The 72,089-nt window shown below is 45.7% G+C and overlaps 1 long non-coding RNA gene across 1 annotated transcript; it reads left to right on the top strand.

Annotated features, from left to right (window-relative positions):
- The first annotated feature begins 24,230 nt into the window (after positions 1-24,230).
- On the top strand, positions 24,231-67,243 carry LOC138504859 (uncharacterized). Its single transcript, XR_011280015.1, has 2 exons — positions 24,231-24,812; positions 67,065-67,243. It is a non-coding gene; the product is annotated as an uncharacterized lncRNA (long non-coding RNA).
- The last annotated feature ends 4,846 nt before the right edge of the window (positions 67,244-72,089 follow it).

The following is a 72,089-nucleotide window of genomic DNA, read 5'->3' as shown; positions in this document are numbered from 1 at the left end:
GCTGTTCACCGTTAAGTCAGCCGATAACGTCTGCTTCTCCAACCTCGATACCTAAACCCCCAGGACACCTCTTTATTTTATTTTTTCCATTTGTATAGCGCACAAATAGCCCTCGGGCATCATGGCACTGTTACTTGAGGGGAGCTTAGTTACAGAGGAGGTGCAGGTGGGTTATACATTTTACATGTTTTGCATTAATACATTACAGCTGAAGTTACAAGTACATTGCTGTAGAGACTACACCTATAATCTCTACAGTGCTATACTGATTGATACAAACTTACCTCTGTTCTACAGTAGTACAAAGATGAGTAGTGGCTAACCTGCTTACTCAGCCTCCAAACCGCTACAAAGCAAAGGTGATTGCAATCATAAAGGTAAAACAGGCACTGCTTTTTGTGGTAATGTGGGCCGAGGGAAGACAATTCTCTCAGAAGGAGTGTGAAATTGAGCCAGTAGGACCCCACACAGCAACAGTACACAGTGCCACCATAAAATAATGTCCAATCAAGGGTGTATAACATTTGTACTGTAATTGCACACATCAATTGAACACTTAACTATCAAAAACCCACCACAGTAAAGGAAGACAGGGTAATACAAACTATAATTATATAGCACTGTGGATACTTAGAAAAAGAAAGACATGGAAAAATGCATTCTAAAAGTATATGTTCTTGGTGGAAAAAATGCAAAAGAGACTTAACCAGTCTCTAGGGCCCCAAAAGGTAGACCAGGGGAAAGGGTTGCTTCAAAGTACCTGATTCCAAGTTTAGGCGGTTTTGATGGTGCTGAGCTAGGCTTTGAGCTGTTGTGCTTCTGGGTCGAACCGGGATTGGAGGCGGTGAGTCAGTGTTTATTCCAGGTGATGAGTCAGATTCAAGCGAGTGGTCCCTGCAGTCTGAGTGGAACTGTGATGTTATTTGAAGTCGGGGTGGTTTGAAGCTTGGTTTGATGCAGCAGTTAAACGTTATCTGTATGAGCTGCTGGGGCTCCTGCAGGCAGTGTGAAGGAGGTCTGCTGGGGTAAAGTGGATTTGAGCCTTTTCAGTTAGGTGAGCACAGTGGTTAGAGGAGTGAGCGAGTGCCAAAGGCAACATCAGCAGATCCTTCTTGTTCAAATGTGGCAAACATGACTCAAATACAGCTGGCTCAGTTTGATGCAGTGAAAACTGGAATCCTGTCTGTTTTGATCCTCAGGATTCTGGCATCCCCTGCAGGGGCTCTGGGACAGGGTGATTCCTTACTGGCTCTGCTCTCCCAGCCTAGGAAGGTTTACACACAAAGTGGCAAGTCTGGTTGCTCAGCACAAGCCACAACAAATGTGCCCTGGGAGTGGGTAGAAAGCAGAGCTTGCCTCTGCCTTGGGGAACTTTGGAACGATCATCTTTCCCAAAAGAGGTCCAATTGAATTATTTCTTAAGTCCTGGATAGTCCACAATTAAATAAAAGAAGGTGCTTGGCAAAAGGCCCCATGAGATTAGATGAAAGTAAGCCACATTTAATGGGCTCAATCCCTATCCTTGTGACAAGTGGTCTTTGCCTGGTTGGCTTTTCCTCAAAGTGATTTGTGCTAGAGGAAGTGTAGGAGACAGGAAGGAAATGGGTACAGAGAAAAACAAGATGGTGAAATGCATCCCCCAACTGCGCTGACTAGACTAACTCCACCTCTTCCCAGACCAATAGCATCATAGGTCCTTTGGCATGAAACAACCCGGGGTAAGGCTAATCATTTTATTTATTGTGATCTCTTTGATTCCTGTTTCCCAGGCCCACTCCTTGCAAGAGACTGTCCCGCTGGAGAGAGGTGTTTCCCAACCTCACAAAGGATCAAAACAGAGGCATTTGCCATTGGATATTGTCCTGCCTGGTGCAACAGAAACAGGTAATCTAGAGAGAATACACAAAGCCTGTCCATGGCTGGCCTTGGTTCACAGAGTTGACATATGTATGATACAGAGCAGAGGTGGCTTCAATAATTATGTGAAGTCTCAGCCACCATATCCAAATCTCAGGTATGGCTTATGATTAAAGATTAAACTGTTTTTAAATGCAGCCTAGTTGCTAAAGTGACTTTGCTGTCACCCCAGCTATCAAGAGGCATTGTGACCTTTAAACCTGCTCTGTGCCACTGGAGAGCAAGTGCTGCAGGTCAGGATATTGATGCAGCAGTGCAAAGAAGTGAACTGTGCTTTTAATATGGAGTTTGTTGAAAGTGGGGTCTGGTCTGCAGATAAAATGAGCAGCGTCATTTTGTTATTAATGCAAATCAAAAAAGCTAGGGCTTTTACACTCTTGCCAAATGGCAATCCTTCACACTACTTCAATCTAATTTCTGACTTAGACCTCTGAAATCTTCTCAGAAACAGGTGCAAACACTCACACTCTGCCTGTAAATCAAGTAGCCGAAGGCACACTTGATTAAGACGTTATATTACACCAGGTGCAGGATTAGGAGGTTTGTAGCTGTAATTAAGGCATTACTTTTAGAAGGCTTGTCAGAGAGCACAGAGCTGGACTCAATGAGTTCTGAGGGAATGTGATTTGGGTGGGGAGGGGCAGCTAGTGGGTGGGAATTGTTATAGGGACTTGCTTGGCCATAGGCGCCAATGAGGGGGAACATAACCAGACATCGCCCACAGGCTGTGTGTCCCACCTCAGATCTCATCAGTAGTTTCAGTTTGTAAGAAGCGCTTTCAGAACCACCAAATAGCCAAAACTAAAAATGGAATTGAGGGAGACAGTGAGACAATGAAACACGTAGCTCCTCGGTTCATTGGGCATGGAAGGATGAAGTGGTAAACCAACCCTGTTGAGATTAGAACCTTTGCCACGCAGGTTCGACACAAAGGTCTAAGGTGCGTTGTAAAGTCAGAGAGCTCTCACACAGCCTGCAAGAGGCTAACATGAAGTCCTCCTCTGGACACTATAAACCGGATTAACAAAGATTTGCACTGGAGCTAATCTGAAGGATCCTGCTTTGCTTTCAAGTGGTGTTGATGTTATGTGCACATGTTACACTGTTGGTTGTGTTCACAGGGATGGCCACATCCTTATTGAACCATGCTTACGTTCCCCCTGAGAAAAGCCAGTCCGGATATCTTTTAAAGACCCCTCAGAAGCAAGACCCCCACACCGTACCCCTTTCAGTAGATATGGTGGTTATTGTTTTATCGCCTGCCAGCATTAGCCATCCTCTACTGCAGACACATGCCCTCCTTCCCCCATCATGGCATCAACCCTGAAACGGGGAAATAGAGCAAGTCTGAGTGCCAGTGAGGCAGACCAGCCTGGCACTGACCAATGACAGCGGTGGTGTCGAGGGAGGAGAAGAACCTGCTGTGTTTAAGATGAACTCCTGACCTCTGTGGGACAATACTGCCTGGTCCTTAGTCCTCAAAAACCACTCCTTCCACTGGTTAGTGTTCATTCCCGCGGTGCCAGCAGCAGGAAGCGTTAGAGTCTGTGCATGAGAAAGCAAGGCAGCAAAGGAGAATGCACAAGTTTATACAAGGTTGTCTCTGTGTTGAGATGATTAAGACAGTGATTAAAAAGCAATTACATAGGAGCCGGATTGCCTTAATCAGGGCGGTCCATTCTGAACATCAATAACCCCAACCACACCAGATACTCAGAATTATCACTCACTACCTGGGAAAGAGCTATTAATATTCACTGCATTTAAATAAAGTCTGCCTGGATATGTTGCGTCATGGTGCACTGCAGCTGCTAGGCTGAGCTTCAGTTTATTTTCATAGCACTCCCATCGCGTAACTTTTACTAAAGATTAAGAACATTCTAAGTAGAGAGAAACAGTACAATGACACTTTCAACAAACTCATTAAACAATACAAGCAAAGAGGCAAGAGATATTACACTTAGGACATGATTGGAGTAACAGAATTAAGCAGCACTTGAAATGAGACCATCAGACCTATTCACAATGGGGAGGCATGTGCAGAAATGTTGGTGGCCCAGAGGACATCTTAAGGGATAACTTAGAAAACTGGGCTAGTGCCTGCCATTTCCTTCAGCTCTTTCAAAGTTGATTGTGCAATTCCATGCAGTAGACTGAAAAATATGGTGTAAAAACATTGCTGAAGCCAGCAATTTTCTTTTTTCTCTAACTAAGCAGGATTCTCAACATATTGTAGGAATGGTATAATTATATAAACAAACTCCAGTCTTACAATAGGTGCAGAAACTGCTGGATAGTGGGCGAGAAAAAAACATTAAGCATCGTAACAAATTTGGCAGTAAATTTGCCCATCTACCTATCGGTCCTGCGTTGTAAATCCCAATTTTTGGAGTCCGTAGACCTCCATGGGGCTCTCTGGCAGATGTACAGCATGCAGTAATTTTGTGCAGTGCATCCACTGATTTTTGGGCTTAAAGCAGAGCATATATCTCCAGCATCATGCACCGTCAAACTCGGAATTCGGAAGTGCGGTAAAAGCAGCAGTAATTGGCGGTATTGGTATCTGATTTAACAAATACAGTGGGAAAGCAACACTTGATTGGAGCGAAAATGTAACTTACCTATCTTTACTGCACATGGCCATGCCAACCAATTCCAAGCATGCCTGCTCCAAACCCTTGATTCTGCATGCTCTGATCAAAACTAAAATTCCTAAACCAAACAAACCAAATCACACCTTGTTCTTAGAGGAACTAGTCTGCCTACGTAGGAAGAAAAGATTCCTAGAACACGTATGCAAAAACCATCATTCTCCATCTCCAAATAACTGCACGGCACTCGCCAAAATGGCCTGCGCCTACAAGAAATCGGATGTCACCGTCAAAGTAATAGCTTCAATGACAGAATCACCAATGCAAACTCCAACAGTAGAGAAGTATTTGCTATCCTCAGAGAGCTTGAAACCCTGATCTCCCCCCTCGCTGGCACGTGCACTGAGAAAGCCTGGTGTACCACGATACAAGATGCTCGCTCTCACAAAATTGAGACACTACTTACCAAGACCAGCGTTGAAAAGGGCCTGCTTGCCAGCAAACTGCCCTTACCTATTCTGCTGTCCACCCCAGCGGGACCCTCGCCACTAATACCCCCATTTGCATTCAGTCAAGTCACACAAGAGCAAGTAGTTGCCACCATTAGAGCGCTAAAACCCTCCAAATGCAAAGGAGACTCTTGCTCGGCCCGCTCCCATCATCACAGAGTTTGCCAATGCATCATTCACGACTAGCATGGTAGCATCTAACATCAAATCTGCCTGGGTCACAACTCTATTACCGTTTGCACCATACCGGCACCCTTTCCGGACCGCCACACTCCAACAATGCCTTCCGTGACCATTGCACCCAGCAGGTCTGACCTGCCGGCCGCAACGGCCCCGGACGGCAGCGCGTTAACGGTGCCGGTGCTTCTATGAACACATTCCCATGGAGTCCTATGCCACTCCACGGAAATGGGGACTTCCCGAATCCGCCGCCCGCTATCCCGGGCCGCCGGGACTTGTAATGTTCTGGTGGCACCAGGATATCAGGTGGTGGATTTGGGTTACCGCTGTCCTCATAATGAGGCCCAATGTGTAGTACAATTTATCAGGGGGTTCACAACGTAACATGCAACATGCATGGGGGAAATTGTGAGACACATAGTAACATTACTTCCTCCCTTACCTTTACAAAATTATTAGTGCTATGTACAGGTGGGGATGTCGGGGGAAGGAATAATGAGAAGGAATAATTCTGGGCTTCCTTCCTGGCAAAGCAGATCCTGTTTAAGAGCCCATTTGGATGGTGGAATTATGGTGCCGTACCAGATGTCGGAGGCTGTGAATTCCAATAATAGGGAGAAAGGAGAGTTAAGGAGTCGGGTGAGAGGCAGTTCAGAGTGAGAGTGAGACAGAGAGGTTAAGTAGAACCATAAGGGAAGGGTGCGAGGTCAAGACTATCGGTGAATAGAGGTAGTCAGATAGTAGGGTGGCAGGCCCATGGATAGACTTGAATACTAGAAGGAGAAACTTGATTTAATGATGCATAGAGAGGCAGCCACCATGGTGAAAATGGGGAGGAGTGGAGGCGGAGTGAGGAGGTCTATAAAGAGTGGGTGCTGTACTTTTTATAATTTGATTCAGGGGTGAAGGAGTAGAGCGGGCATCAAAGAAAGAGGCTGGGGCAGTGGTCAAATCGGCTAAGTACAAGAGCAGAATGGAGTTGAGTGTGAGGTCGGGTGGGCCTTCATGATGTTTGTTCGGCTCGGTTTGTAACAACTGTGATGGCAATGAAGTGGTGGAGGTTAAGATCAATGTCGAAGGGGACACCCAGGTTTTGGGCCTTGGAGGTCGACATGAAGCAGTTAGGGGGAAAGATTTAGGGGGGAGGTTAAGGGGAGGAGTGTTGATAGCAGAGAGGTACATGAAATTGGTCTAGAGGAAGCAGTGCACGAGAGATCAAAGTGGCATATGGCAGAGTGACAGTTGGAAATACATGTGAATAGTTGAGGGGTGAAGGATGTGAAGGGGAAATAGACATGAAGGTCCTCAGCAGAAAGGTGGTAGCAAAAGCCAAAGAATGAGGTAAACTTTCCAAGAGAGAAGCAAAACTTGGCCAACTCTCACTAGGAGCGAATTATAGGTCAACATATTCTATGAGAAAGAGATGGATTGTTAAGAATAGTAAGAGGAAATCCAGGGCAGGGCATAGTTCTAGATTCCAAGGTTGGAGAGGCTTTGGAGGAGAGATAAGTAATCGAAAATGGCAAAGAATGCCGAGATATCGAGATGGATGAGAATGAGGGAGAGGTTTGAGGGCAGGCATTAGTGAGAAAGTTGGGGCAGGAATCAGTACAGTTTGCATGGATTGTAAGCAGAGTAACACAGATGGGCTGGGGTCACCATGTCTCTTTACCTCAAGTTAGCTGGAGATCCAGAAAAATGCAACATGTTCCGGAATGTCAGAGATCATTTGGGTCACAGAGGGCCCTTTAAGGTGGGTAGCACCAGAGCTGTTTAGAAGCATTCTGGGAAAAGCTGAATGGCAGGAGAAATGTTAGGGATAATGGAAAGGATTTAGCAGGGTAATTGGGGTAAGGCCCTTGGTTGCTTGTGGTGCAAAAATCTAACATAAGCATTTATTATTCTCAAACCATTTTGATGACTCTCTTTTTCCCCCTATTTTATCAAATCCATTCTTGATATTGTTTGTATGTATGGCTTCCCTGAAGAAATGTTTCCTGCAGTCAAGGCTACTTTCCAAATGCTTGTAATAATAATAATAATAATTTTGCATTTATATAGCGCAACGAACCCTCAGGCATCTGGGTGCTGCTTACCCATGGTGAGTGGTGCTAATTTATCGACCTCGGAAGGATGAAAGGCCGAGTTTGGCACTGCCGGGATTCGAACCTGCGTCAGCAGGCTCTGCACGGATATCAAAGCAAGCACTCTACTCGCTGTGCTATTTGACTGGCTATCTAGAAGAACTATGGGGGACTATCATTCTGGCTTCCCTTATTGGTACACCACTGAGACTTCTAATCAAGTATCCTTGACACCATTCTCTTTAAAACAGTGCCTGGAATGTAAATTCTGTTTACTTTCTAAAGAAGCATTGTCAAAGCCAAGAGATTTCTCGTTTCTATAGGCCGCGGGTAAGAAACCATGCGCTGTCATGATGGTTTGGACTATAACTCCATCCAACGAAAGTCAGCATAGTAATCGGTAAAGGATTATGGGTGGTGTAGTCCAAACACATAGAAAGAGATAGGCTACAGACCCGTTTTAGGCAAACATGTTCCCTCTATTGATACATATATTATGCTGCTGCAGTACGGTTAGCTTGGCATAGATGTTTGCATGGTTTTCCTCTGTCACTTTAGTTCTGATCCATGAAAATTTGCCAAATTCTGTGTGAAAGACAGAACAGCACATGAATATCAGAGTTGTAGGCTGAGCGAAGAGCAGCAAGTTGATCGGCAGGATGTCCAAGTCATAAAGTGGAGAAGTCTTCTAAACAATAACAAATCCGTGACTAGACCAGAAGTCTAATATCTTGGCGAGTGAGAAATGGGTGAGCTGTATTAGTGATTTGGGCAGAATTAGTGATGTGGGGGGTAAAAGAGAGCAGAATTAAAGATTACCCCAAATTTGCAAACAAAATTAGAAAGAGGGAGCTGAGTGTGAAGAAAAAAGAGAGATGGCGGTGGGAATGAAGGGGAAGATAAGGATGCAGGAGCTCAGGGGCAATGTTCTCATCTTGGAAGCAGGACGACAAGGAGCAACGCATGTTCGATCCCTGTGTTCACAGTTCAAAGCCTCTGGGTATTAAGCGCATTATAAATAACCCATCACAATTACAAAAAAAAAGAAAATAACATAGGGGGTTACGCCAAGACAATATGTTGGAAAAAGAAATTGCACAACAAATAATCAAACTCCACATGTATGGAGCTGATGAAGTGATCCTACACACCAGGTGATAGTGACATCTAGTGGACAAGAGGAGTATTGCAAATCATCTTTACACTGACTTTCGTGCACTAGGAAAAACGTTTGGGGAGCCGCAGAAGGGCCTTAATTCGAGAGCAATGTTTGAACATTGTTGCAGTTGAGCCCCGGAAACCCCAGGCACACTGAAAGTGTTACGCTCACCTGGTCTCCTCGGAGGCGCCAAACAATGCGGGGGTGGTTGCACTGCTCCTGGAGTTACTCAGGTTAATGGTCAATCTTGGGGGAAACCGCTCCTAAAATGGGCGAGGGAAGCAGTTAGAAATTGTTCTGGGTACGACCCCCCACCGCCCCCTGTTCACAATTCCCTTCCTGACGGTTTGCTCTCACCTTGGATATATGAATGATGAACTTTCCGTCCTGCTTTCCCTTGGTGCAGGGGTGCCGTTATAGATGCAGACGGTGAATGGACCTAATTGCTTCACTGGTCCACGGGCCTGTGTGTGGAGTCCAGACCTGCTGCGACTCTAATTCGGGCTTTGCAGTCTTAAGGGGAGTATAGTCCTCAATTACATTATGCTCTGTCTCTATTCTCCTTTTCTCCCTTTCCGTGCTTGTTCTTCTCTTAACGTTCTTTTCCCAGTGTTTACCTTAATCTTCCCAAGGTGAATTGTCCTTTCTGTCTGTATTCGTCATCCTTTTTTTATGTTTTATTCCGTTTTCATCTCATGCCCAACTAAAATATTGTGTCTTTCCTATTTCCACATTTGCAGTTCATGTAGCGGGTTCCAATATGTGAGCGCTAGCGTTGGGCGGTGGTGTAAGTGCACGATGCTAACCTGCTTTCTCTATGTTTTCTCTAGTTCCGTCGTACAGTTGCGGTGGGCTCTCTGAGTGACGATCGAGCAGACCACCTGGGTGGTGTTCACGATCCTTCAGTTAACTTGCAGGTAAGCGCTGGTATTCTTCTTCTTGAACTGCTTTCTCTTCCAGATGGATCGGCGGTTGGATTCACTGCTTTCTCTTCCAGATGGATCGGCGGTTGGATTCGGGACTGCAGATCAGGTAAGCAGAGCCAGACACGGTGAGTGTTACGCTGCAGAGATGCAGAATAACGTGAAGCATGGAATTCGGTCGGGGTGTGGCTCATATAGCCAGCTGCACCCGAAGACCCGACCACACCCATAACACTAGACTGCTTGGTCCAGGTGGCCAACAAGGCTGTAGGGTAGGCCTCCATGTTGGATTCTGTTAGTGTTCCTGATACCTGGCCTACTACTGTCATGAGCCTGGCACCAAAGGTGCTAGGGCTGAGACCAGGTGTTCTTCCTCCAGTCTTTTGGGGCCCGTAGGGCCATGTTTGAATGCTGCAGTACCGCTCTACACTGGGGGCAGTGAAGTGAAAGGTCATCAGGGGTACCAACCATGACAGAAAGTCCTCACTTGAACCAAATATGTGTTTATGGTGTTCAGTATATGAATTCATAACAAAGTTAAATCTATTTGTGATGATTTACAAAGCTCTTCCATTAATAACTGGGACCAGCCCCTGAAAAATGTAGAAGACCAACAAATACGCAAGTTACGACTGGTTCACAATTGAATCCGATGCCTGTTTGATGGAAGAATTCACTACTGGAGATTTGCAATGTTCATTATGCTTAGTTGCTTAGTTGCATAACTTGGTACTAGAGCGTCAAAGGTGGGCATTTGTAGGCGCATGTCAGAGTGTTGAGGGTGTGCATGGGAGGGAGGTGTACGCCCACAAACAGTAAGTGTAAAGTGTTTTCACAAAATGTCAACTTGATCTACAAAGTTTTGTGAACACATTGATGTCTATCTAGATTAGTATTGAATGAAAGATTTGGAAGTGGATGCATCTCAATGTTTGGATTCTGTGGATTAAGTTGGGGTGTGCTTTAGTAAAATATTTTGGAGTGACAGAAAAAGGTTTGTAGGTTTTTCTCTGCTAAAGAAGACTAACTTAACTGCAGAGTAAAGTTATTCCTCGCTAGACAGCTTCTATTGTTGGCATAAATAAGTGGGCCTGAATTTGTAAAGCAGGTGAATCGTACACACGTTTTCCAACAGTAGTTCGGAAGGTCTCCTTGTGAACATCATTTTCAGGCATACATTACGACCGTACTGGGATATAAATCACATTAGTACCTGGCGAGTGTCAACCAGAAAGTAACAACCATTCTAATTGGCCCTCGCCCGGTCCATACCTCGCCGAGAATCCCTCGAAGCTTCAGCTTCGTTTTGGTCCCCGGCGGACGGGGGTGGCAGCACCTCAGCCAATGAGGAGGCTCGCAACAGGGTAATCCCAGCTCTGAGCCTCCGCAGGGCTGGAGGCTGCAGTCTTCCCCGCCAGGGATTCCGGTGAGTGTTTTGGCCACCCCCTTCCTGCCCTCCTAACCCAACTTACCTTGTTCTGTCGAGAGCAGACGCGATGGGGACTCTGTCCCCAGAGCCTCCGCTCCCGATGGCCTCCATGGAAAGGGAAAATGGACTCCGTTTTCCATTTCCTGGAGGCCATTTCTTTTTTTTCCTGTTCAGAAAAAAGATTACAATTAGTACCCCGGTCTTGCAGGCCGGGGTACTAATAGCAATATGCCCCGCGCCGCTGGGCCATTACCGAGTCAGGTAATGCCCCAGGGCCTTTGTTAAGGCCCTCTCTTCGCTTGGGCCGGTAACTATGGGCCCCGGGGCATTACCTGACTCGATAATGGCCACGCAGCTCGGGGCATATTGCTTAATTAATCATGGGTTTATTGTGACCCGGCCACTTTTATACCTCCACATTAGCAAGTTTAAAGAAATCCTCACCACAGCGCACGGACAGTAACTTATTATTCAACATGTGTTTTAAGCATTAAGAAGGCTCTTGAATGCCCTGTGATAGACCGAAGTGCCCAAACAATGCCAGTCACCCTTGCATGCGTGGCTTGAAACGCTTGCTGCAGACTTTACATTTAAGCCAAGAGAACTCCTTGAAAATGGCAAAATGCAAACAGGAACGTGGGGTGTACACCAATGATGAGTAACCTGGAAACTATGCTCCTGCTCCAACTAATTTATTATCTGTGGTCGGCTAACTCATATTTCATCCCCCAACAGTGATTTTCTTTTTTTAACTCATGTCTGGCACGCTGTTTAAAAGAGCGTAGGTTATGCTGCAGGCTATACTAAGCACATTAAAAAAAACACCAACGGTATGATTTGAATAAACGGAAAACAGGTTCCTTATTTTTTTGTAAACACATCTTTTTCCGTGGTTTGCATGAAGCATTTTTTTGTGTGGCAGGAACACAACAGTGTTTTAGAGAAAATGATACCGTTGGTGTGTTCATGCTGTCACCGGGGACGCTTACAAGGTCATTCGGGTCGAAAAACAATTTTTTTCCCTAGGTTCTCAAGTTTCAAGTCTTGCAGCAAATTGTATCAAAGTAAAAAAAAATACAAGTTCAACCTCAGTCTGGCAAGAGGCAAGGTGGTCATTAAAAAAAAAAGAATGGAAACAATTAGAAACGAAGAAAATGGTAAAACAGGCTTCTTCAAGTTAAGAACACAAACTTCTTTCTCTCGGAATTTCAAAAGCGAACAAAACTCCCACTTAGCTTAATAGTTTCAGTTAGTCCATTAAAAGGTATACAAATTTGCATTTTGTTTGACTTTAAAATAATGCAATTTATGTTAGAAAAGGGGAGAAAACCTTTGCATACTTGCCAACATTCTGTGACCAAAAAGATGTAGGATTTTTCAAGTTTCAAAAATAATACTTAGCATAACAATGACATCACAGGAAATTACAAAACACACATTGTTGGCACCACTGGAGCATTCTGAAATGCACAACCCATCAAGCAGCACAACATGGAAAGATGCCACATTTTTAAAAGGTATAATTGTGAATGGTAAGTTAACACCCAATCCAATTACCAAACTTCACAGAAGGTGATCACACAGTGCTGGTAGGCCACGTTTGCCACTGCTCTGTAGCAGCAGCCCGGGCAGTAGTGCTGGTTGAACACTGAAAAACATGGAGAGTGTTACCCTCCTCAGTCTGTTAGGCAGATGCTGTGTGAGTGGCATGCTCTGCCACTTGCCTTCACTGGTGGTTCACCTAAGGTCTGTACGGACAAGAGTGCAGGGCAGAGTCATGTAGCTGTCAGGTTAGTGGAGTGATCTGAGCCATCACTCAAATGTATCACTTACCCGCCGCCCACCGCACAGACAGATTAATTGCCTTAGAGTCACATAAATTACCTGTCACTGTAAAAAGCAGTAGGATATGACACCCAAATCTGTAGGCGGCAGCACTGCTTAAAAAGCAGTAGCCTACTGCCTAAATCAGTAGGGTTGGCAAGTATGCCTTTGGCGCGTTAAATATCCAAAGCCTTTTTTCAGTTTGGGCTATTAGGTGGTGCTTGCGACATTTATAAGCCAAAACCATTGCATTACAGTACAGAGGGAGAAATGGCACGGGAGGAGGGACAGACAGCTTGTAGGTGTTGCTTGGTTATTTGGCCACCCATTGAATGCCCATGGCCATGCTAATACCTATGGCTATTCCCGCCCAGTTCTTGCCTCTCCCCTCCCAAAACACCTCCTCATGGGCGCTCTCTGCTTGCTTTAATAAAGCGTTACCATCAAACGTTGCACTCAGAGTGTCTGCTAGTGTTTTTTCAAAGCAGTCTTCTGAGCATTAATGACTTAATTCAGTTTTGGCTTGTGCACAGGTATCAGGTATTTCACAGGCGCAGTTATCAGATGACCAGGTACTCACACCATTATGCGCCACCATCAATGGCCAGTTAATACAGCTACGGCACTCCTTGACAAGTGCCTTTCCCGGGTCTTCAAAGGGGTCAAACTGTTGGCATTGCCAATGCTTGTTTCTGCCGGCTTGAGCTCGAGATGGCAAGGTGGTGCGAGTCAACATTCTGATTTACTGGCAGGAGAAGCGATGATGTCACCGTAACACACGAACAAGGCCGAGCTCCCAGGAGACGCATCCTGCTCTGGCGATGGGATGAGATCATCCCAGGCACTTATCTAGTCTGACGCCGCAACTAGCGCACGCGCAGCGCTGTGCGCGCGCGCGCAGAAGCCGCCGTTGCCGGAAAGCCCCGTGCTTGGCGGGAGGCAGCTGAGAGCAGCGCTCTTATCAGAAAGTAAACAAACACGCGGCTGTATTTTTAGGACTCCTGTCATCTAACTCCATAGTCAGTGATTCACGCTTTATGCAAGAGTGCAATGGGCGTGTGAGGGGCGTTTGTTTTGACATGGAAATACGTTTATTTCTTTTTTTTTTTTTTAATTAATGCGTTAACACGAGCATAGCAAGAGGTTCCTACTATAACGACTTACCCCTGGGGCAAATATATATTTGGGCCAGCTCGATGTTTGAAAAAGGTATTATCGAATAACACGTCCTCGGGCTCTACTCTGGTTTTTGAAATGCAGATGGGATTAAATCATCTAAAAGACTCACGGCCTTCCCGCCAAAAGGTGGCACTGCATTGGCAGCATCCATCGCATATAGGCCACCATTTCATTCGGGAGATGCTAGTGCAGTCGAGGTTTTAAATGTGAATCCTCCTGGGACTATAATGGGGAAATCTAGGACTACAAGTCCCAGAAGGAAGAGGTAAAACCAGGACCAGATCACCGGCTCCCGAAAGGAATGGATAATGTTGACATGTATGCCATCACTAGAGTGACCAGACGTCCGGGTTTTCCTGGGACAGTCCGGGGAAACCACCCGACGTCCGGGGGTCCCGGGAGTTTTTTTCTTTTATAAACTCCGTCCGGGGTTTCAGATAAGGTCCTTTTTTTTGCCGGGACCCGATTTCGAAATCCCATAATCGGGTCCCAGCGCAAATCTTTTTGCGCGAATGGGGACGTGAAATGCTTTTCATGCCCCATTTCCTCACCCTTCCCCGGCGCTCTCCTCCAATCAGAGGAGTGTGCATGTTAGCACACCCCGTCCGCGGCCCCCCCGCAAAAGGCCAGCGACACAGAAGTAGGACTAAAGTTGTATGTGTATTTACCTTAGTCCTACTTCTATTTCGGTGGCCCGGGTTTCTTTTTTAAAAAATCTGGTCACCCTAGTCATCACTGCAATGTAAAATAGTATTATTTAACAGTCAAGTCACTTTGGAAGTAATAAAACGACTTATGCTATGGGGATTTTTACCGCACATGGCTGCTAGTGTTAAAGACAAACAACGGACACAATTGGCTTAAAACAAATATTATAGCCCGGGTGAGTGATGTGGCACTCCCCCATTGGCCAATTTTTGGGCTGTGCGAGCGGGTATGGCTCTGAAAAGCCATAGAGCCCGGAAATTAGCCAATTAGAGAAGGCCTCACCATTGCATCGGGCTTGCTGGCGGCATCTCTCATCACGGGGCAACACTCCTTTGATGAGAGAGAGCAGCGCATTGAGAGCCATGCGGCCATGACTCTCAGCGTGGTGCTCCCTCTCCGACAGGTGTGCTACGCTGACAGCCATACTGCCAGCACGGCTTGCTTCCTTGCCAGGGCTGCACCCGACAGACATTGCCCAGGCAACCTAAATCACTCGCCCCCTACCGCCAATCCTTAGCGCCTTTCACCTCCATGCCCGGGCCACACCTGACAGATGTGTCCCAGGCAAGTGAAATAACCCCCGCCCTTTCCCCGCTCCTTGCCTTCATCCCATCCCCAGTCTTTGCCAGGCCGCACCTGGCAAACGCAAGTCAGCTTTATTTCAACCTTGGCCCTCCCGCCTGTGATTTGCTGCTGAGAACTAGCCAGTTTCCAGCAATGAATCGGCGCAGATTAGCGTTGTAAGTTTCTTTTATTTTAGGGGACACAATAGCTTTATAGACAGTGCCCTCAGGCCGTACCGGGGAGTTATGCACTCGGAGATTTCCTAAAATGCCCTCGATGCACTCGGGTCTTTAACTTGGTCTTCAGGTCTCAATAAAGCTTAATTAAACAAATCAAAAACTGTGACATCAATTTTTAGTCAAATCGATCACGTGAAATGACCTCAATTTAGGTAGGCGCCCTCAGGACTTTTCCTCCATCGCCATGCTCCGCAGAGCCAATGAGCTGCTGCAAACCGCACACCTCAATCGCCAGAGCCATGCATAGCAATATAGGTTTACCTGACTGTTCTAACCCCGGTAAGTCTACGTAAGCAGGCTCAGAGGCGTTGTTAGGTGGGCTGAGGAGGCTATAGCCCCGGGTCTTTTGATTGTAGCCCCGAACAGAAGCACAGGGATTACAACCAAAAAGGCTAGCTAGCCCCCCAGTCCCGACAGTCCCAAAATTAGCATAGCCCTGGATCTTTTCCAGACCTAGCAACACCCGCAGGCTTAAGCCAAATTGTGCACAGGTGCCAGTAGATGGAGAAAGAGAAGAAAAGACGAAGGTTGATTTCCAGGTACAAAAGGTTGCGAATACGAGTGCTGTTAGTCGCACCTGGAGGCTTGCCCTAGAATGCTGACAGTGCCCTAAACCTGCCTAATCTAAGCTGTTGGTATTGATTCTGAGCATGGTCGGGGCCATTTCATCAAGGGATTTTCTCTGCAGGCACCACTTTTTTCATCTCTAGATACAATGAGCCTAGGGACATCGCTCTTGCAGGGCGTCGCCAGAACGGCAGTTGCGGCACATGAGGTAACTTACCCAAAAGCCTTGGGGCCGAGTGTTACAGGCAACACTTCTCCCATCAGTCCAAGTGTTTTCTGCCTATTTCCTAAAACCAGTGGTCGAAGTGTGAGAAAAGAAGTGCTGGAACTATGCTCCCTGCTAGCATGTCCCGCTCCTCACAAACCCCATTGCCCTGCCCCCTTCCACACACAATACAAGCCCCCAAACACATTTGCCTGCTGTTTAAGGGAATGTTCAGTGCAGTGCACTGAAAGTGCAAGTTTCAACTTCTTCCTACACTGTTATTGTAAAACGAAACCGTTCCGGAACGGTTTCTTTAATAAAAGTATAGGAGCTGTAATCTTAGTTTAAAAAAGTAGAGGAGCACCGCTCCCGACCGTTCCCGCTCACTTCGACCACTGCCTAAAACCAGGACCATCTCATAAGATGGCAGTAATGTCAGGGTGCTGTTATCACAGTGCTCATTAATATGCAAAGAAACCTCTGGCAGCCTCAGGCATTAATACACCGAGAACCTCTCAGAGCAACATTTTGTGAATCCAGCGTTTCTTAAACAGTGCTGGGCTAAAGGGTTTAGGGTACTGCATTCTAAGTGTTGGTGCACTTGAGCAAAAGGGAGGGTTTTTCGAATGCGCCACCCCACTGAAAGATTAATTACGCAGGTGTATGGGAAAGGTTTAGCCAACCACTCCTCTACCTTGCAAAAATATCCACATGCAATCAAAGTCGGACTGGGCCATAAAAGTGTCTCCTCGGGCACCAATGAAAAAATGGGCCACAGTTGCAAATGGCAATTTGTTCCTTTTGTGACACTGTTTGAATAGTACCCAAGGGGGGAGATTTTTGATAAAATGCGATAAAAATTGTGCATTTGAAAGAATGTTTATTCAGCAACACTGGTCAAAACCACTAGCCGCATAGTGAAGCAACTCATCAAACTGGCTCATATTGGCCAAAAAAGTGGCCCACTTTGACCAAAGAAACTGGTCCACACCAGCATTTTGCATTTTTGGTTCGCCATGGGCTATTGCCCGATAGGCCAGTCCACGCCTGCATCAATGCTTTATCAAGCACAGTTTTGCAGGACTGTGTGATTTTATCAACAGCGGAGAGAACCACAAATTAAAATGAATGTTTCAGTAGAAAGATCAAAGATCGGAAAGAGAAGGGGGCACATTCGTAGCTTGCAAAAGGGTATACAACATCTAGTTGTGAAATAAAGAGCACATTATTTTTTTTTATTGCAAAGTTAACTGACATCCTGGGTGTGGGCGTTGTAATTAAGCGCTGAGGAGCACATGAAAGGCAGCCAGTGCTAGCAGCCAGTGGTACCCCGGAATAGACCGCGGCTCCCCTGGGGGTGTGGGGGGGGGCAGAGAGGGTGTGCTCCCTTCATCTGCAGCAAAGGACGTGGGCTATCACTCTTCTGGAATGCTTTCAATGTTACTCCATGGGCCTCATTACAAGGTGGGCGGTAAGGGATTACCGGCACTGGTAAGGGCACCGTTGCCAGTAATCCCTTACCACCCTACTAAGAGTTCCCTTTGCGGGCCCTTCCTTAACGGCTGTTTTTTTCAATTTGCGGTACCGTTATTAGCGCCTTTCCCATTCCCATTGAGCCCTATGGCGGGTCAAATGGTAATGGGAATGGCCCTCGTGAATGGGGAATTACCGGTCTCGCCAACCTTGGAATGGACTGGTAATTGCTCCATTCACCAGGGCGGAGTCGGAACGAGTTTGGAGGCAGCCATGGCGCTAATAGCTAATAGCGCCATGGCTACCTCCAAACTCGTAATGAGGCCCCATGGGCAAATTGCGGTACCATTATTAGCTCCAAAGTCCCAGGCGTTAAGGGAGGACCCGCAAAGGGAACTCATAGTAGGGCGGTAAGGGATTACCAGCACTGGTGCCCTTACCGATGCCGGTAATCCCATACCGCCCACCTCGTAATGAGACCCCATGTCTCAAATGGCAAGTGCAGTGGCACTTACAAGTGCAATTATAAAAATGTTGTTTTATAGTCGTTGTACTCTGCTGAACAGTATAGTATTGTGCTTGTCATTTATATAGCGCCATTTTACCATTATTCTAGTTTCAATGCACTGTTAGTGGGAAAGTCCTCGGGTGACCGAAGTCTAGAGTCAGGGCATGGGTACGATTAGGGTGTGCGTGTGCATTTGGCCGCGAAAGGGTTAGCAGAGCTAGCCAAGCTCCGGTAGAGAACACATGTGGTCAGGCAGTGAATGGGTGCTGGGAGGACACCAACAAGAGGCTATTAACCTATAGAGATGTACACAAACTTAACTGTGAAGCTATATGAACACAATCAATCCTATTTTATAAATTTCGACAGAACAAATATATATATATAGAGATAGAGAGAGAGCGCGCATCCTGAAACCTACACCAGGAGAGACATACCATCAGCAGGCAAGGCATGGAGCACATTTTATGTGTTATAGCTTGTATTTGTTAAGCACAGGAGGAGAGTACTTCCATTAGAAGCACTTCACGAAAGGCATATTACAGGATAGGGCCGGAGGATGTGCCATTTCCCCATGCTGTGGAAAACGCCAATGCCAATTGACTGCTAAGAAAAACCAGGATGTGAATGAGAGGTAGTTGGAAACAGGCAATCAGGGCATCACAAAACATTTGCAGGTATGTGCACAGATATATAGCCCACCGTTCATAGCAGCAGGATCATTGGGGGTGGGTGGGTGATGAGGTTCATGCTGAGGTTGGGGTGGAATCAAGGGATGGCACTAGGTATGCAGCTTCGTAGCAGCAGAGATTACAGAAGGAGGGGTGATGCTGAGGGTCGATTCCAGGGATGGCACTAGGGAGACAGCTTCATAGCAGAAGTGATTACAGGTGGTGGGTGGAATGCCGAGGGTGGATCCTGGGGATGGCTCTAGAGGGATCGGTTCATAGCAGCAAAGGTTACAGAGAGACTGATGATGCTGAGAATTGCTTCACAGAGATGGTTGTACCGTTAGGGATTACAGAAAGGGGGTGATGGTGAATTCCGGGGATAGCTCTCGGTAGGTAGTTTCGTAGCAGTATGGATTGCAGTGGGGATGATGCTGAGGGTGGGGCGGTTTCTCGGGCTAGCTCTAAGTAGGTAGTTTCATAGCAGTAGGGATTACAGGTGTGAATGCTGCTGGGAGGGGGTTGGTTTCTCGGGATAGGTCTCGGCAGGTAGGTTCATAGCAGTAGGGATAACAGGTGTGAATGCTGCTGGAAGGGGGTTGGTTTCTCGGGATAGCTCTAAGTAGGTAGTTTCATAGCAGTAGGGATTACAGGTGTGAATGCTGCTGGAAGGGGGTTGGTTTCTCGGGATAGCTCTAAGTAGGTAGTTTCATAGCAGTAGGGATTACAGGTGTGAATGCTGCTGGGAGGGGGTTGGTTTCTCGGGATAGGTCTCGGTAGGTAGTTTCATAGCAGTAGGGATTACAGGTGTGAATGCTGCTGGAAGGGGGTTGGTTTCTCGGGATAGCTCTAAGTAGGTAGTTTCATAGCAGTAGGGATTACAGGTGTGAATGCTGCTGGGAGGGGGTTGGTTTCTCGGGATAGGTCTCGGTAGGTAGTTTCATAGCAGTAGGGATTACAGGTGTGAATGCTGCTGGGAGGGGGTTGGTTTCTCGGGATAGGTCTCGGCAGGTAGGTTCATAGCAGTAGTGATAACAGGTGTGAATGCTGCTGGGAGGGGGTTGGTTTCTTGGGATAGCTCTAAGTAGGTAGTTTCATAGCAGTAGGGATTACAGGTGTGAATGCTGCTGGGAGGGGGTTGGTTTCTCGGGATAGGTCTCGGTAGGTAGGTTCATAGCAGTAGGGATTACAGGTGTGAATGCTGCTGGGAGGGGGTTGGTTTCTCGGGATAGGTCTCGGCAGGTAGGTTCATAGCAGTAGGGATAACAGGTGTGAATGCTGCTGGGAGGGGGTTGGTTTCTCGGGATAGGTCTCGGCAGGTAGGTTCATAGCAGTAGGGATAACAGGTGTGAATGCTGCTGGGAGGGGGTTGGTTTCTCGGGATAGCTCTAAGTAGGTAGTTTCATAGCAGTAGGGATTACAGGTGTGAATGCTGCTGGGAGGGGGTTGGTTTCTCGGGATAGGTCTAAGTAGGTAGTTTCATAGCAGTAGGGATTACAGGTGTGAATGCTGCTGGGAGGGGGTTGGTTTCTCGGGATAGCTCTAAGTAGGTAGGTTCATAGCAGTAGGGATTACAGGTGTGAATGCTGCTGGGAGGGGGTTGGTTTCTCGGGATAGGTCTCGGTAGGTAGGTTCATAGCAGTAGGGATTACAGGTGTGAATGCTGCTGGGAGGGGGTTGGTTTCTCGGGATAGGTCTCGGTAGGTAGGTTCATAGCAGTAGGGATTACAGGTGTGAATGCTGCTGGGAGGGGGTTGGTTTCTCGGGATAGGTCTCGGTAGGTAGGTTTATAGCAGTAGGGATTACAGGTGTGAATGCTGCTGGGAGGGGGTTGGTTTCTCGGGATAGGTCTCGGTAGGTAGGTTGATAGCAGTATGGATTACAGGGGAGGATGTTATTGAGAGTGGGGTGGTTTCCCCGGATAGCTCTGAGTAGGTATGTTTATAGCAGTATGGATTACAAGGGATTGATGCTGAGAGTGGGGTGATTTCATGGGATAGTTTTGGTGGGAAGGTTCATAGCAATAGGTATTACATGGAGGATTATGCTGAGAGTGGGGCAGTTTCCCGGATAGCTCTTGGTAGGTAGGTTCTCGGCAGTAGAGATTTCAGGGGTATTGATGCTGAGAGTGGGGTGGTATCCCAGGATACCTTGGAATAGCTATACCAGGATAGCTCTTGGAAGGTAGCTTGATAACTGTAGGAATTACAGGAGAGAATGTTGCTGATATTGGGGTGGACTCCCGGGATAGCTCTCGGTAGGTTGGTTCATAGAAGTAGTTCTTACAGAGGAAGAGGACGCAGCGAGTGGGGTGGTTTCTCAGGATAACTCACGGTAAGAAGGTTCATAGCAGTAGGGATTAGGGGGATGATGTGGAGAGTGGGGTGGTTTCTCGGGATAGCGCTTGGTGGGAAGGTTCATATCAGTAGGGATTACAGGGGGGATTATGCTGAGAGTGGGCAGTTTCCCGGATAGCTCTTGGTAGGTAGGTTCTTGGCAGTAGAGATTTCAGGGATATTGATGCTGAGAGTGGGGTGGTATCCCAGGATACCTCTCAGTAAGTACATTCATAGCAGTAAGGATTACAGGGGATGATGTTGCGGAGAGTAGGATGATTTCCAGAACAGCTCTTGGTAGGTAGGTTCATAGAGGTAGGGATTACAGGAGAGGATGTTGCTGATATTGGGGTGAACTCCCGGGATAGCTCTCTGTAGGTAGGTTCATAGAAGTAGTTCTTACAGAGGAAGAGGACGCAGCGAGTGGGGTGGTTTCTCAGGATAACTCACGGTAAGAAGGTTCATAGTAGTAGGGATTAGGGGGATGATGCGGAGAGTGGGGTGGTTTCTCGGGATAGCGCTTGGTGGGAAGGTTCATATCAGTAGGGATTACAGGGGGGATTATGCTGAGAGTGGGCAGTTTCCCGGATAGCTCTTGGTAGGTAGGTTCTTGGCAGTAGAGATTTCAGGGATATTGATGCTGAGAGTGGGGTGGTATCCCAGGATACCTCTCAGTAAGTACATTCATAGCAGTAAGGATTACAGGGGATGATGTTGCTGAGAGTAGGATGATTTCCAGAACAGCTCTTGGTAGGTAGGTTCATAGAGGTAGGGATTACAGGAGAGGATGTTGCTGATATTGGGGTGAACTCCCGGGATAGCTCTCTGTAGGTAGGTTCATAGCAGTAGTGATGGGAACTGTCCGTAAATCACTCAAAAATAAAACGACCACAGTACCCCGTCCAAGAAACCCAATGGTGATGCGTCTAACACTGCCAATTTCTGAAACAATGTTGCAAAGATCATGGAGAAGATTACAGCTAAGCAACTCCAAGTCATCACATTTCTGCCGGAGTTTCTGTTGCGTTTTGAACCTAAGCAACGCATAGAAGCCACATAGAACCACATAGCTCTTCATGCAAGAGGAACTACTAAAAGCTCAATATGAGGACTCCCATGCAGTACCCATATTACAAGCTCTATCAGGTGTTTTCGATATGGTTGACCACCACAACCTCCTTCCGTGCCACCAATCCTCCATGCAGTAACAATTGATTAGACTTATTTTAGTTGTCTTTCTTAGGAGAAATTAATAAAGCGCAAGTCAGATCTGAAAACATGATATCCCCATTAGTGTCTTAGACCCTAAAGGCTTGGCCATACCCTCCTCCCCGCCTATAATTCATTCACATTCTAAGCCCCTCTAATACAAAACCTCTCTTTTGCATTCCCGATATATGCAGATGATACTCAAACAGCTTTTAACCATTAAAAAGACACAAACTATAAATTCCTTATTGTGACTTGTCTCCCGCAGGTCTAAAACTGGATGATAGACAAAAGTCCCTGGTTTAACACCACCAAAAGAGTGAACAATAACAAAGACACAAGCACAGCCACAACCCTTCCTTTCGGGTGGCCAAGTACATAGGTGCACCTTCCCCAGTCTCCCAGGAAAGGACGACAGAAACCTGGGGGTAGCATTCTATTCTGACCTAACCTTTCCTTCACAGCTCAATGTGGTCACCCGCAAAAACAAATTTCCAACGCTGTTGTCTCATTATCCACTAAATATATTTCAAACGGAATCTTTTCGGTCATATCCTACGTCTTTTCGACTTGCCTGACAAGGTAGAGATTACTGGGGCTCAATACCCTACGTATACGTCTATAATCAAAAGACTCCCAACAACTTCAATAAACCTTAACCGAGCGGTGAGCATCAGCCCGGGGCACAAAGCCCTCAAGGGGCTTCTCATAAAACCTTTAAAATCTTGTGCCTCACTGTTCTGAGGTCACAGGGAAAAGGCTGGGTAGGAGGAGCCTGGGGACTACAGTCTGCTTTACATTGCTGTCCAGGAGGCAGAGGCTCCAGGGCACCGATCCTAGCTCCAGCATCATGAGTAAAGTTCCCCCATGTCCCAAGCTCTCCACCAGTGGTCATGGGCTAGGCACCTAAATGGTATTAGTTGCCCCATTTGGGTCTCAGACCAATTAAAGGAAGTGTGAGAAGAATGCATCAGATGCAGCCAGCAGAAGCACCACCACGGAGATCCACAATCTGCATGGTGCGAACAACCTGAGTATGCGCAGAGAGAGCTTGGAATGCGACACAGCCTGCCCCAGTTGCGGGAGGTCTCACTTGTGCTACCAAGTCAAGAAAACATACCCAACCTGAGTGAGACACTCAAAGCCTCTGGTGGAACCCTCGGGAGAAAGATTGCGCCTAATTCCAAAAAGGTGACTAGTGATTATGCAACGTCGCTGACTGGAATTATGGGGTGGTCCACTGCACTATTATCCCCACATGAGACGGCTGAAATGATCCTGAACCAATCACAGGGCCTGCTCTGAAGTTGCACACACCTGTTACACACCAGCAATTTCCACCCAGGATGATAGTGTGGGAGTTAGGAGATGGATTGTGGAAAAATGGCAAGTAGAGAGGGAGAGAGCGGCGAGCAGAGAGAGAAAGAGAGAGAAAAGGAGAGTCACAAGCTGAGATAGAAACAGATAGAGAGGGGCGAGCAGAGAGAGAGAGAGAGAGGCGGACAGAGAGAGAGCGAGAAAGAGTGGCGAGCAGATAGAGAGAGCAAGAGAGAAAGGGGGAAGAGAGAGAGAAAGACCAGGAATGTGAGAGGCAAGCAGAGAGAGGGGCGAGCAGAGAGAGAGAGGGAAATAGGTAGAGGAGAGAGAGGAATGGGAGATAGAAAGGGGAAGAGAGAGGGGAAAGGGAGAGAGAGGAAGGGGAGAGAGAAAGGAAAGAGAGCGAGAGAGAACGAGAGAGAAAGAGAACAAGCGATATAGCGAATGAGAGAACATCAAATGATGGTATAAGAGCAGGATAAGGATCAATATGTGGCCGGAACTTAAGTGTAACCCCGGCATGAGAGCGGCGCCGTGGACCCATAAAGAAAACAAAGGAAAACAAGTTAGAGTAAAGGACCCTCACTCGTGGTCATGCAAGAGTTCCTTTACTCTTAGAAGAAAAGAGTAGCATGCGCGAGCGGAACGGTATTCCCAATGGTTGAAACCCTCTCATGGCTTCGAAGCGAAGTGCTCCGCTCCGTCTCTGCCAGGTCCTATATGCTGGCGCTCCCCTGATTAGCAGGGGAACGCCCTTGAGCACTGCCACCTAACAGGTCACTCAGAATTACCAACGTGTCCTGGGACCTTTTGTTACCGGCGGTCCCCACAGCAGGGGAGTGCTCAACGTTTTCAGCCTTCCTGGGCTGCATATCATTAAAAGCGCCAACGTGCTGTCAGGTGGCCAACCAGGACTCCCTTAGCCACACCCAGCAGATGTCGCCCGGGTCGAGTAGTGTTGTGGGCCGCCCCACTGTTGCATACACAGCCTGGCCAACCTAAACAAGGGAACTCCACCTATGCTGCTACTACCTGCTGGGCTGCTCCTAGCATAAGCAGCCCAGCCATATAAAAGACGTTGGGCCCCCACCCACTTTTGCTACAGGTGTTGCCTGCAATCTGCCAGCCAGAACCATCACAAGAGAGCGTGTCAAGATCCAGAGAACATCACAAAAAAGCAGCAGCGTAGACGTTGAGACAGCCCTGGCCAGGGTATCTCCGAAGTAAGGTGGTTTTTATATGTAGTTTTTTGTACAGTGCACTGTATGGACCTAGTATATATTTTTTAAAGACGTTTACGTTTCTAATGTTTGAAAGGACTCTTTTTATATTTTTATTTAAAATGTTTAGATACGCAGCTGCTTAGGTTTAAGTTAATTGTATATATTGTCTTGTGATTTCCCCCTTTGCATAAAATTGTCAAAAAACCCTGCTGGTGTTCCAGAAGTGAAAAGTGTAAAAGTATAAGTGAGAATATAACAACTAAAAGAACCGTACACCAGCATTCCTTTTCCCCTTTCCTTTTATGTGCTAGTTACTTTAACGCAGGGTCTTTTTCCTTAGGAGTACTTGGGGAGGAAGTATCCTACCCTAATCATTGCTCATTCCTTCGCCACATCACAGAAAATCAATTGGTTGAGTCTTTTTCTCAAACACAACTGCTCTCCTCCCATTATTCCCTATGAACAGTTGGATATTGCTCGAACCCAGGTGGTCAACATATGTAACTGCTCGTCCCCAGCTCCCAAAAAGATATCCCTACACATCCCTTTATACCTTTTTTCTCTCTCCCAATACCCTCCCAGTGTTCTTCTTTACAGCTGAACTTCTGCCCGGATGCCACTTTCCAACCCCCCCATTACTCCACCCAGACACTATCACCCACTATCATCTGTGTCCCATTTTACTGTTGCACTTATCAACCCATCATACCCCCCTATTATCCTGAGCTCTCCCCCATCCCCTCCCCACTTTCGTAGCATACAGTCACCATACATTCCCACACCCTCTACCCGGCCCTCTCCCACTTTACCAGCATACCCCCATGCATTCCCCCATCTACTCCCACCTTACCAACATATCGCACCATGCATTCCCTCACCCACTCCAAGCTCCTGCAACCTTACCAACATACCCCCACCATGCATTTACCCCCACTCCTACTCCTACTCCTCCAGCCCCTTCCAGACCTTGTTGAAAGGGTCCCTGCTTGTATTTAAATGATCAATTAGCTGAACAAGTAGATGTGTTTACATGGTCTACCAGTTCAAACTGGTGACCACTTAAGGACGAGCAGTTGCATCAACACCCATTTAGGGTCAAGCATTAGACGCGCCACCTTGTTCAACGAAAATCTCAAGGTTTCATGATCTACAATCTAGGGTTTCCCTCCCAAGACATAGTCTCCCTTCTCAATCAGTCTCATTATTGTGGGGTTTCAGTGTCTTAACACTTCTTTCTTGGCTCTTACGTTTGTAGATTCCAGTCCTCTCGATCTCAACTTTCACTCCTTGGGGTGTGAATCGAAAATGCAACACTAGGAGGGGTGTTGCAACCTGTCCCCCCGCTATTGCCTGCAAAATATATCTCAGGGCGGTGTGCACTGTGTTCTGTGTTACTAAAAAATACGCGACATACATGAGAAGCCAAACCAAACACTAAGAAATGACACTTCAATGAGATAAGAATGGACACGAAAAGAAAACACACAAGTCGGTGCAATTATAACAAGGAAACACATTTATTCATGCTTAGCAAGGCATGCTAAAGCACTATTGGCGAAACCCATTTGCAACCCTTTTAGCATGGGAGCAATCTACTGCAACATTACCAGCCCTACTGGCTTCTATGCATAGCAACCTAATACAATGCTCAATACCTAGCGTGGCAAGCGTCAGCATTTCTCTTCATCCCTTCATCCGGCTGTCACACCATGCCTGTGCCTGCACGTTAGGTTTAGGCAACTGCAGTAGTTAGGGCTGGAGGAGATGTAACTGAGCAGCAGTACTTACATCAGGGGGACCAGGAGGCTGGTCACCTGAGCTTACCTACGGTTTGGGTCAGGGTGCCTTCTCCAGTTTCCTATCTTGAGACCCCAATACCCCATGCTCATCTACCTCTGCCATAATTCGCAACTGTCTCATATCAAAGGGGACCTTTCCAGCACCTCCCGACTTATCCTCTCCTTTTCCTCCATGACGCCTCAACATGCACTCATACCTCCACCCATCCTCCACTCGCACCCCTTCCTGTTAGGGTGTGTCCATTTCTTCCTGATTACTCTTTGGTCTTCACCTCCAGACTCGCCGTCGTCTCATCTCCCAACATCTTAACTCACCTCCTTTAAAACATACCCCTCCTTTCCTTCCGCTGTGTCTCCACTACCCACCTCATGACTCTTCTCCCCTTGCTCGCTCTGTCTGATGTTCTCATCACCTCCTTGCAATTTTGCACGGCCTCTTCACTCCTCTTGATATTCTTCCTCATAATCGACGTATGTAATAACTTGGTACCTGAAGTAACACCCAGACCAGCAGGTAAGTTATTTGTAGGTTTATCTATAAGTTAGTTGCCAGGAAGACACCGGCACATCCCTTCATGCCAGCTTAGATCTCCAACTGTAAATCATATAACCTGCGTTCAGAACATAACATGCCCATTCTCCATACACACTGATATCAACACATTCCACCATCAGTGATGTCAGCCACACTAAGAAACACATTACAACACTTCTCCCTCCTTACATTTCTTGAACAAGAAGGAATTCAATTAAAACTATCATCCAAAACAATCCCTTACATGCACGAATGCAGCAACTAACCAGACTCCACTGGCGACAAGAAAAACCGCCACCTGGAGCTCGCTCACACCCCCAACACAATACAATGTATCACCAGATGCCAACCTACTGAAACCACACTAACGGAAATGCGCCTCTATTAGCACTAAAACCGCGGCACCCATAACCTACGTGGCACCCTAAGAATGCGCACCCTAACTGTGCCCAACAATGGAACAAAGAACCATAACCATGCCAGAGAATCCTACTTTGGCTAACAACACTGAAGAAACCGTCCAACTCCACTCCATCCCCACAAAACACAAACAATGAGGAACCCACCGAAGTAGAATAAGAGCTAACACCTCCCTTTAAACCTGAACTGGAAGACACACTCGAGGAACAAAAATAACAAACAAAGCATTACCACCTGTTTCAGGCTGCCCCTTGAAACCTAGGACCTACCACGACCCAGCGTTCCCCAAAAGTACAAACACTAACACTCCAAACCTTCCGTGCACCAACAACCTTCCCATTCTAGTCTGCACCCTAGGGGACCAGGGCTGCCACCCCCAGGCACAATCCCAGCTCAACAAGAGCAACAACAAGCACATCAGTTCTAACATCAGTCCACAACTGCACCCATACAGAGCACACCTAAGACAACAAGAACACCTAAGGAAACACTGTCCAACTAAACTGCTTCAAACACACTCCTTAAGCCACCCCAACATGAGACCCCAAGTCCCAACCAACTGCCCTTGACAGTACACCACACACACCTAGAACCCCTAGTCCAGCCAAACTGCACCATCGCAGCACATCAACTCTACAACTCAGGACCCCTAGTCCAGCCAAACTGCACCACCGCAGCACACCAACACTACCACTCAGGACCCCTAGTCCAGCCAAACTGCACTACCGCAGCACACCAAGACTACAACTCAAGACCCCTGGTCCTAGCCAACTGTGCATGCAGTGCCACATCATTAACCTATGGGACCCCTAAACTAAGGTAGGCTACCATTAGGAGTTAGGCTACCATTGGGGAAACCTATTTCGCAACACAGCAATTAAGGAACACACCCTTCACCCGCACACCATCAGGGTTGCCCATATTCTTCACTCACCCGCCACAGTCTCACACATTAAACGGGGAACACAGTACAAAATAATCCACCCTGATGTAACTAAAAATCATCACTGGGCGACGAAAGTCGCAATTCACATGTTGTAATTCAAATATAAACAATGTTGCATCGCCACAAAGTCCAAACCCACCCGCGAGTCACTATGTGAACCAAACACTCCATTAGTTCTCCCCACCCGTGAGTCCAGGTCAAAGACCAATAAAGCCCCACTTGTAATAGTTGACCCCACATGTAAAGAAATCATGTTAGCAATGTTGATACAAATTAAATTTATCACCAACAAAACGCATAATGATAACTAGAACCCGCAACCCACAAGTCCATCATCCTACCTGCAAAAAAAAAAAAGGTTTTCATGAAAAGACAATTAGCAATGTAAAACATCTCATATTGAAAACATCTTTTCCAAATTACACTGGGCCACGACTCAAACATACACACCCATACCAGCCCGAAGTACAAACACATATGAAACAGGCCACCACATAAACACAAGACACCATTCAAACCGGCCCAACAAGACTGCTGCTTCCTAATGTCCCACGCAGCAACAAGTAGTCCTCCTCACACAAAACCTCCAAAAGTCACAGTCAAAACCCCACTCCAACAAGGCTTTGCATCTGGAGCAAATAGAGAAACTCCTTCACTTGCCTTGACACGCCAACTGCATGTTGAACTTGACTGCCATGTTATCTCTTGCCCGAGAAGGTCATCCAGTACCAAAAGCAAAGTAACGTAGAACGCCACACCCGAGTCATGAAAACGCACCATAGCTGGGGTTTGTTCAGTCCGCACCTGCCCAGTCCACTCTCCAAACAGGGTAAAACATTCTTCTGCCATATCAGATGCTGAACAAAAACAGCATTCACCCGGCAACAAAGCTCCAACGTAACTCTGTAGCTTCCATGCCGAACATGCAGAATGCTCCGTACGCATTATGTATTCCAGCAATCCACACTGGAACGCCCCTCGATGAACCGCTACGTCATCATTCCCCACCGAGGAGCCGCACAGTTCACAAGTCTTGCGCCCCTCTCCTGGGTGGAGATCTCAGGGCCCTTCCTGTCTGGGAACATCAAGCTGGTACCTATGGTCATAGGCACTTACAGCCTCCCACCGGGCCCCACACATGCAGCCGATATGCTGCCCGCTGGCTGTACCACCCGGCCTCCAGCCAAACATGCAGTAAAAATTTGCAGCTCACCTCCTCTGCAGTGCCGCCAAAGGCACCGCGGACAGCCGAGCAGGCACACCATGTCCTATCTGCTACACAGCACTCCTCAGCCACGGGACCCACTGATCCGTGACACTCCAGGCTCCTTGAAAACGGAACAGTGATAGTCAAATCCGCCGGAAATCCACCAGTCCGGTGTTCCTCTTCATACGCTGCACCAGCTCCGGTTTAGGGTCTCTTGCAACCTGCCAAACTCCTTGACCTCTTACAGCGCCAGTCCTGAGCCTAACTGGTCACTGGCTCAACGCAACCTCGGGGCTTCGCCTCAGCGCTCCCATCACCCCGGACTGACGGCTGTGCAACTCCCAGCACAGAAGACAGCCCAGAGATGAACGTTGGCACTTTCAGCACAACCCGGCCTGCTGAAACTCAATTAAACCCCAGATATAATCTACTGGGGATAACACCTGCTGGCAGCAAGAACACAGGACGTGGACTCAACAGAGGGCGATGTTCCTGGGCTTCAACTCCTGCCCCCTCCTCGGCAGGATCCCATCCTCGTCGCCAGTGTAATAACTTGGTACATGAAGTAACACCCGGACCAGCAGGTAAGTTATTTGTAGGTTTATTTGTAAGTTAGTTGCCAGGAAGACACCGGCATGTCCCTTCATGCCAGCTTAGATCTCCAACTGTAAATCATAGAACCTGCATTCAGAACATAACATACCCACACTCCATACACACTGACATCACCACATTCCACCATCAGTGATGTCACCCACACTAAGAAACACATTACAACAATGTACTCTTCTCCTCCTCCTGAATTCATCCGATGTTCTTCCATATGACAACCTCGCTCTTCTCCACCTCTTCCATACTTCTTTTTATGTTCCTCTTCACCACCTACTTATCTTTCACCAGCTCAAACCTCTGCCTCTGCCCTGTGGCCGCCTCCCACCAACATCCTTCCTACTGCTCAAAATCCTTTTGCTCTCACCTCCAATACTCTCTTAATGCCACTCCTACTCAACTTCCAAACTCCCACCCTCTCTTAGTGAGCCTGCAGCTTTTTTGGCAGGTTGTCCCCCACCTCTGGGGACCACTGTTGTTTAACCTCCTTTAGCTGTGTGTTTTCCAGGCTGGAAATTGGATAGGTTGGGTGGCAATGACTCGCTGCATATCATCCATTCTTGCAGTCCCGCCCCTCTCTGTGCAACCATGATGATTGGAGCTTGACGACTTCCAGCAGCCATCTTAGAACAGTACTTCATAAACACTCAGAACCTGGCTACCATACCTGAGCTCAGGGATCCATGTTTACAAACAATCCCCATCAGTCACTCAACAAAACCAATACACCAATGGTCTCCTTTTACACCTTTTGTCTGCATACCATGTCGGTAGGTGGGAAGCAACACATGCAGTCTTTGTGTGCCGGACATGACAAATACTTCCCCTATGGCTGCTCCAGTGTCCTCTTGTCAGTCTGTAGCCAACATGCACACTTCCCTTATGGGAGATGAGGTCTATGAGTGAGCTGTGTGCGCTACCTTTGGGAATGTTTTCACCATAGGGTTTCCTGTGCTGTAGACCTACTGCCCATGCTAGAAGTGCCTCTAAAAGGGATATTGGCACACTCCTGCTCCAGGTGACAGGCCCCTGCAAACCTATTGAAGCACATGGAGGTAGCCAGTGGGTCCTTCCTGCACGCCCAGGGATCCGCACTGCCTTATACACTTTGGCCCCTGGAGCCTGTGGCCACCTCTATCCTAAGGATCCCACAGGGGACATTGTCACAGGAGGCAGAGGTGAAACTACATAGGAAGGGGAAGGCTTCGTATCCTGGGTTCCATCTGTTGAGTCTGGATCCGACGCCCATCAAACCACCCTGGGTGGGCCGCTAGGTAGCAGGAGAGGACACCTAATAGAAAAGCTCAAATGGACCTATTTGAGAACCATGCGTCCTCTACATACATAATCCAAGAAAGATACATGTCCAAGTGTGGGCAAACTTTAAAAATGAAGGAAGATTGTGATGGACTGGTTTTGAACCTCTGGAGGGTGGATTTGACCCAAGAGAAATAAAGAAGGATGCATGATTGCGGTCCTAAAGACAGTTAAGAACCCTGGTCGCTGCCCTTCTGCTTTTATCACCGTTTCCACTGTCACCAGGAACCCCCTAGTGAACTCTTAGCCCGTTTGAGATTCACACAAAATCAGTGTAGAACTGGAAGTTGGTCTCCAGTTGTCTGTTACCTTGAGACAAGAGGAAATCCCTTAAGTGTGAGGTGTTTGGGGTAAAACAACATAAAAGTGCGCAATTGTACCTCAGCATTTCATCTTTCGTTCTCCTATTTATTGCAACTTCATTGTTTTGTTGCACTCAATGCCTAAAGCAAAATCTCTTGACTCACTCCTAATAGCCGATCAAATCGAATGTAATGGGTATTTCTTTACCAATTCAATTTCCATATCTGAATAATAGTGTTTTTGATGGGTTCTTTGTGGGTTCTAGCTCGTGAGGTGATGGTGGCTGTACAAACAGCAGGTAGGGCTCATGGTAGAATTGTTGTAATTGTGAATATAGCCCCACTGGTTTGAAAAAATGACAAATACCAGGGGACGGGGGATAATTACAACATGTTCACATGAGTATGAAAAATATATATTGGCATTAAATAATTGATACAGAAATTGAATTGATAAAGAAATAACCAATACACTGAACTTGATCGGCTATTAAGAGCGAGTCAAGAGATTTTGCTTTAGGCATTGAGTGCAACGTGAAGTAGTAAGAAATAGGAGAAAAAAGATGACATGTTGAGATGCAAGTCTGATGATGCCTTGCACATCGGAAGCCCCTTATCAATTTAAACCTGGAATATCATATTACTCTGCGAAATTCAACCGATTTCTTCCACATCGAAAGGTATTAAACCCGGAGGAGGAACACTAGCACCGGCCATTCCCAAACTCTGGAATAAGCTTCTGACACAGCTGAGAAGAGGGACCAATGACTGAAATCCAGAAGAGAACCCATAGCAGAATGAATCAAACAGACCTACGACAACTAAAAGTAAAACAAAACAGAAGGCTTAGTTCCTGAAAGAAATCTAGCCGATACTGAACAAACCGGTCTGGACTTATATTAGGGGCAAGATCATTGCCCTCTGGAGTCTCAAGACCCCTTCTTTCCCTCACTGGATAGTTGAACCTTGGCATTAATGGTCGTTGGCATAGACTCCCTGTCAGGACTTTAATTACTTGGAATGTGTTGAATAGTAGTTTGAAGGGTGTGTGATGATATACCACTATCCCCAGACTCTGCTTCCCTTCCCCACCTGCCCCCCTCCTCTCCCTCCACTGGAGCCATGGACCCCTCCACTGAGGAAGATGTTTCTGCAATGGGCACATTATAAATCACCAATAAAATAAAATGCTAATTGCTAAGCTACAGAAACATGCAGACAGCTTGATCTCCTACTTCTGTTCAGACAGGCACCGAACACAGTATTTATGCAGTCCAGCTATTAACATAATATTTATTTGAGCCTAAAACATACTCTGCTTTCCACATAAACGATGAGTAATGTGGTTAATTACAGAATAGGCTCCAGATATGTTTTCACTTAATTCTCTCCCAATACATGTAAACTCTTTTTTAAGAAAGGTCATTTTTTACTATTTTTGCAAGCTCCTCCTTGCCAAGCCTGCCTGGCGAACAATGTGTGCCCAATAAACACTGCATCCAAATAACCTTTCTTATAGGCACGCCAAAACCTTTTTGTGCACGCCCTTTCAATTCATAAAGAGCGTGCCTGTGTAAGAGCACAGCCAGGGCCATCTGAAAGCTCTTACTGCAAACGAAATGCGGCCCTTGTGCTGTAGATTCTAATCTAATTACTATTATTATTATTATTATTGTGATGGTATTTACTGAGAGCAGACATAGCTTCGAGAAGCAACCGAGCGCTTTACAGAGTACACAGCAGTACACAGCAGTACAGCTGCATAACGGAATGCTTTTCAGAGGTAACAACAGAACTGATCTAGAGCAGGGGGGATACAGAGGGGTACAGCTGTACCGGGTGGCGGGGAGGAGAGGGGCAGGTGGCGTCTAGTGAGTCAGGTGGCACGAGGGGCAATGCGATGGCCTAGGTGCTGGAGCATGGCATGGTCTTCAAAAGTGCAACTTCTGGCATAGCGGGGGATTCTTGGTGCATGGTTCTGGAAGAGAAAGGAGCGGGGTAAGGAGGAGAGGTAGAGGCAGAGAGGTGTGGGTCGGTGCAACCTGGAAGTACCAGGGTCCTGTGTTTCTGAAGGCTTCTAGGTGGTTTACAGTGGTCACACGTGGGTGTCTGTCTATCCAGAGAGCAGAGCCAAGGATCAATTAGCTGCCTTCATGGGGGTACAGGGCGACCGGATCGCCTGGAACAGAAGGGGCGCACTTTCATGGAAAAACCTAACAATCGAGATAAGCTTTGTGAATGACTTACCTGCTCCCAGCATCCAAAGTTTGTGATGGCAAATGAGATCCACGATCCCATCTTACACATACATACATGTACACACACACTCCTATATTTTCCTTTAAGAGGAATTACAGACCCCACTTGGTATTCATCTGGTTCCAGTCACCTTGGTATTAAAGACATTTTTTTTTAATTTATATACCTTTATGCTACAAGACCCTTACATGCATGTTTTCCTTTTCTTTGAATATGTGTCTACTCGGTTTCCTCCTGAGCCACCTCTCCGCTCCCTAAAGTCTTGTATTGTGATTTTTAGTTATAAGAGTACTAGTGTTCATTTGAACATTCCCTACTCGTTTCCCTATTTGTATTAACTTCAGTGATGTTATTGTGTCCGAGGTTACGGTCCCGTGGACGCACAGCTGTGGTTGTACAATAGCACCTCTGTCTAGAAGGCATTTGAAAAATGTGTTTTTTTTTCTAGTTGCGGAATGAAGTGTCATACTTTGGGGAGAGCCTCTGGCACACCTGAAAATCATTTGCATTGCGGCATCAAGGACTTGATAGTGATGTCTGCTCCAATCCCCCGCACCCGCCTGGGCGCATTGGCAGATCACCATTAGCTCCTTGCAGAGGTAAGAGATTCACCCAATCTCTACCCGCCTGATGCAGAAACTCACCCTCACCAGGACTTCGTCCATACTGAAACACACTTCTCTCCCAGCCAATGCACCCATTCCCGATAGAACGAGGGGCAAGGTTGGACCTTTCTGCAAGAGGAAGAGGTTGAGAAACCCATGTCTGGGGCCTCTGTCCTGGTCCTTAGCCCACTGTGCTCCCGAACTTCTAACTGGATGTCATATTATTTTATCTTCACCCTCCTCCCCAGTCATACTACTCCATCCCCATCCTCTTTATCCTCTTCCACATAGTGCTTAGAAGAGGAATGCATGTGGTAAGAGTAATCTACATGAAACCTGCATGCATAGCTAACACGAAGGAAACATTTCCTTTGTCCAGTCGCACTGTAAGAAGGCACATGGATGAACCTACAGATCTACTCCTTCAAGAAGTCCACTATAAAAAAAACACTGAGATTTAAATATTATTCTAGTTTTCTCAGCAAAGCTTTCTTTCGGTTCCATGATTTGAGGTGATTTTAATTATTTAAGTTGCAAAATACCTGGCAAGTCACCTTTGTATATTCAGATTAATTCAGGGATCAAAATTAAGACTGGATAAGGAGGAGCTAAAGGCAGCTCCTGGGTTATCCAGCATTAACCAGGGTCCAGGAGCTACCACTGGGGAACTAGTACATAGTGTACCGCAAATATAACATCTGCATAAGATGCAAACTTATCATTTTGTCCATTAGTTATGACCTCGTATGCCTGGTGTGCCATATGAATGTGTCCTAATGCTTATTTATAGATTGTCCCAAACATGCAGAGTTGGTGTCACTTAGGTGTGTTTGTTCGGCATCAGTTCAACTGGAGAGCCCATAGTAGCTCCTGATAGCTGTTGGTGTCAAGCTAACCAGGCTCCTCAATTTCAAACCCTATTAGCTAGTGAATCGCAAGCTGTTTTTGCTCTGATCTTTATTATCTTTCAGAGTGTGGCAGTGAATATCCACATCTCCTTTTCCTGCCTGGCAAAGATCATTTCAGATTTCCAACTACCCACATGCCCATGTGAAACAAGTCTTCTTTCTCTAACCTCAGTTCTTTCTCACTGAAAGGACCCTCTGCTCTATGGACAGTGATCCTAGGTTCTACCTGCATGGCATCAAAGAGCTCCATCTATTCTGCAGGCTTTTAATCAGCAATGGTGAGAATACACTCGATGAACATAGTTCTGTTGCTTTCATTTTTCAACCAGATCTACTCATTTGTACTAATAAAAATCAACAAACATCTTTCCATGCTCCATAGACCAAATTTATTAACGGAGATGTCCAATATCTAAACAAATCTTTTGATTGAAAAAAACATTTCATTTAAGCAATAGAAATTATGTCACAAACCAAACAAGAATGTATTAGCACATTAGTGGATGCACTGCCATAATTATTCTGCCTATTTACATTCTTAACCACCAATGGTATGCTGCATTCTTATGTACTTGCTAGAGACAGGAACAGAATATATATGTTCTGATGGCTAATGTGCCAGGACCTGAAGACGCCATTTTGCCAAATGAAATCAGTAGGCATTGCTCTAGATGCCATTTGCAGAGATGTACTTTAGTTTGACCAGTCTGTTCTTTGCAGCCTGTCCTCGTGAAGCCTGATTTCTATCCCTATGTTTAGCGCACTCGGCTGATTACTGCAACTTTGCGCACAGTGGGACACAGAGAGCCTGGCCAGGTGAAGCTGCATGAAAGCTATGCCTCTGATCCATAGCACCACATACATATACCTGCAGAGTTTTCATTCTTCTTGGCTTTCACTACTGTCTTCCAAAAGGTTGAAGGGCTGAAATGTTAGAGTTAGTGCATTTTCAGTTTGTATTGGAACATTCTAGAAATGTTTCCAATAAATTAGGGTCATCCCCAAGATTGTCAGTAGCGAGACACAGAATGTATTAAAAGCATCTCCTTCCATGCTCAAAATAAAAGATCAACATTTTTTTTCCTGAAAAACTCCACATAACAAAAAGTGAGACTACCACCTGGCCCTAACTGGGGATGGTGGAATTGTCAATTGTAGATGGAACTTTGATTCCGTTCCTCCTTCAATTTATTTAATTTAAATTTCAGTGGAGTTTTTTGTACGACAGAAACCATATTTCAGGGGCTGGGGGATCCGATCATTCACTGAAACATTCAGATTGGCCCACTGCAAATGAAAAGGAAGGTGTGAATCACTAGTGATTTCAAGCGCATAAACAGTGACGGGATCATAGTGATTAAATCCATCAAACAGAAGAGAGGAAAAGAACAAAACAATAGGATTTCCTGAAGAGGAATGTGTTGAGCGGTTTAAGGAACTGGCAGTGGCTCTTAAGTTCCTGGATGATAATGGGTAAGCTGTTCTTAAGGGTGGAGCCTCCTGAGCTTCAATTTCTGTCTCCTGATTTCTTTATCCTGAAGGTTTTGATCAATTATTGTTTTTCCTCCAACTAATTGACCATCTGATCACATTCCATAACCAGTATATATCCATGAAGACTAGGTACAAGGGTGTTCTGATCCACGTGCGCTGCCACCTCAAAGACAAGGAGTCCACAAGTGCGCCTTCTATTTAGCAATGTATTGATGTATTCCACAACGACAAGACTCATATCAAATTCCACAATGTATAGCTGTATCTCAGCCTGCACGCGTTTCAACCCATCTGGGTATTTTTCAGGGCTAGTACGTCGCAAGCGCCACTTTAGCCCACTGGGGCTGCGCTGGGTCTAACAAACTCGATCCACTTAATGTAGCGGATTAATAATCGCAGTAGCTAAGCAAGTAACAAGATTTCAGTTTCTCTGGACCAGAATATGGATTTATGGGAACCCTCACAGGTTGACTAACATTCAAGAAGAGTCATTATAGCTGACATAGTAGCCTTGAAAAAGACCCAGACGGGTTGAAACACGTGTAGGCTGAGATACAGCTCTGCATTGTGTAATCTGATATGTGACTTGTCATTGCTAAATAGAAGGGGCCATTGTGGGCTCCTTGACTTTGTAGTGGCAACGCACGTTGATCAGAACACCCTTGTACCTAGTATTATTAGTGTCTGACTGGGCTTCGGACGAACTTTGTTCTGACCCGTGCTGCCCCACCAGTTATCTATATATACTTATTTTCAAATCAGGTTATATGGTGTTGCTCGTGAGTACAGGAGCCCATTGTGTCTGAGTGCCGATCCATGAAGAAACTCCAGTCCTAGAATATGTGGGCAAAAGGCTGTATAGCTCCGATTAAAAAACATTGTTTCACCAATAGTGTTTTCCCCCCACAAATGTAATTACCCAACACGTCCTCCTCCCCTCCACCTCCCCGTCCTATACTCTCTCTCCCCGGGAATGCAAAGAACGGGCATGGGAACTAGTCAAGGCAGCACCTGTTTAGCTACTTGGTGAATTTCCTGTGCCAGGCTTTTGTGCCAGTGTGAACTGGGTGCGCCTGATGTGTTACTTTTTCATCGAACAGTAACTCTTTCTAACAAAGGCATTTTTCGAAATAACTATTTTTAGTGTTCATTTTGAAACAGCCGATAGACAAAACATTTGCTGTGCGTTGTGATCAGCTTTCCAGACCCGGCTCTCCAATTACGATGGAATCCTTCTAGAAAACAGGCAGTGACAGGCAGCTCCAGCTTAACAAGGGCTGCAAAGTTGGGCCCTGCTGGTGATGGAAGAGGATACTGGGCAGGAAGCTTCAGGAGCTCAGATGGCAGAGCATGTTATTCCGGGGCTGGCAGTTTCTGGGGGTTCAAAGGGCAGAGGAAATACTGGTAGCCTCGTGGCCTTTTCCAGTGAGCGGGAGCTAAACAGGAAGTGGTGGGCGCCCGAGGCTTGACTATGTCACCGCAGGCTGCCCTCCCCTCCGGGGATGTGTGTGTCATTAGGGCATTAAAAATTACTGATCTGGAGCCACCAGAGAATGACTGCTTGAGGCTCTGACCTCACTGCTGCTTCCTATTGTGTAAACAGGGTTACTGCACTAAATCACCCGCTCACTGTTTACTGGGGTCTGAACGAGATAACCCCCTTTTGCAACATTCACGGGGGCATTAGCACATAAACGGCACTGGCTGTTAAAAATGAAGACTGCGGTGCTTAATCTCATTTCTGTGAGACCTGGGAGAGCCAGGGAAATAATGTGAAGGGCCAAGCCGGGGGATGTGGCCTGGCACTTAGGGCCAAATAGGAGCGCAGCCAGAGAAATGGCCAAGTGAAAGGGGGTGGAGGAGGGGAGCAATAAAAAGGCTAAAGGGACAAACAAAGGTACTAAAGGGGTTGATGGGCAATACAAGGGGCTAATTGGGACTTGTCATTCAATGAGTGGTTGGGGCAGTACAAAACAAAGGTAAGTGTGCTCCTGTAGGTGCTACTGGCTCATCTGCCTGACTTACGTTCCCAGAGTCCTGTCTTCCTGTCCCACTCCCAGCCAATCAATGAGGGGGGCTGGGGCGTGACCGGAAGTCCGGGACCAGAAGTCGCACAGACGTGCTCCTGGAAAGTGCGGCCTGCACCCCAGGACCCAGGTGCGCATTCGATTTTTGTTGCAAAAGCGTGGGGGGCAGCCGGTGGGGCTCGTGGCCGGTCCCTGCAAAGTCCATGGTCTAAATGCTGATGCATGGTGAGAAGTTCTGTAGGTGGCCAATCACACACAGTCACCAGAGCACTGGGCTCATACCTGAACAGGAGTTTCGTTTGTAAAGACATGCGTCCAGGAAAAACAATGCCCGATAATAAATCTGGGAGGCATTAGGAGTTTTTTGATACTCTGGAAAATACACCAGATGGTTGGCCGGGAAAGTTAAAACCTACAAGCCAAGAGAGGATTTTTAATGAACAGGAAATGGGTGAGAATGGCGGCTTGCGGGAGAAGGGTCTAAGCTATGCTGTAAAGTCGCCGTGAGGCCAGCCTGAGGAAATATCAGTGAAGGTTTTACCAGGAATTGCTTTACTTGTCTCTTGGCTTGGTTAAACCGGCAATTTTTGATTTGATAAAAAACCAAAAGTTTGGAATATAACTGTGTGCTTAAGAAAAAAAAAATATAATTTTCTGTAAAATCGTGAATTGCCGCGATTCACGGATGATGGTTTGAGGGCCACTTTTTTGAGGCGAGAGGTGGGCCACTTTTTTTTTTGGTGTCTGGGCCTATTTCTTGTCCCAGTCCGACCCTGCCCACAGGGATCACGATATTCGGTTTATTTCCCCGCTTTAAAACAAATCAGAGAACGCCCCAGTAAAACCTGGCTTCGAGAACATTTTCAAAATAAATCCTGCATGTTGAAAAGCTGATGTGGTTGAGGCGCTGAATGATCAGCGACGGCCCCAGGACCCCTGCATTCTAACCCAGGCTTCCCCACGTGAACAAGCAGTGTGATGTTTGGCACAGCACTTTATCGCCCCAGGCCTGTTTTGCATTTTCTGCCACAAATGCAGGCGCTTGAAGGCACTATAATCTTAATATTTAAAGCTATAAACACAAATGAGCAAGACAGGTATTTGCATGTAACTTTGGGGCCGAGCACGTACTTTTTCAAAGTTTGTGCTATGGACTAGGAATAAAACTTTTAAATGCGGGTGTGCTTTGAGTTCTGTAGGGGAGGTGAGTATGCAGCACCCCAGCACACGAACGGATGAATGAATGAGTGCATGGTAGTGGTGACGATCATGCTTCTTACCAATCATCTGTAACCGAAGAGGTGGCAACTGAAGTGCATTGACCTTCACAGTAGGGCTTCCCATGACATGCTGGATGGACGAGAACTTGTGGGTATTCTTATGTTCCCATAATGCGCTTTGTTTTTATGCAAATAGCATGCTTGGGTTCTATGAAGAGATACTTTGTTGGGGAACCTGACCTGGGGCCACGTCTCTTGGCCCTGCACCCTTTTCCAAGGAGGAGAGGGTTCCCCCAGTAATTTATTTCCATTCCCAGCACTGGTGTTGCCCACAGTGAAAATATTCAATTCCTGGTGCTTTGTAATTGAATTTAAATGCTAGACGGTGCTGCATTAAAAGCATTAGCTTTGGGGTCTAATAGCAACTCTGAACTGGTCTTAGAAGCAGCAAAACCAGAAACTTCAAACTTTTTTGGCCGGGGCCCCCCTGAGCAAAATTTTGGCAGGTCGGGACCCCACAAAAATGCAAAATGGGCAGTATGTATTGCGTGCCGTCACCTGCTCCAATCAAAGCCGCTGGGCTCCCTCCCACTACTACGCAGTCCCTGGTCTCTCCCTACCCCATCACACACCCACTATCCCATGGTTCCCGCCCATTTTGCTCCCACCATAGTCCCTGGGTTCCCCCCATCCCGTTCCCAACACAGTCTGAGGGCCAGTGGAGGCTGGTGATTTTTTTTAAGTGGAGGGGCATGCCTATTTCCCCCAAAAATGCCATAGCGACCGAGCATAGAGAGGGAGCCCGAACCAATAAAGGGGGTGTCGAGGGGGTTTCCCCCTGTGAATTTATTTTAAATAATGGGTTAAAATGTTGCATTGTAGAGCATACTTTTAACAAAAGAATGGGTAAATAGCCAAACCGTTTGTAATTGGTGCTGGGAGGGGGGGAGGGCAGGCATGACATGTTTTACTGGACATCTGAGATAGATGTCCAGTAAAAAGATACCATCCCTGTCCCCCACTGGGCCTAACACAATTAACATGATTATGTGTGTATGCAAGGCGCTGCACATTCGTACAGCAATCACTATCATTCTCACAAGCATCTATCACCATACACTCATTCATAACATAAGCATACATGCATCCAGACCCATGTTTTTATTTAAACAATGAACATAAGCGTACCTTCTGCATTGGCCAGCGTGTGGGTGCTGAAACGCCCTGCTCCAGTCTGCTCTGTCCGTATGTGCGAGGAGGCGCGGGAGCTCTCCCTCGGACATACAGACATGCAGTGCCCCAGCCAGCATTTCCAATGAGCTGTGCAATGCTGGCGAAGCAAAACGCCCCAGCACTTGCATGGCTCAGTGAGCATGTGCGGCTGGGGAACTAAACTGAACTGTCAAAGGGAAACCGTGTTTCCCTTTGACAGTTCAGCCAGCGCAGGAGCACTCCATCAGCTGGAAAAAGCAGCTGAGGGAGTGCTCACTTTTTCACTGTGCTGGCTCCTTAGCTCCTCCAGAATGGGTGAGGGGCCACTGGGTGTGCGCCCCATCGCCATTATGAATGAGCTGCCAAGCTCGGACTGGCCTATAGGGCAATGCCTGTACCAAAAATGTAAAATGCTTGTGTGGGCCAGTCAAAATGGGCCGCCATTTTGGCCAATGTGGACCAGTTTGATGAGTTACTTAACTATGCAGTTAGTCATATTGACCATTGTTGCTGAATATATCACAATTTACTTACATTTTAACACAAAGCACCCCCTTGGGTACTATTGAAACAGTGGGCCTCATTACAACCCTGGCGATAGCTGTGCCGGTAAAACCGGGTCCCGGACCCAGGAATGGACAATTACCCGGTCATGCCGAGTTAGGCGGACCTGATAATTGCCCTTTCGCGGGTGCCGGTACCGGTAGATCCCCATTCCCATTTGAGCCCCTTAGGGTTCAATGGGAATGGGGAGCTCGGATGCACCGGCACCGTTAGTAACGGTGCCGGTGCATCCGGGTGCCACACGGCCTGCCAGGTCAGACCTGGCGGGCTGTCAGGCACCCGCAAGCACAACTTGTACTATGGCGGTACGGTAGCAACGGTGCCGGTAGCTTAATGGCACCGTTGTTACCGTACCGCCATAGTTGTAATGAGGCCCAGTCTGTGACTAAAGGAATTAATATCCATTTACAACTGCGGGCCACTTTTTCATTGTTGCCTGAGACAGTTTCATGCTTCAGCCCGACCACGTGAGCCACGCCAGCCCATTTCTTCCAATCTAAAAAAAAAAAAAAAAAAATGTTTTACTATTTCATGCTGAGCTCTCAGGGCCCCCCAGGGATGTACCCGCGGACCCCTGGGAGGCCGCGCCCCACAGTTTGAATACTGCTGCCTTATACGAAACCGCACATGATACCTTATATGAAACCGCGCATGATACCTTATACGTGGGCCGGCATGCAGAGTGTAATGATGGAGCAGTGAATTATGCTGCAAGTAATGTAATTTAAAGTGGTCTTATAGTTTGCCCTTCTGCCATGTTTCCTGGTCACACTGTGTGTGGCCCCATAAGAATAGAGGGGTTGGAGGCAATGGCTGGGATACAAGGAGGGGCAGATGTGACCCCCGTGGTGTTGATGGGGGCAGGTTAGAAATAGCCAGCTCTCAAGTGCAGATCTGCTTTCTGTGGGTTTGGCAGACACACTTGGGAGTATGTTATCTGAAGGGGAGAACCTGAGGTCTGATAGACTACAGGGCTTTGGGCCTGGTTAGCTACTGATGGGGGAGGTGGGGCGAGTGGCAGAGCTAAAAGGGGAGAGCTTAGACATAGTTCAATTAGTGTTGATGTGCTCATGGCCTGTGATGGCCATCTATGGGATCATTGCGTGTGGAGTGTAAGGTGGTTGGAGGTCTCATAGGTGAGCTGGTTATTTGGGCGTACAGGAGAAAGACTTAAAATGCAAGAAAACCTGGTGACCTCTGCACTCCTACCACTCATCTCCCCAATTCACTTTCCAACATTGTCATTCTCTTTCTATTTCGCTCTATCTCCTCTCATTGTGCCTCATCTGCAACACAGGTCTGTGAATTGGTGTAAAAGGTAAGGGGGCAGTAATTATACACCACCCATTACCATAGGGAGTTGCTAATAGTTAGGGGAGGCAAGGACACTTTGTTCAGAGAAGGAGCTGCTTGAAGTATGAGATCCCAGGCACCCAGTTCACCTTCCTTAGTGTGATGGTTGTCTGGCTGAGATTCATCTCAAACCACACTCTAGCATGCTCTGTTGCTGTGATCAGTAGCCATCTGGGACCTTTGCCTGTCGGGGTAGTGAAACAACATTTGTCAGGCAATTGGGGTATTGTTCACAATTCCTTGTGCCATGCAGTGCCTCTGTCCCCTGGCCAATTCTCCCAGCGGCCTACCCCAGTGTCTCTCACAAGCCTCAAACTCCATTCACACAGTGCACAGAGACCAAAAGACATTTCCCTTCCCCCACTGGCCACCACTCAGCTGGTGCCGAGTCAGGTCTTTAAAGCCGGTTCCTGAATGAGGTTGCAACCCTGTATGTTACAGGTCAGATCAACTGTATATACAGCACAAGGATGCAGGGACAAGACAGGAACATTTTGGGCTGATATAATGATGCACAAATGATACATATTGGGCTCCTACCACTGGAAGCGGGAGATAGACCTTGCTGATGTTATGCAAGTGGATGAGGTAGGTAGCAATGGACCCATTTTGCAACATGCAGAGCTAGCCAGACGGGCGGCAGGTTCTAATATGCAAGTTAAGGTAGCAAAGAGGTAGTACGTCTGAGAGTTGTTTTGAAGAAGGTCTAGGCCACAACAGCAGTAAGTAACAAGGAGGTTGGGCAAGACAAAAAGTAAATAAGGCAGATGAGTTAGAGGTGTTAATCTCCTCTCCTTGCAATGCAGTGGTTGATGCAGTGAAGTGGCAGCAACGTTCAGGGGTATCCAGGCAATGTCCTGATATAGAAAGTAAGTATGGTAGTAGCGGGCAATAATTTTCAGTAATGAGTACAACTCTGTAGCGCCGTACACACCCAGAAAGTTCCAGACAGGGGTATGAGGCCTTAAGAGTTGGCCTTTGGAGGCAAACTCAGCTGGCTGCGCCTGTCGGCTCGAAACAGCCACAGGCAATAAGTATACTGTGAGCCAATGGCGAGGCTCAATGGATGCATGCAGTCGGTGTCACTCTGCTGGCAAACAGGGGGATGGAGCAGCTATGTTAGTGTGGAGCTCATGCTCCCACACACTAACAGATGTAAAGACAGGCAGCACGTCCATAGATGTAAGGGCCAGCCTGCACGGCTCGATCAGGTGAGATGGTGATGGAGGAAATCATTTACTCCCATTGTTCTCCTCTGCCCTCCACTGAGTCTCTCAGGGAGCCTCCCTCTCTGCTTCGATTTCTACCTTTCACCCACCCCTACAATTGTGCCGATGACACTCAGATCATCTTCAAGATCCCCAACTCCCAGTCTTCACCACTGGCATAACGGGGGCCCCAGCAGCCACCTCAGTGCAGGGGGGCCCTGCCACCATATGTCCTGGGAGGTGGGCCCCCTGGGACTTTAACATTTTAATTAATTCTTCTTTTTGTAGTCTTTCTGCCTTCATAAAGAAATTATTTCTGTAGCAGCGTAAGCAAAATAATTTCTTTATGACAGCAGAGTGACTGCAAAAAGAAAATATATGTTTTTGAAGTCCGAGGGCTCTCCACACCCCATGACATGGAAGCCTCTAGACTGGAGGCCACTGTGTCATGGGTGGGGGGAGCTCTATGACCTCAAAAATAAATTGTTTCTTTTTGAAGTCACTCTGCCTTCATAAAGAAATGATTTCCATTATAGTTCCGTCCTTAACAGAAATAATTTCTTTATGATGTTGGTGGACTTAAAAACAAAAAAACATTGCTTTTTGAAGTAATAAGGCTCCCCTCAACCCCATGACGTGTGTGAGTGTATGGTGAAAGGGTGCACACTTAAATGTCTGGGTGTGCGTGTCGAGTGTATGGTAAATGGTTGCCTGTGTGAGTGTATTGTGAAAGGGTGCACACGTAAACATATGGGTGGCTAAATGGGTGTGCCAGTATGGTGACAGGGTACGAACATATATATATATATATATATGTGTGTGTGTGTGTCTATGGTGAATGGTGTATGTGCTTGTGTTTAAGGTTGCAACAAAATTTCGGAGGGTGCTAACCCTTCAAATGTTGGGAGAGGTGCTAACTTCACGGGTGCTGGGGGTGGGGAAAACATATTTGTGTGGTGGCATCTAACTTCTTTATGCATTCTAATGAGACTATTCTAGTGCGGCTTCAATATTACAAGCAGTTAACTCTCTCCTTTAAGTTGGAAAGCAGCCACTACGAACTGCTGGGAGAATAAGCGGCCTCCTGTCCCCTCTCTACACTTCCAATCAATTCCGTTGCATGCAAGTCCTAAACCCATATCAAGATTTCAATTGCCTAAAAAAGTATGCATTTGAATGCCGGTACTAACAGTGAAATACTTACTTTGTTAGTAATTTCCTGGCTTTTGTTAACAGCAAAACATAGGTGCAATTAACATCTGTGTCCTGTTCTGTCCGGCAACAACTCTGTAGGTCAGCCAGGTCATGTCAACATAGCCCAAAATGTCAGGGGGGGCAGTGTGGGGAGAGAAGGCTAAAGCTCTGTCAGCTCAATGGTGTTGTCCCACTACTTGCGTTTAATCACTTGGTTATTCATTGGTAATCTTTTTTAACCATAGCCCTAGTCTTCCTTGTCCCAGTACTTGTGTATGAGGCATTTTGCCTCATACATAAGTACTGGGATGATGTAGAGGGACATGGAGGGAATGCCTGGCTTAGTTAGCTGTAATATTCATTAATCCTAGTCCCACTTTTCCTCATCCCAGTACTTACCTATGAGGCAAGGAAGCTCATACGTAAGCGCTGGCACAACGAAAAGGGACGTGGAGTTCATTCTGTACTGATAAATGGATTTTGGGGGTTGAGGTCGGGGGGTGGGAGGGAGAGCAGATGTTTGGGGGGTGAGTGCGATGGGGATTGTGCAATAAATAAGAAATGGTCATCCATGTACAGGCTAAGCAGGCATAATATGTGGTATTGGTGGCTAGAGGCATTTTGGTGCAGCCAGTCCAGTCATTTCTTAGTTTGGCTTGACTTTCTTTTAACTGGGCATCTGTGATAAAGCAGTCCTGCTAAGTGTAATTACCTGGCTAGACTGGCATTTGCGGGCTGCCAGGCTAGCCGTTTCTTACTGCGGCGTTGTACATTTTTCTGGGCATCTGTGATAAAATAACCATGATAAGTGTTATTGCTTCGACTGGCGTTTTGGTGCGACCAGTCTAGGGATGTCTAAATGCGGTCTGGCATGCTTTACTGCAATATGTTTTTTGCATGTCTAGCCTGGTCTACATTGTGCAGCCATTTGGAAATGTTTTCATTGCGGCATGGCATTTTTAATAGCAAAGCATTATATTAATTAAAGCATTAATGTTACTGTGCACTGTTGGTGACTTGCATGTATTGGATTTTTGGATTGGTGTTACCCTACAAAACAATTGCAAACGCTCTGGCCATTTAGCCAATTTTTCTCAGATAGTGTTCTGTATAATGCATTAAAACACATATTTATATCTTTCTCCTAGTGCAGCGTGTGGCGTACCCCTGCAGCAGCACGTTCATGTGTATTGCGCAAGCGTGGTAATCTAGGCTGGCCCAGAGTGTGGTGCGACCCGTGATTTGTTGTAGAGTTGGGGGCCTCAGCATGACTCGCAGGGGGGCCCCTAAAGTTTTTGTTACACCACTTGTCTTCACTCCCCCCCACCCCCGAGATCTTGCCTCTCAGACATAGATCACTGGATGTCAAACAACCACACCCTCCACAATTCTAGAATCCGAAATCTTAATCAGCGGCAAAAAAGCTCTCCTTCCCCACTCCTTGGCTGCCTTCATTAGTATCGCTGCCTATTGCATCACCTTCAGTCAAAAACCTAGGATGCACCTTTAGTTCGGACCTGACCCTCTCTCACCACATCAATGCCATCCCCAGATCATGCAGCTGTCTGGCAGACCTCCAACATACACACTTAGGAAAAAATACAACCTGCTAGGGAAAAACAGCCAGGACACCTTTTGCAAGGAAAGCAAGGTATAATCACACCCAAGGAAAAAATACATGCCAGCAAAGAACTCTGCTAATGCGGAGCGCACTGACAAAAATAGCATAAACATCAAGTTATAAAGGCACACATTGCCATAAATGACGTAGATTGCATAGGTTATAAATCCAAGTGGCAGGTTGGTGCAACTCTATACATATACCGCCTGCTCCATAAGGGATGCTAAGTCATTGGTCCCAGACTCTCTTGTTCGTCTTCTTCCATGTGGGGTTCTACTTTGTGGATCATCAGGCACGAAGCTCCAAATTGTCCATTATTAACACAACTCATTGCATTCCCTATCTGTGGCCTAATGTGCACCTGGTGCTGCAGACATGGGTGCAGAGGATACTTTTGAGGTCACAATAACTTGCAAACCCCAGCTCGTTCCCAGACATGTCAGTGCCTTCCCAAACCCTCCCAGACAGATTTTAGATTTGTTATTCCCCCCCCCCCCCGGTACCTTGCAGCACAGATCACAGGGACCCAGAATGTGGTGAACCCATCTTTTTGCTGTGATCTTCCTGAAAAATTAGCGATCTAAAGGTTTTATGGTTGGGGGTCTGGGGCTAGCTGGTACACTGGAATGATGGGGTCTTTCTCGTGGGCTAACTGTTCACAGGGAGCTCTCCGTCCCCTCATGGCCTTGCAGGGGGCATTCCTTCTGGGATACATGTGTGAATAGTATAAAATAATGAGAGGTTTATGAATCTCCTTGGATTTGGTCTTCCTCACTGCTGCCTACGCTGCAACCCAACCCCGTGTGCACAGGCTTATTTCTATGCTCTACGCCTTGGCCTACTGCTCTGGCTGCAGCACGGCACTAGGCCTCAATTTCAAATTGGCTGCTGTTTTCTAAGATGGTGTTTCATTCTCATTGCAATCTGTACCCAAACATAAAATAAACTACCCATAATGCAGCTTCTACCGATACCCTACAACCTCCCCAAGCACCTACAACACACTCTTATGTCTCCACCTCTTCCGGAACGTCTTGGGGGTCTGGGACGATGGTTCCCGCTCCCCAACACAACTTCCAACTCTGCATTCTCAAGCGGATATCCTCAGAGTATCTGGATTCCTGTCCATCGTCCTCTCTCGACTAGATTACTCTAATTTCCTCTATCTAGGAGCAACTGCATCTCAACTCAGAAGGCCCCAACTGCAGCAAGGCTTCACCCAGCACTCTCCCCTAGAGAACATCTCTCCTGCACTCAGGGTACTCCGCTGGTTGCCTATCAGCCGACAGGCCTCCTTCCAAGCCATGTGCATTACCCACTTTGCTATCCATAGGAAAGGCTCTGGATTACTAAAAATAAACGGACACGCTACCACCCCACCCGAGTCCTTAGATCTGGCTCAGCACACCACCTGGTAGTCCCCCATTTCAAGTTCTCCAGACTAGGAGGAGCCTGCTTCTTCGTCCTTGCACCCACTTTCTGGAACTACCTGCCCCTCACTCTCTGTCTCATTGAAGATCACCTGGCTTCTAGGAAGGCCCTCAAAACCTGGCTGTTACCTCTCGCATGCTTAACCCCCTACTCACACAAGCATCGCCAAGCACTCAGACACCCTTCCCATGTCCACCCCCTCCCGCCTGTTTGTCATTCAGTTATGTGGGCTCGTCTCTCATCCGTCTTCTGAGCTCTGCCCCACACACCTCCCCATGAACCACTGCCACCTCTCCCCCCAAGCAATGCAGTCAGGGCTTGTCGTCCGGAGGAATTAAGAGGGCATCCAGTAACTTGCACATGATAAGAATTCTGAGAGTGGGCTGGGTATTGCACTCAAACGTGCTCGGAGGGTGGCCAACATATCTCACTTCACACCTTTACGTCAAGCAATTGGTTCACTTTGGAGGAGGATAGTTGCATTTGAATCATCATTGAGGTTTTGGCACTACAAGTCCCCCTAATGCATAGGAGGGTAGGCATTGCTGCTGCAACTAGACACTTAAGATGGGAATTGTATTGAATTTGAAGAACCAGGGATGGCAATTTATCATTCTAAGATCCACACAGTGGGTGGGTATTCATTGCACTTAGATCGTATGTGAGATTAAGCACTGCTCTTCGTACCTAGATGGAACCCAGGGGGTAGGCAATGTTGAATGCATAGCTAACCCATTTACTCCTTTTGCACTCCGCATCTTCGGAACTTGGCCAAAGACACAGTCTCACTCCCACATTTAACTCAAACACTGTTGCACAACACCCCTGTCATAAGACTGCAGCTACCTTTCACGATCAAACATTGTAGCTTCTCACATAACTGTCTATCCTCTCATACACCCCTCCCCCCCCACTTAGCTCCTAGTATATCTCCTGACCTTCGGCCCATCCAAATGCTATTCAGACATGGGTGCCTAGCAGGGTCTTGGCCACCCTCTCATAACTTTAATGGACGAAACGTATACACGCATAATAGCACCTCCCAATGTTCCCATACTTTGGTCCATCCAAGGGGGTTCAGCCACCAGTGCGTTGGGACAATAATTATAGAGAAAGGCTCTATACAAATTACAAAAATTCATGAATGAATGTTATGCAAGCTGCTCAGACAATTCCACACACAAGACGTGAATAACTAACGTGTAAGCTGGTCTTGTTTGTTAATCGGGACATTTTTGTTGCTTAGAGATTTCTTTTTTTAAACTGGTTAAAACAAACGAGTGGAGCGTAAAAGTAACTGCAGGTAATTTTTGGGGGTAAATGTCTTCGCGTGATGCCCGTTTACGTGAACAGTGCTACAAAAATCAAAACAAAGCTATGACTTGAAGACAGTTTGTTCTGAAATTATAAATTCCCTTGTGCTGGTGAGTGGATTGTGTCACTTACATGCAGCGTCTCGCTAAGAAAGGAAAGCGAAGAAGCAGGACAATTATTTTGAATATGTCTCTTTGTTCTAAATGATGAATCCGGAACTCTGCACACGGGCTGATGAATCCTCTTTACAACATGATTTAAATATACATCTGGGGTTAGAGGTCAGCCGCCCAGAGTATTGATCACAGCAACTAAACAGGGAATAACATCAGTGAAAAACAGCACCTGTTGAGACAGCAGCGTTCTGCTAAACAGCTCATACACAGGGTTTCCTCGGCCTGTTTTTTCCTCTCTCTTAGTCATGGCTGAAGAGAATTCCGTAATCAGGAAGTAATACAGCAGAACTCAGTGCCGTGCACTTCTACCCTTACTCTTGGCCTCAGTACAGGTCAATCAACAACGGGCGGTTATTAATAGATGTCACAGAAGCCAATCAAACAACTTGCCCTGCGCGGACAGAGGGAATGAATCATACAAAGCATGTGGCTTGTTGTATTGCTAGAAAATATGTTCGTTGCGGGGCTGGAAGTATAGGGTGACAAGATTTCTAAAAAAAGAAACCCGGGCGGGCCATCAAAATAGAAGTAAGACAAAGGTAAATACATACAACTGTAGTCCTACTTCTATGTCACTGGCCTGTTGAGGGGAGCGGGGAGTGGGTGTGCTAACATGCACACTCCTCTCATTGGAGGAGAGCTCCGGGGAGGGTAAATGGGGGCATTAAAAGCATTTCACGCCCTCATTCGCGCAAAAAGATTTGCGCCGGGATCCGATTTTGGGATTTTGAAATCAGGTCCCGGCAAAAAAAAGGGACCATATCCGAAACCCCGGACGGGGTTTATAAAAGAAAAAAACTCCCAGCACCCCGGGATGTCGGGTGATTTCCACGGAGTGGCCCAGGAAAACCAGACGTCTGGTCACCCTATGGAAGTAGTATATCTGGATTTAGGCCCATAACACGAAGTGCAGTTTCCCGATACTCCCAAACCCCTCATATTTAGGAGGGCCTCTCATGCCCACTGTTAACATAGGCAGTCGGGTACTGATCGTCTCCACAACTCCCCAACACAACCCGCAATTCCTCTTATGCTTATTTTGTATGAATAACTGGTGCCAGACCAAAGTCTTCTCCTTGTGGCAAAACAAGGCCTCGGTTTATTATTACATATTTACAATCATAAATTTAAAACACACATACATTTTAATAATACAGACAGTGCCTTTTGTCTAGTCTTCCTTCATCAGCACCCCTCACTTCCTTTAATAATTTTATCCATCTCCAGTGAGCTCTGATTTTGTTCTCATCAACTAGGGTCTTCCTCCCCAAACCTCCATGAACGTTCCGCTCCAGGAGCAATACATTGGCAGCCGCTGCTGCTGGGAGCACCGTTATGATTTCCTTTCCACCAGCCAAGGCTGGAAGCTGATGACCAACCGGGTGCAAGACCTCTTCATCCAACCTTTCCACCCCCGCCGTGCTAAGCTAACAGGAGTCTATTGACTCCTGGTCATCCTTGCCTCCGACAGAAGGTTAGATTTGGCACTGCTTGATCGCCCGAGTAACCGCCTGAAACAATACATAAAAACACGTTAGCAAAACCTGCAATATAAGTCATGTTAGTGTGGGTGGGACAAAGTTGGACTTGCAGAAGGGGGTAAAGCGGTAAAAGAGACTACTCCCTCCCCATGCCTTCACTATATAGACACCCAAAGGGCCTCTAATGTCACCTGTTGGAGGTGACAAGATACCTTTGCCCTCCAATCAGCGGATTAACCAGGGAAGGGGCCTTCTTCCCATTCCTGTCCCTAAGCCCATTTTGTCATACGTTTCCTCTTCCTACAGGGTCATCATTATGGTGACCCCAACTTCCTGCTCCTTCTCCTAAGGAGAAGGCGGTGAAGGGGGGGGGGCTTTGCCCCTCCGCCATTTTAAGCCCTGGCACCCTTAGCCCCCTTAGGGCTGCGCCATAGGCTTCCCCTCCCTGTCTTCAGCCACCTCTTTCTTTTCCACAGGTTCGATTCGGGGGACTGGCATGTGAGCGAGTAGTCAAACTCTGTTGAGTGTGCTTGATCGAGCCTATAATAGGCCGATCCACCATCTTGATTTCTGGACTACTGCGCAGCAGTAAAAGAATGGTCATAGGCGCCCCTCTGCGAGAACGAACACAGCACAATTACCTGTTCTTTGGGAAGTGTGAGAAACCTGAGGGTATTCTCCCAAGTAGATCCCAGGAATCCCTTATTCAGGTGGCCAGAGACAAACTTGCCCTCTCATATCCCAACCCTTGGGTTAGATGAGCGAGGGAGGATCACCTTGGTAGGGGAACCTGGGATTATGCTCAGGGGAATGCCCAAAAGGAGATGCAGTATTATACTGAGGAAGGAGATGAGGGGGATGCAGCTCCCTTAATAAAATCCAATCACCCCTACACCTCTGGTAAACCAACTAAGAGTCCAAACCCCGTTACACTCGGAAACAACCTCTCCCAGAATTAGTTTTCCTATGTCCTACCCGAATACTCCCAGTCATTCTCCTTCGTGTCCCTCTGATTATTTCCCGCACTCCCAACGTGATAAAACACTACCATTCCCACAATCCTTTTGTTTATTTCATGATGATAATCCCAGTCATTGCCGCTTGCTTCACAAACCCTACCAATCTCACCCTTCTGAATTTACCAACCCACCTAGGGCGAAGAATATAATTTCTCATTACAAATCCCCCTTTTTTGACACAAACACTTTTTTACCATGTGTAAGACAGCAGACTAAACCTAGAGCTGATTACCTGACATGTCCCGACACAAGGGTCAGGCAGAGTCAGGCAATTAATCAGAATCACGCACACACACCTGATGGCCCTTTCCCTCCCTCACAGGGATAAAAGGTGGAGCACAAGAGCACAATACAAGCAAGACAGACCGCACGACGAGAGAGCTAACAACACGGCAGTTCAAGAGGAAGAGAAAGACGGGGCAAATCGAGAGGGTGCCAAGGAGAGAAGTGACCTTGCCTTTTGAGACCAAAGCCTGTGAAACCTCAGCCGAAGAAATCGTAAGACCACGAACAATAGCCAGCGTGTGTTGTTTCAGCAGATTTCAACGGTATACAGGGTCCTCCTCTGCCGACAACCAATCCGGGGAGAGACGCTTAGCCCCATAGTTCCGGCCTTGACTCCAGAGACAAGAAAAGCCAATCAGTTTATCACAGGCGGCGAGTCAAGGGGAGAGCCAATAGGAAACCGAACTATGGTCAACGAAAGCAGCAAGCGGCTGATTTAAGAAAGTATAAAGAACTATTTATACGCAAGGGGAAAGCCAGCATAGAAGAGTCAAGCAACACATGGGTACTCACTCGTGAAACTATGGGCGATTAACCTGTTGACCTACCGTAACCAGAAGGCCTTGGGAGAAAGGCGAGAAGGGGGTCAAAGTGGTCATAAGTCGAAAGCCTTTGACCGACAGATGATTGTGAAGCTAAGGGAAGTGAATCTCACATTGTAAAGTTGGCAAGAGTGAACCCGACTGAGGGATGCCGATAAAAGGGGGCGAAGTCTGAAGTCCAAATGAATAGTGTGTTGACAAGAGTGAACCCGGCAGAGGTATGTCGACAGTGAACTGTTCAAAAAGACAATTAGATTTGTCAATCAAATCAATGTCACAAAAGGATATTGTGTTGAAAGCCATAGTGAACCCGGTAGCGGGAGGTTAAAGGATCCAGAGGAGTCTGATCCTGCAAGAGGGGGACCCAGGGGTGAAAATCTATCACCCAAACACAAAAAGAAGACCGAAGAAATGTGGTTAATTATTGTTGACACTTTGTTTAATATTTTTGGAGCTAATCAGACCCTCGGAAACCAGAGAAGTCTGAATACCGAAGGGCCTGATACAGCTAATAACCTCTTGGGGATCCAAGCCTGGAAGAGGGGGGGATCAGGGGTGAAAAGGCATCACCCTATGTGCAAGCAGAAAGGAACTTTTGTTTAGTATTTTGCTGAAGGCATCAGGTTTCGGAGGCAAGAGAATTCTTTTGTGGAAAAGAGACTTAACCACTGGAAGCCCTGATAAGCTGAGAGCGGAACTGTTAGCTCTTGCTGGGAAAGCTCGAGCATGTGCTGTGCTCCAGAGCCCTACCTTTTCCCGTGCTCGAAATGTGAGGAAGGGAGACCCGACTTATTTTTTGTGAACACTTCTTTCTTTCCTGTGAATCCTATCCCACACTCTTTGTTTGTATTTAGTGTAAGGATTGGCAATATTTATTTTTTAGTATAGGCCCTTTTTCTTTTGACAAGACGCCACTCGAGTGGGCACCTTCTCATAGAACAGGTAATTAGGTCGTGTTCGTTCTCGCAGAGGGGCGCCCGTACCTCTTTTTCTATGTTTAAGGAATTTAGGGTTGGTCACCCTAAATTACCTAGGGTTATCCATACATGGAACCCTTGCTCACTGTGCTCAGAAAGGCACAGGTCCACCTCACTGATGCGGCCCGACTAGGCTCAAACAGGTGTCTGGGGTTGCTGTTGGTACTCTTGTTCATGGGAGGGTTGCCTAGCATTTCGCTGCTGGACTGCTCAAGTGGGCGGGACAAAGACTGATATGCAAATAGATATTCCTCCTTTGGGAAAGGTATAGTGAGTTAAAATGTGGCTGCCGACTCTCGAGTGTGCACCTTCCCATAGAACAGGTCATTAGGCTGTGTTTGTTCTCACAGAGGGGCGCCCGTACCTCTTTTACTGTGCAGCAGTGTCAGGAGCCGAGCTGATAGGGCTTTAACCTGCTCCACACATGCCCGACCACTAAAATTATACGCAATGAGCATCTTTGGGGGCTTGTTTCGCTGGTAGGATTTTCAAAAATCTGTTAAGCAGTGATAACGTGTGAGTTTGCATAACCCAAGGTCCAGGAGTCAGTAGGCAGGGCACTACGGGACCTTAATACCACTTTGGCTTCTGCATTTGACAGCCTTATTGTGGGTATTGTGGAGTATCAGGTAGGTAATCCTTCTGTGCCAGAGGGTGCCTCAGGAGGTAAGTCTGTCTGTCAGGGTAAGTGCGTGGCCAAGACCAAGCACCTAGACAAGGCAGTGGGTGGGGATGTGAATAAAGAGGCGTATAGTTTCCGTTACAGTAAAGGACGCAAGGATTAAAATAGGGATTTTACTTCCTCCTCCTCCACGTCCTCTGATGAGCCCCTGCCCAAATGAAAGAGGGAGATTAAAGAGGAGCATAAATAAGGTGCTCAAAGATATGTTGGGAGAACCTATCTTCAACCCTACCAGTATTTAGCATCTTCGTTCACTGTAGTGGCTTCCATCTGAGGTGGTAGGGGCTTTCAAGAGACATTGGATTAGTAAGCCTTTAGAAAAGGAAGCTTGTAGTAAACTGTAAGCAGAGTGTCTGTGGCCCGGTCTCCCAGATAAAGTGGTTGTTACACCAGAGGTGGTCCATTCTAGGGTTATTACTTACCAAGAATGGGGGAGGATCACCGTAAGGCTCTACGTGCATGTCAAGATAAGTTGTTGGTTGCTCTAGGACCCATGACACACATTTCTGATATGTTGGAAGAGAGTACTCCATTGAAGGCACCCCTTGTTGTGGCACTCCTCAGGGGTTGGATTCAAAGATGTGTATCTCTTTTAGGTAATCCTAAAACTGTCTTGTCCACTGAGTGCAGGAAAGTGTTGCTTATGTATCACGACCCTAGTTTAGCGGATATGGCCTCATCTGAGGCAGGCCCTAGGGCTCAAGGGTTGTTTGGGGACAAGTCTGTTAAGGAGTTGTCTTCCTTTGTCCACATGTTTACGGCCTTGGATAGGGTGCAGACTAATATCAAGAATGCTTTGACACCTGGTGTTCAGGGCTGGAAGAGGGAGAGCCCGCTCCTGTAGCCGTCCCTTTCAGGGCTCCTCGCGTCCAATGCAGTTTGCCAGCAGAGGCATGCAAGCAGGTTCGTTCCGGCCAGAGGTGCTTCAGATGTTTTCTTCTCCCATTGAGGATCACAGTGGTGGGGTGCCGTTGCCAGAGGTTCATGTCGAGACAGATCTGCAGTAGGTGAGCAGTTTTTGTTTAAGTGTTTCTTTCCAAGGAGAGCTTGGAGGGAGGTTAGCTTGTTTTCTTCACAATTGGTCTACCCTGACCTCGGATGCATGGGTCCTTCAGTGTCCGGGATCCAGATAGAATTTTATTCCCTCGCCTGTCAGGAGGCTCCTCCTTGCCCTCTGGTATTCAGTATTCAGTCAGAATAAACAGGATCTGTTGGACAAGGAACTGCGAGATCTCATTCACAAAGGGGCTGTAGTTCCCGCCTGGCACCTTTACTTTCCCTTCCTCAGCTAATTTTTCCCCCCTGGTACCAAAGCCAAATAGGATTCTGGCCAGTGATCAACCTCAAACCAATCAATGTTTGTGGGGTGTATCGCCATTTCAAAATGGAGGGAATTCATCTTCTCTGGGATTCTCTCCTTCAGGCGGATTGGATATGGAAAATCGATCTCAAGGACACCTATCTGGGTAGTCCCAGTTTATCCTCCCCATCAGGAGCACCTTCAGTTTCAGTGGCATGGTTGCTGTTGGCGATTTGCCTCCCTCCCATTCATGCTCACCTTGGCTCCTTGGTACTTCAGGAAGCTGTTGTAGCCAGTAATGGCTTTCTTACAGGCAAGACGGGTGAGAATATAAATTTACCTAGGTGATATGCTTCTACTAGCTCAAGAGCGGTGTTGCTACAGACTCATCGCTGGTTGGCGATTACAGTCCTTCAGTATTTCGAGTTTGTGATCAACCTAGACAAAGCAGTGCTTGAGCCTTCACATTGCATCCCATTTCTGTGCTTCGTTATCAATTCTCAATTGTGACAACTCCTGCTTCCCTGCAAAAGAATGCAGGGTATTTGCAGGCCGATCAAATCCGTGTTATGGAGGGATTTTCTCTCCCTCCGGGTTCTGGCAAGGGTCATATGAAGGTTCAAAATAAGTCATTTAAAGAAGGCAGCACCATATTGACAGGTGGTGAAGCTTTCTCCAGAAGCCTCAGGGGAGCTGCAGTGGTGGCTTCAACACATGGAATCCTGGAACGGGAGAGCTATCTTTGTTTATACTCCCGATATTGTACTAGAGTCTGATACAAGTCTATCAGCCTGGGGGCAAGGAGGCAGACGGTTTCTACGGGAGGAAAGTGGTCTGTTCAGGAGAAGACTCTTCATTTGAAATGTAAATATCTCGTCTTCACAGAGACTTTCAGACGTATAGTCTGTTTTCAGTGACCGATCTGCTTGCGGTCACGTGGTATTCAGTATCTACCGCTTATGTGCTTCCCCTGCCGGCGACACATCGGACGGGCGTATTAGGCACGCCTGATGGGTGCTGAAGGCTCGCTAAAGGCAAGCCCGTCAGTTCCCGTCAGTGTCCCGGCAGGGTGGCAGGCACAGAGAACTGGTCCCTCTGTAAGTGTGTCAGCTGGGGCCTGGAAAAGACGCGAGTCACTAATAGTGCTAGCCCCTGCTGTGACATGCTAGCCTCTGGGTTTTGCACTTCAGTCCATTTACCCTGTGCCTATGGAGATGGCCAATTTAGAGGATTTCAACTGCCTTTTATGTAAAGCGAGATCTCTCTCCGCTCATGCGGCAGATTGTTTTGATCTTCTCTCTAACTGCAAACCAGATTGATTGTTAGTCAGTGAAACCTGGCTTACTCCTGTCTCCGGGCCAAACGTGGTGGCTGTGCTCCCGGCTGGTTATGATATTTTGAGGGCAGATAGGGCTGCCATTAACCCTGGGGGTGGTCTTGCCTTCATACATAAGTAATGTTATGTTTCTGCTGTACTCCCACTTCCACCCTTATGTAGGTTGGAAGCACTTCTGGTTTGCATGCCATTGTCAGCCTCTAGGACCCTATATTAACTTTTGGTATATCACCCTGCGGGCTATGATGCAAATTTTGTTAACTCTTTTACAGATCTGGTTGCTTCACTACAAATTCAATCTTGGGATCTAATTGTTGTTGGAGATTTTAACTGTAGGTGTATTGATCCTTTAGATAAAATTGCTGGCAAATTGATTACTGCCATGGAGGATCTCCTGCGTTTTCAGTTTGTTGCTGAATCTCATGCTTTGGGCAATCAGCTGGAACTAGTTTTTGGAAAAGCCGACACCCTCACTTTCTCTTACCCCATACCTATTACTTGGTCAGATCATTTTATTGTCCCTTTTAGGTTGAAGTGTACGGTTCACTCTTCTATTATTGTTAAAACTCTTATCATGAAGCGCAATTGGAGTGCAGTCAAATCGTCTATGACTGCCGCCCTCATCAACACCAGTTGTGTGGCCCTCTCTTCTGTACATTTTGAGACTCTATTCCAGGTTTTTGCTGCAACGGCAGATATTCTTGCCCCTTTCTTGATGGCCCAAGCTCGGAAGCCGCCTTCCCAGCCTTGGTTTATTGAAGACCTGAAGGCCCTTTGTCTAAGATGTAAGCAAGCAGAACGCAAATGGTGTATTTCCTATCGTGATAATGACCAGATCGCTTTTGCGCTATCACTGCTCTATATCATAGGTCCATTAAGTTAGCTAAACAGAGGCATTTCACTTCCCGAATTGAAGATGCTGTTAGATTACCTAAAGAGATTTTTAAGGTGGTTCGCACTCTATCTGCTAGAGAACCTCCTGATGTCCTTTCTGCATCTCAAGATCGGTGTGATTCGTTGGCCTCTTTTTTTACTTCCAAGATCGAAAAGCTCAGCGATCTTATTTCTACTGATTGCAGCCTTTCTACTGATATATTTGTCTTGCCTGCGTCCATCCACTCAGGGATGGTGTCCCCTCCTGTGGTGCTTTGGGGCCCTTTTCCTCTTGTCACAGATAGTGACGTTAGCGCTGCGGTTATTGGTACGAAATTGGCCTCTCCTACTGATGCTCTCCCTCTACCTGTGGTAAAGGCCATTCTTCCTCAAATGTTGCCCTATCTGACGTCAGCGGTGAATGTTTGCTGCTCTACAGGGATTATCCCCCTGTGCTTAAATGCGCTAGAGTCATTCCTTTGTTGAAAAAACCTACATTGGATCCTCTGATCCTTGCTGATTTTCGGCCCATCTCCCGTTTTTTGTCTTTTGGTATGAAGCTCCTTGAGTCCTTGGTGTCTCCTCTTTTGATTGGTTTCTGTGAGTCCTCTTCTCTGCTTGATAACTGTCAGTCAGGTTATAGACCAGGCCAGGGCACGAGACCATCTTGGTCTCTGTACTTGATGATCTTCGGCTTATCGCTGATCAGGGTGGAGTGGCAGCACTGATTTTGTTAGATCTGTCAGGTGCCTTTGATACCATCGACCACTCCATTCTGATCAGCCGGTTAGCCGCTGCTGGCCTGGCCGGCCCGGTTCTTGCTTGGTTTCAATCTTTTCTTTCTGATCGGTCACAGCGTCCTTTGCTACAACCTTTTCTTTCTGTTGTCACAGCCCTTTTGTGTAGTGTTCCGCAGGGATCTGCTCTGTCCCCCACTCTTTTCAACATTTATATCCGGCCTTCGATCGCCCTTATCCACGCCCACGGCTGTAGATGTTATTCATATGCTGATACACAGATCTTGGTTAGGCTGGATATCCATCATCCAGCCCATGTTTCCCAGCTGCAAGACTGTCCAACAGCCATAAACTGCTGGGTGGCTGAAAACTGGCTTAAACGTAATGGCGACAAGACCGAGGTGCTGGTTGTGGGTTTTTCGTCTGCGCCTTCCCTTTGGCTCCCTACTTTTTGGCCTTCTTCTTTTGGCCCTTTTCCTACTGCTGCATCTGTTTGGAAGAATCTGTGTGTTAAGATCTCTGCCTCGTTGTCCATGGCTGCTCAGGTTGGTGCGGTTTGTCAATCTGGCCATCCTCAATTGAGAATTCTCAAGAAGGTTCTCCCTTTTATACCCTGTCATTTGCGTGCCCCAGTATTCTCTGCCTTAGTCTTGAGCAAGATCGACTGCTGTAACTCCTATCTGGCCCAACCTGATTATTTGTTGCAGCATCTGCAGGTCCTACAGAACTCGGCTGCACGCCTTGCCACAGGTACCTTGTTTCATGATCATATATCCCCGGTTCTGAAATCACTTCAGTGGCTTCCGGTGGCTAAAACGTGTCCACTTTAAGTCGCTGTGTTTGGTGCATTGTGCCTTTTAGGGTGTTGGCCCGAAATACCTGCAGCAAAAAAATAAGCCGTATGTTCTGGCGCGCGCATTGCGCTCTGGGGGTTTCTTTCTTTTGGCCATCCCCACAGTTAATCGAGCTAGAGCTGGTATATTTGACAGCTGCTGCATTCTCAAGTGGCTGTTACGGCAGGGAAACGCTGATTATACTGTTTCCCACATATATTTCTCAGTGAGCACCAAGGGACGCCTACTTGGAATACGACATCAAAGGAACACTGCCATATTGAGGAACTGACTCATTATTGATTATAGCGAGTTCCTTACTTTCTTTTCTCTACTTATAGGTGCGAAAAACAGTATTTTATGGACATAATTTGAACTGACTTTAGCCGTTAAATACTGCCGCGCACGCACCTTCGGCAAGTGGCATTCTCAAGTGGCTGTTACGGCTGCCAGGCTGGGGGCGGTTGTCTGCTTGATTCGGATTGAACCAAACTTTTTAAAAGGTATACAGCGTCCTTGTACATGCTGGATTGGCATTTGGTGGTTGAATGTAATGTGTAAAGAAGTGTGCGCTTGCTAAAACAATTGGCATCTCGATGTGCTGTCGGAGTATATTTCTACTCATAACGATTTATGGAGTAGTTGAACAGATGGCATTTATTCGAAATGACGGTAAATGCACTGTTTTATAACATTAAGGTATTCACTTTTTTAAAAAGCCTTTGAACTAGTAAATAAGCAAGCAACTGTGTCTGAGGCAGCTTTTAAGTAGATGCCCCGCAGCTCGTAGCACTGGTGGGATCTGGATACAAGCTACTTAATCTGATCTCCCTGAGCTTTTCTTTTTATATATAAAGGCACAATACTATTTTTGGATTGCTAGGGTCTTGGGCCCTTCTTGGCTGATACTTGGTACTTATTTTCTGACATCTAAATGGAGGGATTAATAGCAAGTGCACCCGCCTTGGGTGAAATGAACGTAAGTACAGGATGGCACCCAAATTACGATTGTATAAAGTAAAAAATAAAAAGACTTATGGTAGCACCCTATCTGCTAGCCCTGGGTTAACTGAGGAAGTACCCCAAAAGGAAAAAATTGGGATTTGAAGGGAAACAGACAGAAGGGGCCTACAGAAGATAGGATTAAGGAACAGCCTAAAATTTCAAATTTTCTTATTAAAATGGATGGTGCTAAAGCACAAACGAGATAGGAAGCCACCTTGATACCGGAAAACAGCTCCATGATTGATAATAATTCTCTATTAAATCTATGTCATAATTTTAAAAGGCAATCGATGGGGCTTCCAACTGGTGTAAATCTGTCACAAGCAGAAAAAAGTAGTGAAAACCTGGAGTATATGGATAATATTATTGGCACTAACCTGTCTTGTACACCTGATCTAGGGAAGTTTGCCCAAGAAGACAGGATTAGAGTTAAGGATGAGGAGGGAGATATTACATGGATTGTCCCAAATAGTCCTTTGGAGAGTTCAATTAATATGGGAGGTAAATTAGGCGCAATTACAACTACGGTCGATATATTACTAGACATATGTACAAAACTCAGAAAGGAACAACTTGCGCTTAAAAATGTGGTACAGAGTGGTAAATCTATAAATGAAAATGTAATTATTAATGGTGACTTAGATTTCAACCAAACTGCCCGGAAAAATGGTAGTGTGATTGAGGACTTTGGTGACCTAAGTGAATTATGTATGATTGTGGACAAGGAAAGTAATATGGTGAATTACTCTGACATTGACATACGGGAGATTAATAAAAGTGAAGTAGCGGTGGTAGTGACAGAAGGTAGATATTCTATTTTGCAGTATCCAACCTCCAACTCATTAGGACAGAATAGACTATTACGCTGTAAGCATATTAACAAGAAAGGGCACGGGGGAAGGGTAACCCAAGTAAACCCAGAAAAGCAAAGATAGCTAAAAAGAACAGTGTAGCCCTAGCGGAAATTACTAAAATAGGCATTGAATGTGTGGGAACAGGTGGCAGATTTGAGCTGAGTCAGGAGTTAGTACTTACTGAAGAAGAGAACAACAACCCGAGCAAAAGAGGTAAAGGGATAGAAAAATGGCTAAATGTGAAACCGAAGAAAATGGAAATTGATATGCCAGTTGAGTCCAGGGAAAATTAAGATTCCCCTCTAATCCAGGAAGGTGAGAAATCGGGGGTGAGCTACCTTACTATCCATATAAAAAAGATAATTAAAACCTTAGACCCTAAAGCTAAGGCTATATATATGGGGGAAATGGAAAGATTGGCAATGAGTAATAACCGAGGGATGGAGGGAAAGAATACAATAGAAGTAGTGAATGGCTTGGAGAATAAGGTTCACAATCTGGGTAAGAGCATTAAAATCATTGAGAGATTAACCCAGGAGGAAAGCCCTTATTTGAATTGAATATGGCTGTTGGACCGTCTAAAAAAAGCCCCCCCCAGCTTCAATGTATAAAATCCACTGATATTGAGAGAGTGATTTTGCCTGAATCAGGTAGCTGGGAGAATTGGACTATCATTCAGTTTGGGACGGTAGTGATAGTGGATCTGATAAGAGACCATTCAGAAACGCTGTGGCGTAAGGAGTTTGAAATAGTATTTTGTAATATTGGTAATGGCACTCCTATAAAAAGTAAAGTATCTAATAAAAAGGAGTGGAAAGACCATGGCCTGGAAGCTGGAAGTAGAGTGGAGAGGTGGATCCCAGATAGGGGTTATTTTGAGTAACATTGAAGCGAGGAAATAAAATATAATCCTATCACCATATCCTCGAATAGTAGAGGCTTTCGATCGATTTTCCATAAAGATGGAATGAGCCTCATTAGTTAAGCCAATGTTTTTGCCTTTCATGAGACTGGTTGTGTGGCATGATGTTATTAGAAGGATATAATATATTAGTGAAACCTGACGTCAGGGGTGATAGGGGAAGACCTGTTGGAGGGCTCCGCATCGGGGCTAAAGATCCTGTTACTATTAGAGAATATGACAATGGAGAAGTATTGCTTATTAAGGTTTACTCCCGTTCGGTAGGGATAAACATTGAAACTATAATAAGGTCCATATCAAACACGATTGAAGGTTGGAGAAATGAATCCCCGAACTCAGAAATTATGACAGTTGGGGATTTCAATGCCTACTGTGATGTGGCATGGGAAGAGATGGAGAAATGGAATGAACTGTGTGGGGATTATGAGGTAGCCCTCCCATTTGAACTGGGGAAAACTGGAAAACTATTAAAATATCAACCACAAAATACATATGGGATTATTTGGGTTAATACTCTGCTGAGTTGGGGCCTCTCCTTTTTGGAACCTGGTTGTTCGTGGGGAAGACATACCACTTGGTCTAATGGTAAAGTTAGCTACTGACTTGATTATGTTTGTCAGTAATGGCATTGGGAGGCCAGTGGAATATTTCAAAAATCTATGTACACCCCTTAGTGACCATAAGGTATTGATGTGTGAATTGTTGTATGTGTATCAGAAAAGCTGGCTTAAAGGAGACATTATGAATATTTAAACCATAGCTGGGGGAAATAAAATATGCGGGACCGAAATGAACTTGGAAACATTCAACCTAATGTTTAATACCATTACGATTGAGAGACAAGAGATTGCCCAAAATGGCTTGGAGGTGGTTAGTAATTTATTGGGTCTGATTCAGAAAACTAATAGTAGAGTCTGTTTAACTACAAACAGAGGGAAAACATAATAATTTGTATAACTCCCAGATTAATGAAAAGAAGAGCTAAGCTAAAAATAAAAAAAAATATAGGGATGAAGGAGGAATTGAGATTGCAGATCATTACGACCATACGGACTAGATGTAAAAATTGGCTTAAAGCCCATAAACAAAAGATGTCAATAATGCAAATTGGAGAATGATGTATATACTTTGTAAGTCACATGATTTGAAAAAGTATTGGTACATACATCTTATTGAAGAGGAAGATAATGATGTTAACATTGTACCACGGGATGAATGGATTACATACATTTCTCAGCTCTTTTATGATAAGAATAAGATAAGTAAAAGGAATCAAGTGAGTTGGAAACGCAATAGGTTGCCTTCTCCTTTTTGCATTGTAGACATGTTGAAAGTTTTAAACAAAATGAAATCCTCTCAAGCCCCTGGCCCGGCTGGGCTAGTAAATATTATAATTAAATGGAACCCAAAAAAATGGGCTTGTATACTCCTTCAACTCTATTCTTTAATATGGCAAAGTGGTAAGATATCGGCTAGTTGGCGTAAGGCCCTAGTGGTACCCATTTTTAAAGAGGTGAAACAAATTTCCCCTAATAATTACCACCTTCTAGCAATAGCTGACTCTAGCTGCAAAATGTTCTGCTCACTTCTCCTTGAAATGATTAATGAATGGATTAACACAAAGAAATTACTTCTACATCAACAAACTGGGTTTAGGCAGGGCCATAGCACCCTGGGTAATATGGTAATGTTAAACTATATAATTGCTGACACTGTTGAAAAAAAGGGTACTAGTCTGTATGTGTTCTATATCGATCACTCCAAGGCCTTCGATACGGTTGACAGAGAAAGACTATGGAGTAAATTAGCCCTCTAATTTGATATTTTCTGAGGGAAATGTACTCAGACTTCAGTTACTATTCGTTTAGGCAAAGGTGCCAACGCCTCCTCACCTATAAATACTAATATTGGCCTCAAACAGGGGGGTGTCACCTCCCCAGTTTTGTATAACCTTTATGTGGCCGATATGTGGGAGAGATTTGAAGGTATTAATAATAACCCTCCCAAAGTGGGTGAGGTGGCAATTAGTTGGTTAATGTACGCGGATGACACTGTTCTCCTAGATAATAATGCAATAGGATTACAGAGGATGTTGAACGCGGTACAGCTATATGCTAAAAATAACAATCTGAGAATAAAGGCCAAAAAAACTAAGATTATGAAGTTCGGGGGAAACAAAAGGAAGTAGGACAAGTACAGCTTTAAGTGGAAAACGAAATGATTGAGGTAGTGGAGATTTATCCTTATCTGGGAATGCCTATGATGAATTACCGGCCCCTTAATTTCTTTCATGAAATAATAGAATCTAAGGTAATGAAAAAAATGTATGTTATGAGATCCTAGATGTGCAAAAAGCCGGGTCATTCAATTGAAGGCTTTCTGGAAATTTACAAGGGCTGTATTGTACCGGGGCACTATATACTTTGGAATCAGTTGGAGAAAAGTACATGGCAAATTTGGGGAAAATTGAGAGTAAACTATGGAGACTGTGTTGATGGTGGCCAATTCCACACCAATAGAAGCAATGAGATGCAAATTGGGGCTCAAGGCACTTGCCACTTTGTGGAAGATTAGATGCTGAAAGCTATACATAAAAATCAAGTTATGGGATAGCTCTGGAGAAGGATTTATGAGCACGATTGGAAAATGTTTACTCAAGAAGGATAAGTAAAATAATTTCATGAAGAATTTGACAAATATAATTATCCCCTTTTTAAACACTGTTAATGCGAGCCTCTCAAATTAAGTGAGTGAGATTAAAAATATGTATAAACTCCTGAAATGGAAAGCAATTGAATGGGATTTATGTGAAAACATGACATTACTGTCTGGAAAGAAACAGTATGCACTCTATGTCCTGCAGGGGATTAAACCTACCTATCCTTGCAGCTACTTTGGGAAAATTATGAATAAGGATTTCTCCAGGTTCATTACCTATTTGCGTTTTAATATTCTACCATGTAATGAATATGTGGGGGTTTCGAATGGAATACCGATCAACGAAACAACTTGTAGGTTTTGCAGAATGGAGGTTGAAACTGTAAGACACTTATTTACTGCTTGTAATATTTTGCAGGATTGGTACCACAAGGGGTACAAAGAATTAGTTAGTGATCCTAGAATGATTACAAGTGATCATTTTTTCATTGATATATATATGGCTGACATCCAGGTTTATATAGGAGCAGCATATTATATCTGGAAGAGAATCACGATTAAAACAGACGGTTGAGGGGTACCAATAACTCAACCATAACTGGAATGCATTACTGGTGTGATATAGGGATTAAAGCAGAGAGTATAGTAATATATATAGTAGAAAGCTTATTAATCAAGGGATACCTTCTTTTTAAAAACATTTACTGCTCCTTATTTATTGTTTGGTAAATTGTGCGCAATTGTGACTGTGATATGAATGTTTTTAGGAAATATTTTATGAATTGATAATTGTAATTGAAATATAATGAAATATTGTGTATGTTTTAGTAATGTAATGAATTTGGGGAATTAGACCCCTAATTCTAAGCTTATTGAATTTGTTTTAAGAATTGTAATTGTATTTTGGATTAAGATATTTCTAAGTGTACAAGGCTTTTAATATAACCAATTGCACTATAAATGTAATAAAATTAAAAAAAACATGTAAATAAGACTTATTTCAAACATAGTGCTTTTGTCTTTGCAGGGAGGGCTAAAAGCCTACACCAAACTTTCACCAACTATACAATTAGAGAAATCATCAATTCATCAAACAGACACTCGGAGGGGGGACTCCGGATCACAAACGAAACAAGATAAACTTCCCATATCTAATCTACTTTGCTAATCGCGAACAAAAAATAAATGTCTTTACATTTCCAAAGATCCTGCCCACATACAAAGACTGCATATGTGTTTTTCATCTAAATTTTTTTTACTTAGTATGGTCTTAAGTAAAAATATATTTTTCATGTCTCTGAAATAGAAATAGATTGATTTAGAAAGACTTCTCAAAGACCATTCCGAGAGGTCTTTCTAAATCGAACTGTGAAGCCACAGAACGCACATGAGTGCCCGCAGGGGCCGACTGGCACAGCAGAACCGGAAGAGGGAAGTCACGGGCGTCCCAGGAACCAGATAAGTGTTTTGGGACATGCTTGTATCTCTTTGTGTGCATGTTTGGGTGTCTGTGTGGGAGGAGAGGGAATATTTGTGACCGGGAAGGGAGCGAGCAGGGGAAAGGATAAATGTGAATATCTGTGGTGGGGGTTGCTAACAATATGGCGGCGAGGAAGGAAGAGGGTGTTCGGAAATAAATCCCCAAATTTCTACAAAATCCCACGAGCATGGGAGAGGGTGGGAGTGGGCAATTGGATACCCAGGGGGTTGGAACCCCTCAATAGAGGTGTGATATTTACGCATTTGAAGGCAGCAGAAAACCAGCTGGAGAAAAGCTGTTTTCTCTTTAAATGCAGCCATCAAAATGCAGAAATATCACATAGAAAGAACCCTTCTGGCCCAACGCTTGCCAGTTTCTAAACAATTAACATGAAATTGGGTCCTTCAGAACATACATCAACAAATTCTGTTCTGCTGTTACAATTTTTAAATCAAGTGCAATAAAGGGCGATAAGGGATACCCAACTCAATCGGAACAGTTAGGGAAAGGCCCAAAGCTCTTTTACACAAACTCCCTTTCAACAGTTGAAGCCATTAAAAAGACATATAATTTACTTTCCATTCAATATAATCAGAACCAGTTTTAGACTACCTACTTTAATCAAAGGCCTTGAATAGAAACTACGCAAAGTAGCCATTACATTTAATGCCTTATTCTGTTTTGACTTTGTACTTGATTATTTCAGACTTCACAGGAGACAGCCAATAACCCAATACAAGGAAATCTGTAACTTTCTCAAGCTTCTGGGTTCCCAGTCACCATAGAAACCTGGGTGTATTCCTTTTTTAAGTGAAGCTCATCACTAGAAATGCTAATTTCTGGGGCATTCGTTTCAACATTTTCTTAATCTGCATTCTAGGCTATAGTTGAGGCATGGCCGAGTCTCACAAATCAAACTATGCCATCTGCATAGTCTGGGGGTCTGCAACCTTTGGCTCTCCAGATGTTTTGAAATACTACTCCCATCATCCCTAGCCATCATAGACAATGGGGAAGGATAATGGGAGTTGCAGTCCAAAACCCCTGTAAAGCTTATGTTGCAAACCGTTGGCAAAGGCCAACCAATTGATAGGAGGGGAATCCAATTTAGGTGAAAATTGAACTGCTTTTTCGATAATCTGGTCCTAATTGGATGTACATAAGCAAGAGGCTAACACGCACCCCTGATTAAGGCCATGATTTGTCGGTACTTCTTTGGAAAAAGTACCCCATTATTCAGCCTGATCCTCACTGATGATGTATCCATATGCAGCAGTATTATTTGCTTCAATAACCCCACGTCAACACTGCAGTCCTCCAGTTTGGCCCCTTATTGGCTTTGGGGAAATACCCATCGACTTTGACCTGAATATTTAATTTCACAACAACTAGGGTGTTTTCCTCTTGAAGGTCTCATCCTCCTGCCCCAGTCCATCCCTACTTTGCGGGTATTCTTATCCTCGGAGGTAATGGCTTTAACTTCTGTTTATCTCTGAGTTTTTCCAATGGACAGTGAAGGGAATTGCTCTGTAGTATAATCGCTACTCATTTCAAGCAGTGAAAATATAATTTTTTTTGAGTACACATGATGTTGACAATAGATTTGCATTGTGAAATAGCGACACATTTACTTTCTATCAGTGGCCATCTGTTTACGTCTTTAGCTAATCAAGTATTATATTGATGTATATTTAAAATGCCCAACTATACATATTTGCTTTGCAGAGCCAATGCCACTGATGTAGGAAGAACCCTTGTGTGTGGAGGGTTTGTGTCCAGGGCAAACCCACAGAGCCCACTGCCTTTATAAAATGAAATGTGCTGTTAAAAAAAGGTGCTAACGAGGCGTGTCCTGGCGGTGGGGTGGGGGTTCTGAGCACACGGCCTTTGCAAAATAAATTGTGACTTTAAAAATAAATAGAGGAGCTCTGTGACTGGAGGCCACACCCCTTTGTATTTAAAACAGGGCTGCTAGCCCCTTAGCACTAAAGCCTGCGCTGGCAAATGCCGCAATGTTGTGCACTGCATATGTTAGGCGCTGCAGCATATATGTATTGGCAGGTACCAGTCCAGAGCTGCTGTTTGTTACCCTGATAATCGAAGCCGGGGCGCAGATTTGCTCCCGTTGTGTGTGGACAACAGAGGTGACAACTGAGTGACGAGACGAGAGGCGCTCTCAAGCAGCCGCAAGGTGGCATCAAGGGAGTAGGGACGTTGGCAGGGTATTCCAGGAATTCCTAGCTGGGGCTAGACTAGCACATCCGCGACACGCAGGGCCTCTAATGGGGGGTGGGGAGCTCATCAGCCTTGGCTTTCCCTCGCTCAGCATCGGCAGTCTACCTTGATTGGAAACTGGTGTGCTGAACGCACCCAGTGCCCCTAGGCAGTATTCATCATTTTGTGTGGCTATTTTATTGTTTTGCTGTAGATTGAGGGAATCAGAACAGCTTGCAGGCGGCTTTTTTTTTTTAAACTATGTAATAAATTGGTAAGCTGTTTTATTGCTTGGTTTTATTAGTAGTTAGGGGTAGAGGAAGTGACATCACACGACCCTTGATCTCTAAAGGCATCACAAGAAGTTATGTCATTTGACCACACCCCGAAGTGGCATCACGGGAAGCAATGGAACACAACCTTTCATCCCTTGACAAAACAGGAAGTGTCATCACATAGCATTGTTCCTAAGTACACTATGAAAAATATGGTTATATTACTACTGTAATGTGATATACATTTCATACAAGAACGGATCACCATATGTATCGCTAATATGTGTAGAGGTCCATATTACCAAATTACTGTGAATACAAGCAAACGTCGATGGCCAAATGATAATGATTTGTTATTATTTACCTTACAACTCTCAGACCGACCAACAAGATCCGCTCAACTTCACTGCCTAAAGATTCTGAGGTTCAAGCTACAAAGGGCAGCGGGTAGTAGCAAACCTGGAATACATTGCCTGTAGCCCTCATAACAGAACCGTCCTTTGCTAACTTCAGAAAATACACAAAAAGTTACAGGATCACAGTAATGTGTACATTTGTCGATATTCTTAGCCTTGTTATTACTGTATCAACTACTTGTAAATGTGCTGTTAATTGTATATAAATCTGTAACATATGTAACTCCAAGAAATGCGCCCAGATACCTGAGGGTTAGGCGCGCTATACAAATAAATAAAATACAAATTATATAGCACTTCCGCTTAAGTGCTTTATATAGAACAAATATACATAAAATATAACCCAACCTGTGTTGGTACTCATTTATTGACAACAGACGAATGAAAGGCTGAGTTGGCCTTGCCGGGATTCAAACCTGCATCACACACACATTGCAGCAGCAAGCGCTCAACCCACTGAGCTATATTACTGTCTATAATTTTCTTAATGGCCATAGTAAAATGAGCAATTACATGTCTGAATGTTCTCAAAGTCAGAAAGCAAATAACACTATCATTAAACTGGTAACTGAGATTTAACAGCATGCCAGTTCATCTGCAGTTCTAGTGCAGAGTTGGCCACATGTCAAGCCTGCGTGCATCTACTTTTCAGGCTTCAGAGGTTGGGAAAATACATACCATTAGGAGGGTTCATAACACTGTAGTAAAGAATTTATATTAGCGCAGCAAATGCAGCGCGCCCACACAGCATCCCGTACTCTGGGCATTCTTTACCCGATACATGCAAACAAACATCTTGAACAGCATGCCAGGGAGAGAGGAAAGATAGACACATTACAACAAAGCATTAGTTGTGGCACAATGAAATCAAGGGCCACTTAATGTGCCATGTTGAAATATTTCTACACTGACACAAGTTTTTAGGCACAAGGATTTTGTCAAGTGAGTGAGGACACCGAGATGGAATGTCTTTGTGATGATTGTGACAGAGACAGCGGCAGAAAAAAACATGCTATAACTGCAACTTGCGAAAAGCACAATACATAGTCCGAAATGGATACTTATTCTACTCTAAATGCTTTTTGGAAGTGTGTCTGCATTGCAAATTTGAGGTGTTTAACAGACACCTATCACACCTGAAGTGTGCCTGCAATAAACCTTTAAAGAGTCTATCAATTATTGTATAGAATTCCAGAAAGACAAATTATTAGTTACTCCTATTCTTTCTGATTTAGGGTCGCTGCTCAAAGTGTCAGACTTGTGGAACCCCCTGTTTTTTTTTAAAGAGGGCTGAACAAGAAAGCCAGCCACTCCAGAAACAAAAAGCCACATGGCGCCGGCCACAGCCCAGGAGCTTCCATTTCTAAAAAAAAAAATGTTTTTTTAAATTGTAAAATTATTTTTTTAGGGGTGGCAAGGGAGACCACAGGGGTAGCAAGGGTCACAGTGGCAACCCCCAAATGACAATCCTGTTAGTAGTGCTAAAAACATTTTTGTATATTTTTAAGCTCTTTGCTTTTATAGAATCCCCTCTTATAAACAATGTCTAAAAGAAAGGCCAACTCAATTATCTCACAGAGGAAAGGCTCAAAGAAACTATAAAAGCTTTTTGAGCCAATTAAGGAAGGAAATGTTTTAATCACGGACATTGAAGACCCTTTGCATGA

The sequence above is a fragment of the Ambystoma mexicanum genome, chromosome 11, assembly GCF_040938575.1.
Source record: "Ambystoma mexicanum isolate Mex_15411 chromosome 11, UKY_AmexF1_1, whole genome shotgun sequence".
Lineage (NCBI taxonomy): Eukaryota > Metazoa > Chordata > Amphibia > Caudata > Ambystomatidae > Ambystoma > Ambystoma mexicanum.
Note: the sequence above shows the minus strand (reverse complement) of the source record. Positions and strands in the feature narration are given on the sequence as shown.